The sequence below is a fragment of the Pleurodeles waltl genome, chromosome 3_1 (assembly GCF_031143425.1).
Source record: "Pleurodeles waltl isolate 20211129_DDA chromosome 3_1, aPleWal1.hap1.20221129, whole genome shotgun sequence".
Lineage (NCBI taxonomy): Eukaryota > Metazoa > Chordata > Amphibia > Caudata > Salamandridae > Pleurodeles > Pleurodeles waltl.
The window spans coordinates 229,670,144-229,742,232 of NC_090440.1; the positions used below are offsets into that span (position 1 = coordinate 229,670,144).

At 43.5% G+C, this 72,089-nt stretch overlaps 1 long non-coding RNA gene across 1 annotated transcript; it reads left to right on the forward strand.

The window, feature by feature from the left end:
• Positions 1–8,441: 8,441 nt before the first annotated feature.
• On the forward strand, positions 8,442–46,588 carry LOC138283183 (uncharacterized). The gene is made up of 3 exons (XR_011201113.1): positions 8,442–8,495; positions 8,671–8,723; positions 46,457–46,588. It is a non-coding gene; the product is annotated as an uncharacterized lncRNA (long non-coding RNA).
• Positions 46,589–72,089: the final 25,501 nt, after the last annotated feature.

Consider the following 72,089-nt stretch of genomic DNA (forward strand, 5'->3'; position numbering starts at 1 on the left):
GCCTGGGAGCCATTTGAAAATCTTCCTCAGCATCTTCAAAGTTTAGAAGCAGAATGTGGTGACAGCATTGACTTGTGTAGTTTTGCCCAGTTTGATGTTGATGATTACTCCGAGGTTCCTTACATAGATTTTGAGTGTGGGTCCTAATTCATCCGGCCACCAGTTAGAGTCTCATGGTGAACGATTCTAGCTGAAGATGACTACTTCTATCTTTTCCGTGTTGAGCTTGAGAAAGTTGGCTTTCATCCAGTTCAGTCATGCAGGCTGTGAACTTGTTTCTTTTGTTGGGGACGTGCCAGAGAGGGAGAGTATGAATTGTGTATTGTGTGCATGGAGAGGATGTTAATGTTGTGTGCATGGATGAATTTAGCCAGAGGGATCATGTATGCTTTGAAGAGGGTGCAACTGAGCGATAAACCTTGAGGCACTCTGTAGATGAGTTTAAGGGTTTCCAAGGAGTAAGGTGCCAGGCTAACAGCTTGCGTTCCTTCCATTAAGAAGGAGCAGATCGAGTGGAGAGTGGGTCCTTAGATGACAATCTCATGCAGTCGCCTGATGACGATGAGGCGTGAGACCGGTCCTGGAGAATGGGGACTGCCTTGTCTCCTCTGCCAAGGATCATGCAGATGTCGTCAGTGTCAGGATGAGTGTTATTTCTGTACTGTGGTTTGCCTGAATCTGGACTGCATGGCATTGAGGAGCTAGTGATTGCTGAGGTGGTCAGCGAGGTGTCAGCTGATTAGTTTCTCTGAGACATTTGCCAGGTAAGGTAGGAGAGAGATGGGTCTGTAGTTGGAAAGTGTGGGTGGGTCAGAGGATTGTTACAGGAGCAGGGGCAAGATGGTGGCATGTTTCCAGGTGCCCGGAATGTGGCTGAGTCGATAGAGGCATTGAGAATTGGTGTTAATGCTTGGTAAGTGGGAGGAGTCCTTTGGTGAAGGCATGGTAGGTGCAAGGGTCAGATGGATGGTCTTCATGGTAGTAGCAATTTCAACGGTGGTGATGGCAGACCATGTTCATCAGCTATGATAGGAAGTTGTATCACAATGGTGATGGGTTCTGGATGAGTGTCAACGTTGCTGTATATGGAGGTGATTTTATTACAGAAGAATTCTGAGAGCTTGTTGCAAAGGTCTTGCGAGGGGGTAATGTTGCTGGAGGCAGCAGGAGGCACGGTGAAATCTTTGATGATGACGAAAATGTCCTTGCTGCTGTAGGTGCTGGCATTGATGTTATGTGCAATAGCTGTGTGCTTGGTGTTGCGCATCTGCTGGTGGTAGCGTCTATGGGCTGATATGAAGATGCCTGTATCTGTGGTATCTAAACTTGTTCTCCATTTGCTGCTTTGAAATAGGTGTGAAATGCTTCTCAGGAGCAAAGAATAGGCTGACCTCAATGGACATGAGAAGAATCCTCTGAAGTCCAAAGGATATTCACAGTGGAAGCTATGGACACCATGTGACACCACACTGTCAAAATCTACTTGACAGGTTTGTTGAGCCACATGTAACACTTGAGAACACTTGAACTGAGAGTATAGGATTCTAAGGCAATTCTTGTGAATCCCCTGTCTGTTAGCTGAAGGACCCTGCATTAGTCCTATCAGACTTCGTCTCTGGGTTTGTTGTGGTTACAGTACTTGCTTCAAATTGGATTTTAGTGTTGCATGTGGGAGGATACCAGGATTACCATGGTACACTCCCCTCACACACCCCTAGCCCTCAGAGCCCATATTTAGTGAGTCCAACTATGTTCTGCATCTAGAAAACGCCCTGACATATGGCATTTTGGGCCTGTGTGCAGTAAGGCAAACAGGAACTACTGATAAAGTAGGTAACGTTGGCCCCTGTAAATTTTACCCCATTAGTTAGGGCATTTGCAAGATTCACCCCACCTACTACCTGGTGACAGGCATATATGAGGCACCTCCATGTACCTGTTTCAGTAAACTTTCTGGACTTGCAGAAGATCAGATGAGGACTGGAATTGCTGTGTGTGACGTGAGAGGAGCCCTGAAGGACTGGACCTGCTCCCTCTTGTGCTCAGGACAATGAAGTGGACTCAAGGGCCAGTTGGTTGACCTCCTTTGTGACTACAGGAAGACAACAAGCTGAAAGAGGACTTTTCCTGGAAGTACTCAGCTGACCAGTGAACACTGGACCTGGACTGGACCCTGCTGTTGGCCTCTTCCTGACACTTTGTGAGTCTCTACATGTGTCCCCCCTGAGGTCCTGGGAGGCTTTGGAAGTGTACTCCTGTGGTTGATATGTACTTAAAAGACAAAGTCAGAAGGTAAAATCTTTGACCGTAGCAAACCTGGTTGGTATATCTGACCCACTCTCCATTGCAGTCAGCCTGAAATTGCACCTAGGTCCCGGTCTATTTTTATTGACATTTAGGGGCTGATTATGACTTTGGCGAAGGGGATTACCCCGTCGCAAATGTGGCAGATATCCCGCCCTCCGAATTACGAGTCCATTATATCCTGTGGAACTTGTAATACGGCAGGCGGCATATCCGTCACATTTGGGACGGAGTAATCCCCTCCGCCAAAGTCGTAATCATGCCCTTAATCTTTTGGGCACTTTTTCTACTTAAAGCTTTAAAATGTTATATTGCCGGTTCTCCTAATTGTTTTTTTGACATTTTGGCATCATTTTGTTTATTACATTTTACTCTATTTTTCTAATTCATTTAAAATGTTTATTGTTTAGCATTTTGATTTTATTACTGTTTCGGTACTGTATAAATACTTTAGACATTGTCATAAGTTAAGCCTGTCTGCTCTGTGCTGTAGCACCCAGATGATTGAGCTCATGTTAATTTAGTGACTTGGAGGGTTCGTCCTGACAAGGGTTGTGATTATTCCTTGCAGTTGGCCATCACAAATAATAATCCAGTTTCTTACAGTTGCACCTACCAATAACGACATAGGCATTATCGTGAAACAGAAGCACCATGTAGCTTAATTTGGCCCTTATAGAACTTCTCATATGACATTCATGAAACTGATTTCAGACCAGTACCTCTGTGTTGGAGGAGCATCAATGGACTGCCATTGCAGCTATTGGAATATATGCCAAGTTGCCTTCAGCAGAAATCTTGAGCATATCATGACTTGACTCGATGTTCAGAACATTCCATACTCTTCTTGACACATCATGTATAACCACGGGCCTCAAATGCCTCCTTCTCAGTGCTTAATTTGAGCTAATGGTTGCTGGTGATGCCTACCTGCACTCAGTTGTGGAGACTGCCCGTTATTTTTCCTCATCAGATATTGACCGTGAGCAAGAGAAGTAAAAACACATAAACGGGAGAGAAAGAGAAAGATTGAAAAAAGCAAAGGGAGAAAACCTAGACCAGAAGGAGTGAGTAAAGGGGAAGCAGTGTCTGATAGTGGATTAAAGAGGCCTCAGGAGAATTTAACACTACACAGCCTTGTTATTTGGCGCACCAATTTTTAATAGCAGAGCAGAACTTTGGGCACCGGCACTCATTCTTTTACAAATGAAACACTGGAGCTTCTACAATAGTGTATGATACCAGTGACAATAGATAGCGCCTAGAGCAGCCTGTAGCCTTTTAGATTACAGAAGACATAAAGGAAAGACTCAACTCCATACAGCGTGCATTCAACCGCCAGTGTGCATTCAACCGCTGAGGACAAGGATCTGCTGTACAGGAATCTGCATAACTGGAGTTATGGGCCAAACATAACCCAAGGTCAGCCAGTCATCTGGTAACTTTACATATCCCAGATATTGATAGCTCCCCACAGAGTTTCTTCGGTGTGCCAGCTTTCATTAGATCTCATGTGTGTTGAATTTGAGAATCCCTGTTAACAGCCGGGGCTATGTATCTATGCAACTATGTCAGTGGGCCTAGCTTAGTGCAGTCCTTCCTGGGGCCGTATCATGACGAGCTTTTCTGGCACAGCGCAGAGGCCAGTGCCTGTTTTATGCACCTGCAGTAGGTAAAGTGCGTTAACTTCTTCTGAGTTTGTGCCTTATTTTAAGACACCACAACTCAGAAACTTAAAGACACCAATCTTACTGTTGTGTTTGCACATAAAATACCGACACAACTTGAAATGAAGAGAAGGTTTATTCCAGGAAAAACAACTCCACGTTGCTTAAACCAGCCAATCGTAGCAACTGACACAATGACAGAATTCCACATAGCCCTGCACACTAAGTTCTAATCATCACATTCCAATGGACATTCCTTAAAGGTACGATACAACACATCTTCCCCTTTAAACCAAAAACAAAACAAATAACAATAACACAATAAAATACTGGCCTACAAAGAGAAGAAAATCATGAACAAATATCAATTATATACAGTGCACATCCAATTAACTCACAATGTCTCTCAAAATACTGCAGAGTCTAGCAATTTCTTTGACTTTGGTTTCTCCACCACTCTATTATGTTACAAAATCTTTCAAATACACCAGAGTCTTGTGACTTCTTTGAGTTCTCGTCAGTTCTCCTAATTCACCTCTTTGATTCACATTCACATTAACACTCACATTAGGATGTTCACTACCAACATTCTTTTGAACCAATGACTCATTGTCCATCAGCATATAACTGCTGCAGCCATTCTCTTCTCTAACATCTACTGCATTGGCACCACCATACCATGCCACCTTCCCCAAGTTCCACCTCTCACCATTTTCCAATATGACAAAAAAACGATGCACCTCCTTTACTCTAAATGATCCTCAGAATTTTTTCCATTTCCCTGACTTAACCCTCATTTTGACCCAGTCACCTTTCTGAATCTTGCTAGCTCTTCTCACAGTAGTCATACAATTGTTAATTCTTCAATTTTTCTCACGATGATTCTACCATTATTACCAACCACACCCAAATTCAGACCATTATCTAACAAAGTCCTCATCCACGCCGGAAAATGTTCCGTCCCTGCTTTTCTTCCCCTCATCAGTTCAAAATGAACCTTTCCCGTAACACCATTTTTGGTTGTATGATATGCCCAAACCATATCTGACACCATAGATTCAATTCCATTACCATTTGTCAAAGCCACCTGAATTGCCCTCTTTACCAACCTATTGGCCATCTCAACTATGCCATTTGCCTGTGGATTATATAAACTTGTGCAAGAGTGCTTGATGCCCGTTTTTTCCAGAAAATTTCTCATCTCTGCTGAGACGAACTGTGTTCCATTATCTGTGCTAATCCTACAAGGATAACCTTCTTCTTTAAATATTGTTTCCAAAACCTTTATTGCAGATCTTGTGGTAACCTCTCTCATAAATCTCACTACTAGCCATTTGGAATGAACATCCACCATAACAATAGTGAACTTCAAGGGAGCACTGAAATGCACTAGTGGTCCAATATAATCCACACACACGCTATGCCAAATTTTACCTGGATCTTCAATGACACTACCATAGGTTTGATTCCCAACCCTTAACCTTTTCTCACTATTCTTACACATCCTACACTTTTCAACCCACTCTTCTACATCACCATCCATGCCTGGCCACCAAAAATGTTCTCTCAACCTCCTTTTTGTTAATGTTTGTCCCAAGTGTCCTTCGTGTGTCAACTTAAACAAATTTGGGCGCAAACACCAAGGGGGAATGGGCTTATCCCCTCTCATCAACACTTCATTCTCAACTATAGACAATCATCCAACACCTTTAAATACGGACGTGTAGATGGACTCACACAACTCTCCCTTTTTGCACTGCACCTCACCAAATCCATAACTTCCACTAAAGTAGCATCCTCCTTCATTCTTGAATGCCACACTTTTTTTTAAATTGCAACTCGCATACAATGATAAACATCTTCTATGCTTGCTACTACATCTTCTCTTCCCCTCCTCTCCAGATTTGCCTCATCCACTTCTTGCAATTTAACTGGCATATGAGACAAGCAATCCACTTGGACATTATGCCAGCCTGCAATATGTTCTAAGACATACGTATACTCTTGTAAGCGTGAGGCAACTCTAGCTAACCTCGCAGACCCCTTTCCTGAACCACCTGGTGCTAATACCTTGACTAAAGGTTTGTGGTCTGTGCATAACACAATTGTCATACCCCAAATATATGTGCGGAAATACTCTAACGCCCAAGCAGCTGCCAAAGCCTCTCTCTCAATGACAGTATTTCCGTTCGCTAGGAGTGAGGGACCTTGACGCAAACGCATTTGTCCTCTTTCCTCCAGTATGATATTGTGATAGTACCGCTCCTAACCCTACAGCACTCGCATCCACTATAATAACAGTCTTAGGTTTTACATCAAACGGTACCAGAACACTGGCAATTCTTTCTTGATAGTATTAAAACACAACTCCTGTTCTTCACCCAGTGCAAAACTATTTTTTTTACAATTTTCTCAAACTATCAGTCTTATCGGCAAAGTTCTGAATACAGTTTGAATAATATTCTCTAAGACCCATATATGACCTCAATTGACCCTTGTTATTTGGTGGAGGGGCATCTTTGATGGCTTTTAACAAGTCACTCTTCGGTCTTACCCTTTCCTTAGAAAGTGTATGCCCCATATATTCAATCTCTTCCACCAAAAACCTAAATTTTTCTTTCCTGAGAGTCAACCCTGCCGCCATAAGTTTGTCAAATACTTGTTTCAACGTAACGTAATGACTCCCATATGTTTCTCCAAATACAAGAATATCATCTTAGAAAAACATAACATTGTTCACACCTTTGAAAACATTAGACATCATCCTTTGAAACACGCTCGCAGCTGACGATAACCCGAATGGCATTCTATTAAATTGAAAACACCTCCTGAAGTTATGAAAGCTGTGAGTTATTTTGATTCATGGTGTAACTTAATTTGATGGTATGCACTTTTCAGATTGAGTTTACTGAAAAAAACATCCTCCCTTCAGTAGTAATATAATTTCATTGATATTTGGTAGTGGAAAGGTGTCAGTTATTATATTGTGATTCACACTGCACAAATCCACACAAAATCTTAGATTTCCATCCGATTTCTTTGTAATAACAACTGGCGAAATCCATTCAGAGCTTTCCAGTGGCTCAATAATACCCTTGGAATTCATATCATCAATTAGTTTCTTTACTTCTCCTCTTATTGCTATAGGAATCTTTCTCAAAGTATGTTGCACAGGCACAGCATTTTTTTTTAAATACTATCTTGTGCACATAACCTTTCACTTCGCTAATGTTTTCCGAAAAGAACACCCTTTGCACCTTCAATGATATCCTCGATGGACATCTCCTCCACTACCATGACCTGAGTAGGAGTTCTCGGGTTGATAACAATACAAAGATCATATTGGTGCTGCCACCCTAAAATGGGAGGTCCAGACTCCGCCACATACACTTTGCCTTCCACGGACCTATCTTGAAATGTTATATTCACTACCATGTATCCAATGATGTCAATCTGTTCCCCTTGGTAACCGCCTGGAATTATATTCTTGGGGTATAAGCCGATATCAGGCCATTCACGTTTCACCATACTCAGGTAGAATAGTATAAAAGGATCCTGAGTCCACCATCGGTTGTACAATTCTTTCATTGATTACAAAATTCGCTTTGGGTCTGGTAAGTCTCCCCGTATCAGTGTGTGGGTCTCTTACACACAAAATTCTGTCTTCTTCATACTCCTCAGGGATTTCCACATTTGATTGATCCTGTATTATTGCTACTCCTGATTGTGTTGAAGTTCTACATACTTTCGCGAAATGTCCTTTGCGTCCACATTTCCTACATTTTTTTCCCCATGCATTGCAACCTTTGAAATCCGCATTGTGTGAACTACTGCCACACCTGAAACATGCTTTTACATTGGACTTGAAGTTGCGCATTAATTTATTACAAGTATTAGAGGATCCACCTTCAGAGGACTTTATTTTGTTTTACAAATGTGACATCAGTGTTGCATACATCTTTTTTCCCATCTCTTTCATGTAAAATTCTGATTGCTCCACTACTTTAGCAATTTCAATGGTATCTTTAAGTGTTGGATTCTTTGTTGCCCATAACCGTTGCTGTATTTTCTTGCTCTTGCATTGAACAATAAGTTGATTCCTTATCATTTCATCAGTCATACTTCAAAACTGACACTTAGTAGATCATTGTCTCAATCTTGAAACAAAATCATCAATAGACTCTTCCACCTTTTGAGGTTTTGTATAAAACATATACCTACACATTACCACACTGGTTTCTTTTGAAAATCTTTTTTTTAGTCCTAATTTTGCCTCCACATACACATCCTCAATTTGTGTGCAATCCTCGTTATTGATCACTGGTAAGTATTTAAACACAAGTTGACCTTCTTTGCCCAGTACACTCATTAAAATGGCCATTTTCCTCGTAGGTCTGAAATTTTGACCATCCAGTGCTTCCAGATAGTTTTCAAAAATGTCAATCCACTCTTCCCACTCAATGCCTGGTGAACCAACATCTTGAAAAAAACACTGGTGGTGCAATAATAGCTGAATTGTTCATGGTGAGTAAATCTTATTTATTTGTTATACTTTATTTAATCCTGTATATTATTTGTTTAATTAGAATTCAATGTGAACTTTCTTTTTTGTAATCAGTAGTCCTCTTTCTATTTTTAATACTGTAGATAGTGCAAATGTGAGGAACCATAATCATTTGTCACTTTCTATCCTCCACAGTTTCAGTCTGTGACACAGAGTGGACGAGGAAGATGCTGATCCTCAAGCTTGAGGTAAGCCTGACCTGAAAATCGACTCAAAATCCTAGCGCATGTAGTGAAGCGCTGCTGTTGAAAGCGTAGCGCGTGTTGGTAGCGCTCTCACACTGTTTTTTTAAAGGAAAACTGTAGCATGTGTCAATGAAACGCATGCGGTATACGAAAATTCCTTGTGCGCGTGGTCAAAATACTCATGCTAATGTACGCTGCTGTTGAAAGTGCAGCGCGCGTTGGTAGCGCTCTCACACTGGTTTTTTTAAAGGAAAACTGTAGCACGTCTCAATGAAACATACGAAAATTCCTTGTGCCGTGGTCTAAATACTCATGCTAATGTACACATTGATACAATTACGTGTTTTAACCATAACGCTTGTCAAGCACATAATCCTCCTCAAATTTAGCGTACCATTAAAACACTTGAATACGATAATGAAAAGTCTCACTTGTACCGCTGTAACGAATGCTTCAGATTTTGAAGGTGAAAACAGCACGCTGTGGTCTTATCGCGCTAGCCGTCTCTCCAGCTGGTGAGTCGTCGCCAAATGTATGTTGTGTTTGCACATAAAATACCGACACGACTTGAAATGAAGATAAGGTTTATTCCAGGAGAAACTGCTCCACACAGTACTCCCTCACCAGCCAGGCGTAGCAACTGACACAGTGACAGAATTCCACATAGCCCCACAGACTAAATTCTAATCATCACATTTCATTAGACATTCCTTAAAGGTACGATACAACACTTACTTACTGTTTTTGACCTGTATTGGCTGAAAACAAAGCACCAACTCAGAGAACTCTCAGGTTTATTGATTTGACTGTACACAATGCATGCGCATAAAACAGGAGCTCGGCAGTGCGGAACGAACCATACGGCCCCTGTTGTGTCACTGTGGCCACTCCAAAGCCCCACCGCGGCCCTCAGACTGAGCACGACCCATAAACATTGTACCTCTTAACAAATTGTCTTTGTAGATTTCCCCAGAGCCCCGCGCTCTTTTTGATCTGGAAGAGAGCTGCGTGTTTTTTTCACAAGTCACAGATTCAATTACGCCGATATAATCCCACTCAAGGCACTGATTGCAATGCCACGGATTGGGTGTTATTGTAGGTCTCTGGACCAAGAAAACGAAACCCTCTTAAAGTCAGCAAATTGCCGCGACAGGGCTTTGCAGAACCTAGTGTGAGTACCACTTTCATATGGAGAGGAATGCTATGTAAAAAGGAAAAGGAAAAATCTATTGGTAATAATAGCTGAGTCATCCTGAACAGACCAACGAGTTTCAAAGGCTGGTAAAACTGGGCAGCGCGAGCGGCATATCAGGCGTGCCTGACGTGACTGATAGTTGTCCATCCCTACTGGCTTAAAATCAGACATGCCAACATTTTAGAAGAGAAAAGCTGAAGATTTCTAGTAAAAAAATCAGGAAAATGCATTTCCCTCATTGACTTCTATTGGGGCCTGAATCAGGCTACTGTTTTGTATGGGATTTGCCAATCTGCTGGTACAGGATCGGATATTAAATACGCAAATATACACATTTTTTCCTTACCTGTCAGGTGCACGGAGAAAGCACTGTGGCAGGCAGACAGAGCACGATTCAAGTGCTGTGCACTGGCCTGCAGAAGAAGGTTACTGGCAGTTCACACTCCGAATTACACAAGACCAGGCCCTGCCAGCTGAAGCCCGCAGAGGATTCAGGTTTTTACATGGGGGAGACGGGATACAAGCCTTGAAATCGGTAGTCTCCCATCTGAATCGGGAGGGTTGGCATGTATGTAAAATGTATCTTACTATCTCTTTTGCAGTCCAACTGTAGAAGTACCGGCCTGACATAACTGACTGACTCCTTTCCAGTCCTTCTACATTTCAGAGGTTCGTCACTGTCAAGTGACATGCTCTTTTCTAGCCTATAATTAGACGCATGTCCATTTAATGGTATCTCTGCTTCCCTATAGAATTTGCTTATTTGATTCTGACAGGGTGACTAGTGGACTGATTTTAGATCACCAGGAAGACCAAAAGCATCCTATGTTAAAGGCAATAGAATGTGAGATTGGGCAGCAACCAGGATTTTCTTAATCTCCACTTGACTTTAAATCTTATAATGCTTACATGGTCAATATCCCTCCAGTGGGGCTGGATTTCCCTTCAGTGCTCCGCGTGACCTAGATAAGGACTGGTGCATGTAACCTCTGGTGGTGAAGACTGCAAGTGTCCTTCAGCCATCTCAGTCTCAACATCAAAGCAGCCTCTCCCTAGAACGCATGCAAAAAGTTGAGAGGTCTCCTTCTAGGAGCAATTGAGGAAGTCCTGTGCCCAGAAAAGAGGAAGACATACCACTGCCACTATTTATTAATGATGAAACACAAGGAGGGCTCCTTTGTATCCTAGATCTCCACAATCTGAATTAGTAGCTCCCCCTGCAGAAGTTCATGATGCGGAGTTCGGCTAAGGTGTTGGCAGCAGGTCAAGGTGATTGGCTGTGAATGGTAATGCTATAGGGTGGATCCATTATCGGTACAGAACACTCATTCAATTTCAGTTCAGCCTCTTGAGTCTTCACTAGGGTCCTGTCCCCAGTGGCAGCCTTGATGCAATAACGGTGGTCCAATGTTATCCATACCTGAATGACTGTTTGATCAGTACAGCATTAAAGAATGATCTAGGATTGACACTCAGCATTTTATTCAAGTATGGGTTCACACTGGCCAATCCTAAATCTTCATTAACTTCCTCTGAAATGATTCAGTTCATAGAGGCAATTCTGAACTCCTGCCTGGCAAAGATACTCCCTCCTCCAGAGATGGAAATGGCAGTTATGCAGACAGAGAAGCAGTTTATCACAAGAATAAGAAAGCCTATTCTTTAGGTGAGTGGCACCCAACTCCATGTTTGATGTGGATTCCCTATAACTCTATTTGACGGAACATTGGGACCTGCTATGGGACAATTAGTTAAAGATCAAACTAGTCCATTCATTTCTAGCTTCCAGTATCATGGTTACACGCCTTTGCCCCTGCTCCATTCATAGCTCATGCTCACCACTGACAAATTAGAGTTTGGGTGGTGGTCTCATAATGAGGAACTCTCCAGCTGTGGCCATGTGGCCTTGTGGTCAGAGACAGTTGGTGTGCTTGATATTGCAATTGTCGTAATACTGAATACCTTCCTGCCATTGCTGAGATCCGCAATGCTAATGATGTTACACAGAGAAAAAGCCACAACCCTCTTTTAGATAAGGAAGAAAAGGGACACTCAGTAAGCATTATGCACCATACTCTGCTACACTTTGCATTAAACCTAAACTCCAACTTTTGCCAGGTCTCATTCCTTTAGGGCTAAGATGGCCTCAGTGGTATTTTCCAAAAATGCATCTTCCAGACACAGATGTTGAGCATTGCAATGGAAAGGTCCCCTGGATGGTTTAGATAGTCCACCGTAGGAAGATTTGGATGGATTTTAGATTTTTAGGCTTCAGCGCACTTGAAATTCACGCATGTATGCTGAGGGTTTGTTGTGGCATGGAGTGAGACCCGCATCTGGCCTCTCTGCGCCAAAGTGGCTCATCATATGCACCATCCTTTACTGGCATGACTACCATTAGCTCCCTGGGCTGAAGAGGACTGACAGTGGTGGTAGCATATTTATGTTAGTAGCTGGCCAGGTCTTTTTACCTCTCACCTACACTGCATGAGTGGCCAACGAGCCTCTCCTCTTTAAATTGCTTTCTCAGCCTCTGTAATGGGCTCCTTCTCTTCATTCTTACGGGATATGAATGTTGTATGGTTGTTATAGTGTCCTCCCCAGCCTGGGTACTCATAAATGAGCATGCCGGACATAGAGCTTGTCTTACACGTCTTTATTCTTCTGCGTGCAAGCACAAACTCAGCATTTTAAACAGCAGGGAGACCAAAAGCATCTCATGTTAAAGGCCATGACTGATGCTGATGATATAGGGACGGATGCAGTCAGAGGGGATTCTGCAGTCTCAAATGAACCAGTGTCATCTCTAACATTAGGAGCTTGCGAATGATGAGGCATATATTTGAAGTGTGAGGAGTCTTGCATAATGGACTTTCCAGGACAGTGTCCTTTGCTAGTCACAACTTCAAAGGGTTCAGCATGAAAGGGAGCATCAGATTTACATTTTCTCTGTTGTTGCACCAATACTCAAACTCCTTCATTGAAAGTAATGTTCTTGGCACATCAACGTTTGTCAGCATGTACCTTCATCCATTGTTTATGACTGTTGGACTTTTGGCCATACGCATGGTCATCCCTAGTCTTTTTGCCTCCTTCCTCCTGGTTTTTCTGACCTTTCGCTGTTGGCTCTAGGACTCTGAGCACTTTATCACTGCTGACCAGTGCTAAAGTGCAGGTGCTCTCCCATCTAAAGTTGGTATGATTGGCTTATACCTAATTGGCATATTTAATTTACCTATAAGTCCCTTGTACAGTGGTATCTCTATACCCTGGGCCTGTAAATTAAGTACTACTAGTGGGCCTGCAGCGCTGCTTGCGCCACCCACTGAAGTAGACTTTCAAACCTGTCTCAGGCCTGCTAGCGCAGGGCCTGTGTGCACAGTTTTCTGCCACAGGGACCTGGCATCTAAATTTACTTGCCAGGCCCAGAACTCCCCTTTTACTACATGTAAGTCACCCCTAAAGTACGCCCTAGTTAGCCCTATGGGCAGGGTGCCATGTATGTAGAAAGGCAGTACATGTGCCATATTGCATGGCCTGTCCTGGTAGTGACAAACAGCCTAACTTGGTGTCTCACTGCTGTGAGTGCTGCCTTCTCATAGGATTGCATTAGAAATGCCCTGCCTTAGGTGTAAGGGGTATTGTCTGATTTATGAGGGGTAGCGTAGGCGTGTTTGGTATGGTTGTGATGGTGATGATAAATACTGCTTACTGGTGTGGGTGTATTTTTTATTACTATCACAGAAATGCCACTTCTAGACAGTGCGCATTTATCTGTGCTTATGACTCTGGTGTTTTGCAGCTTGACTCCAATCCACGTCTGGGCAGAGTGACAGTTGGGGCTTTGTGCATACTTTTCAGACAGCCTGTACACAGGGAGGGTGGAGGTGTCACAGAGGTGCATCTACATACTGAATAGTCTTCCTGGGCTGAGAGAAGGGAGAGGCGGGGCACACCTACATTTGTAAAGGCTGTGCCCTGGCCTCACACAATAGGGTCGTTAACCCCCCACTGATGTTTGGAGCCTGTGCTGAAAGGAGAGAGGGGGCACTCCCAGAACCAGTTGTAACTGGCTGGAACCTCCTCTCCCTATCATTGTAAAACACTGTAAAAATGGACTATAAGTACAGGGGAATTTCCCCCACAATTTGAACATTCTTGGAACTTGAAACTGGACACAGAACGCTGATGAATGGACTCACCAGGAAACCGCCATGGACTGCTGCTGCTGTGCTGACCTGTGACCTGCCTGGTCACAAGGAGGAACTGCCACCATCTGCACCCCTTGTGCTGGCCTGTAGCTGGGCCCACCAGCCCTGTGCTCCTTCTTGTTTAGTTGTTCCCAGGGGCAGGGTGCTGTGGCCCCTGACCCCTGCAACGATCTTTTACATCTTTGCCAGGAGGGAGCGCGAGGCACCCCCCTCCCCCTTTAAAGGATTTCCCTGACTTGGGCCCCCCCTTGGAGAGGGCCGGTGGAGGCCCGGGGGGCCCCCCAGTGATCACGGGTCCCAGAAGGGGCCTGTCAAAAAATTCAGAGAGGGTGCGTGCCGCCCCTCTCGGTCTGCCATGTTGAGGGAGGCCCCCGTTTTTGCGCAGAGGAGCGCCGGGGGCCCCATTAGTTGTTTTAGGCACTGGAAGTGCCTCCCCATCAAGACAGGTACTTTTAAATGGACCAATATGTTCCTAATCTAAAGTTCTTTCTACAGACTTTGCTATTATGATATATTGCCTACCTGTTCTATGATGCTTTTACATATGTGTGCACATGTTCCTTTTATGGGCGTGACTTGCTAATATGTTTCCCTAACTTGCCATAGGTTTTCTAATGTTCCTACTATGGGCGTTTTATGATATTCTTATGACAAGTGTTCTAATGTGATTACGTGTTTCCTGACTACTGCTTATGTTGCAGAATACTGAGTAACCTGTGTGTTATGTGTGACTACTGCTAGTTTGCAGAGTAACTAATGTGTAACGTTCTGAGAACTGCTAAGGTAGCAGGATAGTACTATTATGTGATGTTGGTCTGATAATTACGTTGTGTACAATACAGTATATTTTCATATAATCTGGTGTTGTGTTTCCTTTGTGGTGGGGATATTGCGTCACAGGTGTGTGTGTGTTGTGCAAACGCTTTACACATTGCCTCCGGGTTAAGCCTGACTGCTCGTGCCAAGCTACCAAGGGGGCGAGCAGGGGTTATCTTGGACGTGTAACTCCCTTGCCCTGACTAGAGTGGGTAAGTTCTGCCTGGCTGAGGTGCATACCCTAGCCAACCAGAAACCCCATTTCTAACAATGACTCAAGTCTTTTTGATGAAGTTCACCATCTGTTGTAGATCTCCTATTGGTCTATTGTGGTAACTTGGCCACCATGGCTTAAAGTGGCAGGACTTCCATCTGTTGTTGAATGGGGAGCCAACTGATAAGCTCAAAGAGTAGCATGGAGAGCTGACTCCAGATTAAGTTTCCCCAAGTTAGCATACTGAACAGTCTTTTTAAGTGTGCTCATAAGGCATTGAACATCATTTGCTTGTGGCTAAAGAGGTGTGGTTTTCTAATGGTTCAAATTGAGATGAGCAAGAAAGTCTCTGAATTCTCGACTGTTGAAAGGCGGACCATTGGCAGACTTTAGAACTGAAGGAACACCCCATATTGCAAAAATGCCATTTAATCTCCCTATTACCTTTTCTTGCGTAATAAACGAGAGGTCTTCTACTAGTGGAAAATGTGAATATTCATTCATAATCACAATTAGGTGATGTCCATTGTCAAGAGGACCACAGAAATCAAACAGCAATTCTCTCCCATATTTGTTTTGGTAAATCTGACATGTTCAAGGTATGTTGAGTGATTTTGGGAGATAAGCAATTGCACAGATGACAGGCCTTCAATTCCTTTTCAACTCTCTCATCAAGATGGGGAAACCAAACTTGATCTCAACGAGCTTGTTTAGTGGCACAAATCCACAATGTTCTTAATGGGCTACTTCAATTACTTGTTATCGCAGACTCTCTGGTATGACAATTCTTGAACCTCATAAGACAATACTTTCTTGAGTAATGGACAGCTCATCTTTTGAATTCTTGAACTTCAGCTATTCACTGTTACATGTGAGGGGTCGAGTGTGTTGTCTCCAGGACTGGTGTGCAATAATGACGTTCAGTTCTGGGAGGCATCTTGGCTTTTGGATTGCCAAAGATGGTGAGCAGTACTTGATGATCAATTAAAAGAGTGGAAGGATTTTCAAATAAGAATATGTGGAAATGGTCACAAGCCCACACAACTCCTAAACTTTCTTTTTCAGGTTGTGAATAGGCATGTTCAGTTTGTGACAAACTTCTGATTGCATACGCCACAAAATGCATTCGAACATTTGGGAGTCCATTGTGTTGGGCGAAGATTGTGCCCAACCCGACCAGGCTTGCGTCAATAACAACCTCTGTATGTAGCTTCACATCAAAGTAGGTCATTTCTGTGGCATTCTCATTTGCATGTTTGATTGTCTTAAAGCTTTGTTCACATTCATGTGACCAGTAAAATGGAACATTTATTTTTGTTACGTCTTTTAAGGGAGCACTTAGTGTGGCAAAGTCACTTATGTATATAGAACAGTACCTGGCCATGCCAAGGAATGAACATAACATGATAACATCTTGAGGGGGGTTGGTGGCTGACAAGGCCTGTACTGTAGCTGGATATAGCATCATACCCCCATCAGATAAGATATGATCAAAGAATGTGAGTTTTGTTTTGTGAAACTCACAGGTCTCTGCATTCCAGGTCAGACCTGCATCAGCAAGTAATCAAAAAATGTGTGTAAGGGCTTCATCATGTTCTTTTCGTGTGGCCTGAAGACTAATATGTCATCCCTGTAGTTGACATCATTCGTGTCAGGCTGCACAGTACGTTGAATGATATCTTGAAAAAGTTCTGCAGCTGATGACGCACCAAAACGTAATTGTTTTTTATCAGAATAAACCATTGTGAGTAGAAAAGGTAGTTATGTACCTGCAATTTTCTTCAAGTTCCAATTGATGATGCCCTTTGTTTAGATCAAGGTGAGATAAGACTTTGGCACCATTTAACTGTGTGATCATGTCAGCAATGTACGGACAAGGATGTTGCTTTCTTTCAATTGCCTTGTCAGCTTGACAAATATGAACACAGAAGCATATGGCTCCTTCAATGTCCTTTATAGGTACTAACACTATGGGCGAAAACCACGGAGTTGAATTAGTAGATCACTCAATATCTATCATGCTTTAGTAATGTTTCAAGCTCCTCCTCAGCAGCTTCTTGTAAATGAAATGCAATTCATCTATGTCTTTGAGCAACAGGGCGTATGTCCTCATTGATATGCAGTTTTACTTTCCTGGGCCTACGGGTTTCCTAAGCCATGAAACAATGATGAAATTGACTTACTATTTCGTGATGAGCATTCACGTTGTAGTTCACAGATATCAGTCTCATTTCAGCAGCAGTATTCAAACTGAGTAAACTGGCACTTTACACACTGCCTTGAAGTACAAGAATGGATGCATTAACTTTTTTCTTTTTTTGCTTCATGCTGGCTACGAATGAACCTTGTTGATGCAGCCCTTGTATACACTTTGATCTTTGACGATGTGAGACAGGGCAAGGGAGATAGCTCTTTGTATTTCTTCTCAGGCAAAATGTTTATCGATGCACTACTGTCAATAATAAAAGCTATGGACCAGCCATTTATCTTACTGTAATTTAATTTTCGGACATTGTTTGAATTACACTTGTGACTTTTCTCCTCAACATTTCTTCAACTCTTGTTTTTCTTCGCTTTTCCAGTCCAACATGTGCATGTTTTTCTGAAGTAAACATCAACATTGCACATCATCCTCACTGTCACTTGATACTGAACCTAAAGAACTCTGGACCAAAGATTTAGATGATGATTGACTTAATTTAGTGTCAATCTGCCTCAACTGATTTTGCTGCTTGGCCTTGTAGGCATGCATAAAACATTGCTTCTGGAACGTTTGGGCATCCATTTTGCTTTCTTGGCATGACTCCTAGTTTTTCCTTCGTCTTGTACACCATTACAAAATGGTTTACTTTCCTGCAGCCCTGCACATTGGTCCAATTGGGGGGCATTTACCTTTATGTGGAAGCAAAAATCCCCACTTGAAGCACAGTTTCTTTTTCTTTGGAGACATCACCTTCTGTCCATTTGTCCTTGTGTTTTTGCTTACTTTTCATGTTCATGACTGACTCGGTGGGCACTTTTGGCCTCCATGTCAGCAGCGTGTCGATCTGCATGTTCCTCAGCTCTGGCAGCCATGAGTACTCATTTTTCTCAGCACTCATTGTCTGAATGAATCTGACAAACATCCATCTATAACTGTGAGATTTATTACTTCATCATTGAATTCATTTTACTTACAATGTTTGATGAGCGTATGAAGTCTCTCAACGAACTTGTCGACTGTTTCACCAGCTCTCCCTCTTTCGTGACTGAAAATATATCTTTTGTAATCAACATTCAGCATTGGATTTTACTTGAGATTTAGGGCCTCTTTGATTTGACAGTATGATACTTAATCAGCTTGTGGCATTTTCTTGATTACTTCTTTTACTCCTTTACCAGAAAGATTCTTGAGGTATTTGACAATCATTTTATTATTTGTTTCTTCCAGTGCATCAATGAAATCATCAAAAGTTTCTATCCTGGCCGTTCAGCTGTCACCAATATTTTGCTTTTTTTTGGCAGTATTGAAATGGAATTAGTGGTTTTAAAAAGGAGGCAGCATTATAACCATTTGGTGAATTTAATGATGTTATTTCGTGCATGGGTTCTTCATCCTTCTCGTCTCTTTGCATTGTGTGTAATGTACTTGGTTTTCACTGCCTTCAGCATTTATTTGTATCAAGCCATCACTACTTTTAGCGCTTCCTTGCACCCAGCTGTCGATGCCTCTAGCACTTCTCTGAATCTGGTGACCGCTGCCTTTAGCATTATCGTTCTGTATATATATCTCAGAGCTTTGTGTTGCGTTGTGGCATGGTACCTCTGTCACAGCCTCACTAGCAGGTTCCTGGCCAATGATACACAAATGTCTCTGTGGGGGCTTTGTCTCGTTCGAAAGCTTGTCTTTGGGTGGTGTGGCACTTTGACTCCACATACGCCGAAAGTCGAACTTCACTTTGACTGACGCTCAGCGAAAATCAGAATTTGGAGAAGCTGACGGTCTTTGTCACTCTGGACCTGTTAGAGCACAAATAGCCACCTTGTATTCAAACACAGGGCAGGGGGTTTTCACATTCATCCATCAAGCTGGATTTCAAGCACAACAAACTCTTAATTTATATGGCTAGATTTGAAACTGCTCTCTCACGAGCAGGTCCTGCATTCCGCACCTTGTCTTTGCAAAAACTGTCAACTCTGTCACTCTCACTATTGCCCACCATGAAGAGCTCTCGATATTCTAATTAGAATTGCATTTGTTAGTACATTATACCTCTTGCAAGGCGCTGACACATATCGTTGGACCGGTAGCATGTTACAATGTGAGGGAGTGCTTGGTTGGATGCTACATATGTAGGAAGCATTTTGGAGTCATGCATGAGTAAACACAGTGATACTCTTGTCATGTCTTGGGTGGCAGCGCAAAATTAATTGATGCTGCGAAATGAGTGGGATAGAGTGTGCACAGCTTATCTTATTTGGCTATGAATTAATCTGCTGGTATGCCATATGACTTGTTTTCTTTGACGGCTGAACCATCACCCCTTAAACATAGCCACTCTGAATAACATTGGCACTGGCTAGAGAAAAGAGGAGAGAGATGCTTTGATGGTCTACAGTGAAGAATATCTGTGCATCTAGGTAGCAGTTTTACAGCATTTAATCTTGAAGTTGCTGAGGGGCCTGATTGGGACCTGCAGCATGGACTATATTAAAGTCATCCAAAATGACAGCCAGTTGCATTATAGTCATTCAGTTTATAAGATAGACAGCAGATATCTTTGTGCATGACCTCTCTTTATTTGTAAGTGGTTCCTTTTTGTGGAGCTAAGATGATAGGTTGGCTCTGTATAGTGATATTAGGAAGAGGCAGTCCTTTATTTCTGAGCTTCAGATGGTTTTACATACTATGGGTCATATTTATGGCCAAATGACGCAGCGCAGCAAGTCACCTTGCCATACAGTGGCACAGAGAAAGGGCAGGAATGCACTGTATTTATCCCAATATCGCACCACTTTGTAAATACAGCGCAGGAGAAAGGCCTCCTTTACGCTGCCTTAGTGTAAAAAAAAATGACGATAGTGTGGCGCAAGATGACGCTAGGGGCTTGTAAATATGCCCCTATGTAACTTAACTGTGAAAAATTCTAGAGCTGTGCTACCTGTACTGAAAATGCTGCTCATCCAATGTTGTTTCATAGGAGGAAATGCTTAGATGAGGAACTAATCTTAGTCTGAGTGTTCCATTTGTATTGTAGAATTTAGTATGCAGGTACCATGGACATTCCCGTGGATGGCTTTGTGGGGTGCACAGTGTTTTAAAGGTAGAGCGTCAGGCCATTGTTATCCAGTGCAATGAATGAATCACCCCAGTAATGGGTTCTCTTGGATGGATATATAGTAACAGTCCTGCTGCATTGTTTTGTATTCTTTGCAATTTACATAATATAGAGCTGGGAGCTTCTAGGGACAGGTTACTTGTGTAGTCTACCTATAACATCAGAAAAGTGAGAATGGACTGTGGTTTCTGTGGGCATCCCAGGTGAGGGAAGATGCTTTACAGTGTCCCCATAGTTTAGAACATGGGTAAGGTGACTTCATTCACATCTGAGATCATTGATAGGTTGGAGTCCATGGTGACTCCAATGTCCCTGGTGGAGCCTCTTCTCCCTTGGCCAGATTGTTGTAGGTTGGCAATGGTGTCATTGTCCCCAAAATATGATTTCCATTTTGGAGGAACTGAGTTTCAAGTAGATGATCATCATCTATTTATCCATGGGCTGGAGACACTGGATGTGTCTAAGTCAATAGAATTTTCTAGTTTTTAGATAACCTGTGTGTTATCTGGAAGTGCTGGGGGAAGATGTCAAAGCTGCTGATCAAAGGAAGGAATACCGTTGGTCCTTTGTTGTCCACTATTTATTTCAAGACATTTCAAAAAGATATCAAGGCACATTCTGGACTTCTTCCTGGGCAGATTGTTGATCTGACAGTAGGTTGTTCTCATCCACAAAGTTGGAAATCTGAAAAAAGAGAGCCCGTTCAATCACTTTTCAAAGATATGTGCCATTGGAAGTTGCTGTGTAGTTGGCTGGGTTTGAGAGGTTAAGGTTCTTTTTTTTGGTTGAGTTGTCTGATGAGGGAGATTTGAGTTTTAAAGGGAATAATCCTGTATTTTGGGAGTTGTTAGGCAGGTAGACCCAACAGACGTGTGTAGGAGGATGCTTTTGAAGATTATTTCTGGGGTATGATTTAATGGAGATGCAGAAGGCCTCCTTGACTTCATCAGTTCACTGAATTCAGTGTCGGATATATGATTGAAGGATGTTATGACAGCTGATGGTTTGCATCTTTTTTCTGTTTTTCAAGCTGTTTGTCTCCTGAGCATTGGTTGTTTTGTTCCTGAGCTATTCTTTTAATTGTTTATTTTGTTCACTAGATTATTGCCAGTTACATCACAGCTGGCTTGTGAGTGTGGTGTATCAGCAGTGGTGCATTCTTAGTTGTGCAATTTTGAGAGAATCCTATGCAGGTCTCTTGAAAGGCATTCCACGTAAGTGACCCATATGAAATAGAGTAATCACTGTGCAAATGTAATTGTTGATTTGTATGCAGTATTTGTGTCCTAGTAAGCAAATTGTGTCAGACTAACTATAAGCACAGAATACAGGGAGAGCATGGATTAAACCTACATGACATTGAACTGCTTTGTGAGCTGTCTAAGAACTGAAGTTGTTTGTGGTAAGACGCCCGGATTCTGCATGCATTTGGTTTGCTTGAAAATGCAATAAATATTCCCATTATTTTCCCAAATAACCTACACTTGCCTAGAAAACTCGTTTTACACTAACTGGTTGGTGAACTGGAGGATGGCCTGCTATTCTTGGGCCTCGGTTTAAATTGTGAATATTTTAAGAAATGGTTACGTAGAAGCCTCCATTAGCTGGGTAATTGTGATAAAGGTTTTGTGTGCCGAGTAAAAAACAAGAATTAGAAAAGCCAGTAGGTCTCACCTATGCGAGAACTATTTGCTTTGCAAATGTCTTTTAGCCAGGTATCAGTGGCTGATGTGCAGCATGGTTAAATGCTATAAAAAAGTGTTATGATGAGGCCAGCAGTGATGCGCCATAGCACTTTTTTTCTAGTGCCGTGTAGACAATAGGACATCGCGAGTGAGGTGTTAGGGAATGGTCAACCTGGATGTGAGGGAGGGTGGGAAGAATGGGAAGCAAAAAGAAAAAAGTGCTATGATGAAGCCAGCGCGGGCCACGTCCGTGATTTCTTTTCTTATGTTGGTGGCGGGTGAAAACACAGACAACAGAATGGTGAGAGTGGCAAGACAACACAGGCAATGGGAGGGTTGGGGTGGGAGTGAAGAAGCAACACAGACAGTGGGAAGGCAGGGTGGGAGGAAAGAAGCAAAATGGACAACAGGGGGTGGGAGTGAAGAAGCAACACTGACAAGGGAGCGTGGGATGGGGAAGATGAGGCAACAAGGATGATAGGAAGAAATTAAAATAATACCTCAATCACAGCACAAGCAGTGGAAAGACCCTAATCAAGATGAAGCAATCAGTACCTGGTCGATGCTCCAGATGAAAAAAGAGGAAATAACGCCATCATGCACTGCCCAATTACGAGGCAGCAAATAAGAGTGACAATGAAGCCAATAAATAGTAAACAATGGGTGGGCTCTAATCCCCTTCTAGTAAACGGTTTCTCTTGCAGGCAAGAGTGCATGCTCTAGCGCATGTATTGTCACAGGCGAGACCTAAATAGGCAACTTGGATTTGCAATCAATGACTCTAAAAATAAAGCCTACAATGTCCTGATCAAGAGATCTGTATTGTAAAAGATGTTTTTGTCTTTTTATTTATGATTGTGGGAGAGGAAACTACTGCGAAGTGTGCAGCAGGGGGTGACTTCAGAATGTGCCACAGTATGAGTTTTGCAGATGTCCTGCATATAGGGGCATGTACGAAACAAGGCCACAGGCAAGCAAGTGATATGTGATGTGAAAGGATCATATATAGAAGTTTAGAAATGTTCCCCACTGGCAATCTCAATATGTAACTTGAATGGAATAACCTGTCCTTTCCGATTTCATCTTCATTTACACTGAGAATGTCCTCTTTCTCCTCTGAGGAATAGCAGACATGGTCAATCTTGAGGAATAGTCGAGTGCTATATGAGCTTCCTTCCCAGGCATGTGGGATTAGAGGAACCTCAGTTGAGTCAGCTGACATGATTTAAAGTTCCTAAAAGATTGGTTTTGCTACCTGAATCTTGAAGCACAGTCATTCACTATGTGTATTCCCAACGTGCACTATATCTGCAGCCTGTTGCTTTACTTCGCTACAAAAGCACAGGGACAGGATTCCCTCCAGACCCACCCAAAAATGGCATTGTGGATGTCAAGCCAAGGTTTTTGGAGGGGTGTGGCCTTCTTCAGAAAACGGTATTGTGAGGGAGTAGGTCTTGAACCAGAATGAGGTGTGGCTAAGCGGCACTTTTGAGTTTGATGAGAGGTCTTGGGTCTTCCTACCAATGCTGAGGAAGAGGTTAGATGAGTGCTGGCCAGCGGGGAGAAGGAATTGTGAGGAAAGACATTGGGGGAGGAAAATATAGGATAAGTGCTGTACAGGAGTTACAAAGAATCATAAGTGATCGCCCTGAGAGAGGAAATTTATAGTCCATCATCAGTGAGGACCCTAGGAGAGGACGGCTAATGGTTAGTTATGGCAAAATGGGAAAATAATCACTAGCAATGAAACTGAGAAAGGAATAGGGACAGGGCTGTTGATGATGATACAAGAATCATCAGTGATTACCTTGGGATAGTAGGAGGTAGCATGAGTGCTAGCCTGGAAGGAGGAAAAATCATCCTCAGTGATGCAAATGAGAAAGATGATGAGGGAGGATGAGTGCATGTCAAGAGGGAGGAAACATTTTCATTGGTGAATTTAAAAGCGATTGAGATAAGGACAGTGATGGTCTTGAGAAAATAAAATGAAAGGTCAGTGATGAGCCTGAGTCAGGGGGTGGGAAGTAAATACTGGCTCTGTGTGACCAAAATCCAATTATCTGGATCTTTGTTTTAGAAGCTCAGGATTTGCTCTCAGAAACAATCATCTCCAGTGACTGTAAAGGGACAGATTGAAGCAGTGATAGGGGAAGAGGACATATCCCCAAGGAGACGAGAAAGAGCAGCTCTTTGGAGGGATCAATGGCTGGGCTCATGTGATTCGAAGGGGAGATGCAGCTATTTCTAGAGAGCTGGGTTTTAGTAATTAAATTCCTAATTATCTGTTTGCTTGTTAATTAGGATTGTCAGGATAACTGCGAATGAGGCGATGCTAAAGAGCCAATTACTGACGAACAAGCACTGCTATGCAAAGCTGAGATGGCTGCTTACTCAATAAACTCTGACTAATGAAACAACTTCACAAACTCCTCCGCAACTCACTCGCCACCCCTCCTTTCCCCACCTCCTCACACCATCTCACCTCCTATTTCACATTGCATCTACCTTCATAATAGTCTCACTCACTCCGCTTCTCTTGTGAATTTACGCCTTCTCTCATTTGCTCTTTACTTTCACCCAATCAGTCTGTTTCACATATTTGTGCTCACCTCTTGCACACACTCTTGTGCACCACTTTGCTTCCCTTACTTCTGTCCCTGCTACCACATTTGCTGTCTCATTTGCAAGTGTTCTCTCCCCCGTTTCACTTCCACCGCTTCTAATTCTCTTTTGTTCAGTCTCTTTCACAGATTGTCTTCCCTTTGTATTTGACAAACCCCATCACATTTGCCCTCCTCGCCTAACACAAACATTCTATCTTCCTCATCCTTTCCCTCATTTTCCCTCCCTTCTTCACATAATCCCTTCTCTTTTCTCTTTGGGCCTTCCTTGGTTTCCCTCCATTTTCTTGATCTTTGTAGGTTTCTGGGTGCTCAGGGCAAGGCGGAGTCTCTGCTGTGTTGTCTTGCTGGGCATAGCTTGGGATCAGAGAGCTGTGTGTGTCCCGAGTTATAGGACAGGAATGTCAGAAAAAGTTGTGGAGTGTTTCCCGGCAGAACACAGAGAGTCAGACTCCCACCCTACCTGTTTGAATCTACAGGGATCAGCTGTGGAGTGCCCCAGGGCTCCTCCCTCAGCCCCACACTCTTCAACATCTACATAGCCCCGTTCGCGTCCATTGTCAGAAGCCACAGACTGAACATCGTCTCCTATGCCAAGGACACCTACCTGATCATCTTACTGACCAAAAACCCTACAACTGCTAAGAAGAATTTCCACAACGGGATGGATGCCGTAGCTGCCTGGATGAAGGAGAGGTGCTTCAAGCTCAACTCAGACAAGAACAAAGATCCTCATCCTGGGACCCTTTGCATCCGCCTGGGATGACTCCTGATGGCTGGCAACACTTGATAACCACCCCCCACTCCAACGAACCACGCACACAACCTCGGCTTCATCCTGGATTCATCTCTCAGTATGACCCACCAAATCAACTCTGTTGCATCCTCCTGCTTCCACACATTCAGACTGCTCTGGAAAATATGTACATGGATCCCAAACAATTGCCGCAAGACCGTAACCCATGCCCTCATCACCAGCAGGCTCGACTATGGCAGCGCCCTCTACGCCAGCACCACCCAGAAGAATATGAAGAAGCTACAGCACATCCAGAATGACTCTGCCAGACTCATCCTGAGCATCCTTCGTCGCAAACACATCACTAAACACCTAGAAGACCTTCACTGGCTCCTTGTCGAGAAAAGGATCAACTTCAAACTCCTCGTCCATGCATACAAGGCTCACCACAACTTAGGACCTACCTCCCTAAAACACTGCACCACCTTCTACTCCCCTGCCAGACCTCTCCACTCCTCTCATCAGGCACTGGCACCTGTACCCCGCATATGGAAGACCTCGGCTGGAGGAAGATCCTTTGCCTATCGTACAGCAAAGAGCTGGAACACCTTGCCTCTTTACCTCAGGCAGTCACCATTGTTACCTCAATTCAGGAAGGAGCTCAAGGCCTGGCTCTTCGGTTGAATCATAAAGGACAAAACCCCCACAGCGTCGAGACCCTGACGGGTGAGTAGTTGCGCTTTATAAAAGGGAATTGAATGAAGATACCATCCATACCCAGAGCTGGACAAAGCACTGGAACCCAGCATTGTATGCAAAGCAAATGGAGAACACGTCTATAGAACAACCACACAGAGTTGATTGCCTGTACCTTATAGAAGGAAAATGTTGGTGCAAAAGTGCAGTAAATGAACTACAAATTTCACAGGCCTCATGTACCTTGGTTCTCTCCAAAGGACTGCACTTCCTCTCACAATTTTTATGAAGTATCGTGACCACAGTTAGGGCTGTAGAACACACAGTGACCCTGAGAAGCGGAATAAATTTGAGGTAGCCATCAGTAGTGCCTGAGCTTGTGGAAGGCGGCGAGCGTGAAAACTGACATCCTGGTGTGCAGCTCAGAAGTGTTGAGTAACTTTACCTCGAGTCATTTCTCTTTGTTAGTCTTTCACTCTTTACTTCATTCAGACATTTACTTGCACCTCTTTCCTTTTTATTAGGCTATGTCCCTCATTATTTGACTCAGTTTACCTTGCATTTTTGATACACAGGGGCATGGCTTGGTCAATGAGACTGGGGTGAGGGGTAAACTTCAGATTTTCCACAAATAACAATGGCATACAATGTTAAAATACATTATACAACAAACAGGGTGCTTGAGGGGGGCAGTGAAAAGGGAGAGGAATGCGAATTGGGAGAGGTACTAAGTGAGGAAACACACAATATTTTGTATACTAACTTCATTTTTGAAGACTTTCAAAGCAGAGAGAGGGAGAGTGTGTGTGTTTTTGTCTATGTGAATGTAAATGTTTCTGGTAAAATCCGACAGACACCTCACCGGTGCTTAATTTGTGCTTGTTGTTTCGGTGCAGGGCACCAGCACTTATTTTTGTGCCTCAAGCATTTACTGCGAGCAAAGAACACTTATGGGATAGACGGAGGAAGAGAAAAAAACAAAAAAGTGTCACAATGGGAGAATGGAAAAAACTGCAAGAGTGAGCTGAAGGGGCAGGGAGTGGCTGTAAATAGATTGAAGAAACCCGAGATGGCTTCAGGATTACGCTGTCTCAGTATTTTGTGTTCGCACATTTAATTGCAGCAGCTGCGTGTTTTTAGAGGAGGGCTTTAGGCACTAGCACGTTTTTATTTACAAATTAAGCACTGCACCTCACCATACTCAAAAGCACCTGTACCCAACTATTTACCAGAAAATACATTTATTGGGGGGTGTAACACCCCTTCTGAAACTACGCCCTGATAATACCCTGTTATAATTTAGCGTGTTCTGATCTAACCACAGTCTTTTCCAATCTCTGTTGTTCACTACATTTCACTCCCTCTTTATTCCTTCCTTATCTCTTTCACATTGTATTTCTTAAAAATATCCTGGCGTCACTGAACAAGTGTGACAGTAAATATGCATAAACTTGTATTTGGGGAGTGCCCACGGACTTCCATTCACCAAAATGCCAGGTTAGCTGAACCCTCATCACACACCCTATTATCTTAATGACATCGGCCGAAGTGAACATCATATGACCTATAACCCCAATCTTCCCAGGAAGTGATGTCACATGACCATAATCCATAATCATAATTGACATTGATGAAGTACCATAATAACTACAGACAAATACCCACTTTAGGTACCACCTACATTAGGGTGCTGACATGATCTTTGAAAGTGGTGGGGCATAATACTTGCCCTAAACCTTAGAGAATAAGTGAAGAGAGTGAGCCAGACCTCTTATAGTGTGTTTGAGATAGGGCTTTTCCATTAGAACGTTTAGAAAAAATGGGGTCACAGTGCATTTAAAAAGCACAATTTTCACATTAATGTGCTACAAACTATAGACTTTGAAAAGGCACTCATGTAATTTTCAAGTCCTTTCACAGCGTGCCAACCACAGCATGAAACCTGACATTCCCCAGGAGTTGACCCCATTTTTCAAACTGTGCTATGAGTATCCTCATATTCAAAAATTGCCTCCTTTGCGCCAATCCCAACATTCTGGCATTAATGTTGTCCATGTACCATGGCTGACCCTTATGGAAAAAAATTATCGCCAATATATGAGGGCCAGCATTTTGTCATGATTGCACCTCCCCCCACCCATATGCCACGCTTATCCTCCTTTATGACAAGAATGACCTCTAATGTGGTACAAAATCTTTTGCTGTGGGTGCCCCCTATGCCAAGAGTTTCCTCAAGTATACCAGAACCAGCACTTTTGCCTCCAGAAGCCAAGAATTCCTTTCATTATGCCAGAGCCAATGACAGACTCACAAGCATAGCATCACTTTCTTACTCACTTTTATGTATATGCATTCACTCTCACTCATTCTTACATACTCTCACTCCTTCATTTGCAGTTACCCTCATTCAGTTTCACTCACTCACTCTGTTGCGATTATTCTTAATCATTCTCACTCATTCACACTTACTCTCACTCATTTTTACTCTGACTCCCATATATTCTCACTCACTTGCACTCACACTTACTTTCACTCCTCCATTCTCACTCACTCTCACTTCTTACTGACTCGCTCATTTCTCACTCACAATCCATCTTTCAGACTTACGCTTATTTTCTCACACACTCACTCATTCTCGTTCACTTTGAGTCCTCACTTATTGTCACTCACAGTTACATTCACTTATTGTCACTCTCACTCATTCTCATCATGTAGACTAATGACAGGCAAATGTGCAGTAGTTTGTTAAAAGTTGTTCTCTGGTTCCTCCTTAATTTCCATTGACCTTTCATTGCATTTGAGCAAACCGCAAATACTGTGTGAAAAGAAAATTGGAAGGTTTCATTGTTTTCCATTATCTTTCTTATCTGCCTCCAGGTGTGGGGGTGCTGAAGCACCTCCTTCAACCCCTAGTTCCAGCATCTCTGCAGATTGGATTGTACGGAACAATTCCACATATCCCAAAGAGATGTTCCAAACTAACACAAGCTTACACTGTGTAATCCCTGGAGAAAGGCATAATAAAAGGGACAGAGAGCTTAGTCTGACCAAATTAGTTTTATCGCAGGCTTCCCCAAGCAAGAAGATCACTAAGGGGGTCACTACGACCACGGTGGTCGGCGATAATGTGGCGGTAAGTACCGCCAAGAGGCTGACGGTACTTACCGCCACATTATGACATTGGTGGGTTGGCTAAAACCAGTCCGCCAATGTACCACTCCGACCGCCATGGCACTAACGGCCGCCATTGTTCTGCCTGCGGGATTATGACCCCGCATACCACCATGTGGTAGGCCATATCAGTGACAGGGAATTCCTTCTCTGTCACTGATAGGGGTCTCCACCCCCCACCTCTCCAGTTACCCCCCACATCCACGCCCCTCCTTCACACACACACACACACACGCACTCATTCACACATGCATACACGCATGCATACATCCAATCACACGCATCCGCACACACTTCCAAACATACACGCAGACACTCATCCACATTTCACAACATACACTCACTCACACGTCCTTACATGCACACAGGCATTCAACACTCAACACACACCCGCATTCACGCACACACATACATTCACACCACCCCACACACACAATACCCCCCACCCGACTCCCCTGTCGGAGACCCGACTTACCTGGATCCAGGGGGTCCTCCGGCAGGAGACGGGACGGGTGCTGCTACTGCCAGCAGCGCCTGCCAGCAGAACACCGCCAGGCCGTATTATGTGTCATAATACGGCTGGCGGCGGTCTACTGGCGTGGCGCTGCTGTGGGTAGCAGTGCCACCTTACCGCCATCCGCTGGTATGGCCACAGCCGGATTCCGCCATTCTTGTGGCGGAAATCCAGCTGTGGTCATATCATGGTGGAAGGCTGGTAGCCGCGGCGACGGTCTTTTGCTAGCTGTCGCCGTGGCGGTAGGCGGTTTTTACAGCCAATGTTATAATGAGGGCCTAAGTGATATGTATCCTTATACTGGCTGTCAGTCAGAGGTAAATACAGTATAAAATGGGTGAAAGAAATGCATTATTAACTATTAGAGGAGAAATGGAATGCGATATGGCATAGGTCCGACAATAATCTCCATATGTACCCAATACAGTGAGAGTGCTTTCAAAATTGTCACATGTTGGTATATGACCTCAGTTTGATGTAAAGCCATGCTCAGGAGTTCAGACCTATGCTGGAGGCAGCACTGATTGTGAAGTACCATTCTACTTTCACTCCACCATATTTTATTGCTACTATTTTATAACTTTATGGTCCCTTTTTTAATATGATTCACTTACAGAGCACCATTACCACTTGGATGAAATCATGCAATAAATTTGTCCTTGATACTTGAAAATCTCAAGAAACCCATTATCTCCTTTGACTTTAATTGAATTTCCATTTTCCATAAAGATTGTTACAGGCAAACCCTCTGTTAAAAAACACCTCATCAGAAAAACATCAATTACACATTTGGGGCCAGATGTATCATCACGGCCCTTTGCGATTCGGAAATAGCGATTTTTAAGAAATCGCTATTTCCGACTCGCAAAGTGCCATGTATCAATATTTTTTGACCTTGATACATATTTCACTACATACAAGAAATCTTGAAGATGCATTGATAATCTTGCAGTCCTCACAGATGCTCTAAGCAGACCGTCCGTAGTTAATAATTTTGTTAGTGTCATATGGTCACATATATTCAAGTGCTCAGGTACACGCTAATGTTTCTTGTTCAATTACTGAATACTGTTCCTCTGTCAGATCTAATGAATAGGAACCATAAGCAATTACTACCTCTTTTTCTACACAATCCCTTTGCGTTAGCATTGACCCCAATGCATTACAATATGCATTGGGTGTAATAGAGGTATGAGCCTCTGGATTGAACTCAATAAACGTGCTACAGTATGTTTCAGTTTTAATCTCTTCAGAAGACGTCTGCCATTCATTAGACCACTCTCTTTGTATTTTAACAAGAGTCTCATGGTATGTTTTTCTGAAAATGTTTAAACAAACAACTTCTAATAGAATTCTGCCATGCTGAAGAATGATCTAAGATCATCTTTAGATTGAGAAGCGGGAACTTTTAAAATTCTGGTAACTTCTCTTTAGGTCTGATTGATTTTTGACTAATCTTGGGACCAAAATAGGTAAAACGCTCTTCTGCAAACTGACGTTTCAGCTGTCAAGTCAGACTTTTCAAAAAATTCAATTCACTTATATCTTTGTTCTAAAACTTCATCTCACATTTCTCAGTCACACATCATGTTCTTTGCTTTCATGACTGTTAGAAATGGGGTCTCTAGATGGCAGTTGGTTTGCACCCTGTCCAAGTAGGGACCCTCACTCTAGTCAGGATAAGGGAGATACCCGCTCAGATAACCCCTGCTCACCCCCTTGGTAGCTTGGCACGAGCAGTCAGGCTTATCTCAGAAGCAATGTGTAAAGCATTTGCACATAACACACAGTAATAAGTGAAAACACTACAAAAGGACACCACACCAGTTTTAGAAAAATAGGCCAATATTTATCTACATAAAACAAGACCAAATACGATAAGAATCCAACATAAAGTAAGAAAAATATGAATTATGCAAGATTTACTCAAAACTACAGTTCCTTGAAGTCGATAGCTCCACCTGGGGCTATCGCGGCGTCGTGATCAACAAAACCAACAGTTCAGGCCGGCCGCGGCGTTGCGGGCCAGCTACGGTGTCGGGAAGACCCGCAAATAGTACCTTGGATTTGCAGGGCGTCGTGATCCTCGCGGTGAGCTCCGGAAGGCGGCGTCACTGACGTCGCAGCGTCGGGTCCGGAGTCAGTGCAGGAGTCGTTGGGCCCTTGAGGTCACACGCGTTGCAGATCGAAACTCCAGGCTGATGAAGTCAGGTGCGCCGGTGTGGATGGTGTCGGGGCTGCGGTGCGAAGTGGGACGATGCGACGTGCGGTGCCCACAGGTCACGGTGCAGGCAGCGGCTCGGTGACGCCGTCCAGGGGCGTCGGTGAGGCCAGGGCTGCGGTGTGAAGCGGGGCGGTGTGACATGCGGTGTCCACAGGTCACGGTGCAGGCAGCGGCGGTGTCGTTGCTGAAGCGCTGTCGTCGGTAGGCCCAAGCCAGCGGTGTGGGACAGTGCTTCGTGACCCTCAGGAGCGGTGTCCACAGGCCACGGTGCAGGCAGGATGCCTGGGGACGACACAGGAGTCGATGGTGCTGGCGTCGGTGGACCGGGGCTGCGGTGCGGGATGGGACGGTGCTTTGTGTACCTCACGAGCGGTGTCCACAGGCCACGGTGCAGGCAGCGGCACCGGTGTCAGCAGGAGCGTCGTCGTCGGGGATGCCCAGGCTGCGGTGTGAGCAGGCGATGCCGGACTGCGGGGCCCCTAGGTCGCGGTGCGAGCAGCGACTCGGTGAAGCCGTCCGATGACAGCATCGGTGAGACCAGGGTCGCAGTGCGAAGCAGGGCAATGCGACTCCGTGCGGCGTCGACAGGTCACGTGCAGGCCAGCGGCGTCATTGACGCCGTCGGGTGGTTTCTCCTCTTGGACAGCACAAAACACACAGTTCCCAGTGCTGCAGGTCGAGGAAACTGAAGTCTTTGGTGTCCCTGAGACTTCCAACAGGAGGCAAGCTCTACTCAAAGCCCTTGGAGAATTTTCTCAAGCAGGACACACATCAAAGTTCACCCTTTGCACTCTTTTCAGGCAGAAGCAGCAACTGCAGGCAAGTCCAGCAAAGCAACACAGCAAAGGGACAGTACTCCTCCTTCAGCTCTTCTCCTGGGCAGAGGTTCCTCTTGATTCCCGAAAGATTCTAAAAGTCTGGGGTTTTGGGTCTGCTTCTTATACCCAGTACTGCCTTTGAAGTTTGCAAACTTCAAAGCAAAGTCTCAAGTGTTTGCAAGATCCTTCCTTGTCCAGGCCAGGCCCCAGACACTCACCAGGGGGTCGGAGACTGCATTGTGTGAGGGCAGGCACAGTCCTTTCAGGTGTGAGTGACCACTCCTCCCCTCCAGCACAGATGGCTAATAAAGATATGCAGGCTAAACCCCAGCCCTCCATGTGTCACTGTCTAGAGGAGAGGTGTGAACAGCCCAACTGTCAAACAGACCCAGACAGGGAATCCACAAACAGGCAGAGTCACAGAGTGGATTAAGCAAGAAAATGCCTACTTTCTAAAAGTGGCATTTTCAAACGCACAATCTTAAAATCAACTTTACTAAAAGATGTATTTTTAAATTGTGAGCTCAGAAAAGGGAAGGTTTAGACCTGGCAAGTGGGTACACTTGCCAAGTCGAAGTTACAGTCAAAACTGCACACACAGACACTACAGTGGCAGGTCTGAGACATGATTACAGAGCTACTTATGTGGAAGGCACAAGCAGTGCTGCAGGCCCACTAGTAGCATTTGATTTACAGACCCTGGGAACCTCTAGTGCACTTTACTAGGGACTTACCAGTAAATCAGATATGCCAATCATGAATAAATCAATCAACGGTACAATTTCTATAGGGAGCAGTTGCACTTTAGCACTGATTAGCAGTGGTAAAGTGCGCAGAGACAATAAACCAGCAAAAACAGACCTGAAAAAACAGGAGGAAGAAGGCAAATAGTTTGGGGATAACCCTGCAAAAAGGGCCATTTCCAACAATGACCAATGACCAGGATACCATAGAAACCACCATGCCTGGCAAATCACCAAATAATGCCACCGCAAGTCTCGGTATCACAGGGGTGACTGATGCCAATTGTAAGTAGTATAGGATGGGCCTGAAAAGACCAAAAGGGACTAACAAAGCTATTTACGTGCTCACTTTCAAGGGGAAAAGCTATTTGGTGATATACCAAATCTAGGCCCTCATTATGAACTGGGCGGGTTTTCCCGCCAAGTTTCAGCGCTGGCGGTCTAAAAAAGACCGCCAGCGCATTGAGGACCCCGCCGGCCAAATCAAGAACATTCTGCTGGGCCGGCGGGTGGAAACAGTGTTTCTGCCAGCCATCCCAGTGGAATGCAGGGCCTGTACATTGCTGACGGCTCCACATGGAGCGTCGGCAAAGTAGCAGTGCGGTGGATGCAGCAGCACCTGTCGCGCATATCACTGCCCGTAAATCGGGCACCCATTCAGCCAGCCTTTCCCTGGCGGCCTGAACCGCCAGGGAAAGGCTGGAGGAACACAGATTCATTATCTGGCAGGCAGCGCTGCTTGCAGCGACTGGAAAGGTTGGCACTATCCAAAAGGTAGCTCAAAAGCACTTTGTGCACTTCTCTAATGCTCTAGGTGATACAACTGAGCAGGATCCTAAGGCATAAGTATAAAGTTGTGCTTAGGAATATTGGCATTTCCTATAATTTAATATGAGCATTCTAAACCACAAAAGTAATCCACAAGTATTCCAAATAAAGTGATTTATTTATTCATTTATTTTATTAGTTTATTTATGCAATGTCAGAAACATAACAACACAGCATATATTTCCAGTAATATCCATGTCAATACCACAGCCGATTGTTAACAATGGGTCACATTTAAAGAAGTAAAGCATGCAGTACACACTCACCTGTTTTTACCAGTAATAGCGGATATAGTGCCAGATTACGACATTGGCAGTCTGAGGACCACCAATGCTGTGGTGACTGTTGGACTGCCGTAGTTGCAGACAGTGTGCATTTTGAGGATGCCTGTGCCCCCTGCGTGCGGCAGCATTGCCACAAGCTTTATTACGAGCCAACGACAATGGTGCCACCACTTTCCCACTGGGCTGACCGACCGGCGAAACTCAGTCAGCCCAGTGGGAATGTCCTAATGGGGCTGACGGGGAGGTCACCAGAATAGTGGCGACCACCCCGTCTGGAGTTTGGCAGACGGATGTTCTCGTCCGCCAAGCTCATAATCAGGTCCTTAGTCTTTTTAGGATTAATCTGGTAGAGTAAGCAAATAGGTTGTGAATGGGCTCCAAATGTCCTTTGGTCAGGACACTTGGGGGAGTTCTTCTGCATAACATTCAAGTTGATCCCAGCAGTATCATGTAACCAGTGTTTATGCGTGGGGGATGTTTTACTACCCCAATGTATTGAGGCTCTCCTTTTTACCAGGAGCAGCGCAGTTGCTGCCAGTCGACGATTAGCCGGCTGCAAAGGCTGAACTAGCCCTAACAGACACATCTGATCAGTTTCCTCTACTCTTTCCAATATCATGGCCATAAGCGCTTGTGTCATTTGCCCCCAATATTGACATATTGCAGGAGAGCTTCATGCTTAATGTAGGAAGGCAGCTGAAAGTGCCCCACATCTAACACAGTTTGCTCTTTCACAGAGGCCAAACTTATACAGCTGAATCGGAGTGCACCATATTTGATATAAGTATTAAAAATGTATAATTATAAGATTACAATTAGATGTGAGTTTGCTTGTTAATCTGCAGCAAAAGCTCCAGTCTTCCAAACTGAGTGGTGTCTCAAGTACGTTGTTCCACTTGTCAAGTGACCCTCCAGGACTGGGTGTCTAACGCTTTGCGATGTGTTGTATAATTTGGTGAATAGGTGCTTGTGTATATCACTTGTGAGTAATGTTTGTAATGCTCCTAGAGTCTGTGGTGTTGCAGGTAACTGTGGATACAGCTGTTGGAGAGCTGACTGCAGCCTATTGTATATAGAGGGCAGCAATGGGGATGCACAGCCAGTCTGTGAAGGTCTGTTAAGGATATAAAGTTCACTTCGGGATACATATCTTCCAGTGTTTTCAGGCCATCTTCCCCCAGTACAACTAACACCCCGTGTTCCTGTGTCACTGAGATGACAGGGTTGAATAAGAAAGCCAATGTTGGCGCATAAAGTTGCTCTGCCACTGCCTGCCTGCTAAGTAGTTTCCATGCCTGGGTAGTGCAGTGTATTGTATTTATTTCATTTTTCGAGATATCTGTGCACGTGTGGGGAGTCATGGCTTTCAGAGGGATTGGAAAGGCATCATCACTTTCTATTGCCACATGCGGGGTATACTTCCGTGGAAAGTGCCAGTAGTAAGCAAAGTGGGCTTGCACGCAGAGATGATACAGTTGCAGATCAGGGGCACCAAACCCTCCCTGGTGGTAGGGCAGTCAAGCATATCCCAACTGATTCTAGGTTGTTTACCTGCCCAGGAGAGACTAATCAGAAGTGAGCGTAGCTGGTGGAAAAAAGCCTGGGTTAGGGGTGTAGGGATATTCAGAAACAGGTATAGTAGCTTCAGCAATATTATCATTTTCCACTCCATCTACTAGAGACAGAGGGAGCCTGGACCAATGATTCAACTAGTCTTCAAGCTTGAAACGACTTTGCCACAATTAGAACATGCATCTAATTCTGAATCTCTCTACACCCATACACCCAAGTATTTAGTACGTTCATCACACCACTAAAGAGGATATTCAAGCTGAGTGGTTTGTGTTAGGGGAAAAACTCTTGACTTCAACCAGTTAATATCTAACCCTGATTGCCATTCGTTCCTTATATACTCACATATACGAGGCTCTAGGTTAGTGGAAGGGTCCCTGACAAACAAAACCATGTTGTCTGCTTATAATGAAATGACCAAGGACTGCTGTTGGAAACGCAGTGCTGCGCCTGCATGTCACTATCATATTATACATGCCAGGGGTTCAAATGCCACCGCAAATAGGAGCAGTGATAGAGGACATCCCTGGCTTGCACCCCTATGAAGGAGAAAGGCCCCAGATGTGTGCCCATTTACTCTTACTCTAGATGCAAGGGGCAGTGTAAAATAATTGTATCCATCGTACAAATGGCCTGTGAAACACCCATGTGAGTATCACAAACATGTACTTCCATTGTATGAAATCAAATGCATTAGTGGCATCTAGAAGTACTGCTGCAGCTGGGAGTGTGGGCTCTAGCTGATATAGTACCACTAACAGCGGTGTAAGTTTTGAGATGTGGACCGTGCCAGCATGAAGCCGGACTGGTCCAGCAACACCATATTGGGGAGCAGAGACCTCAACTGGGCAGCCAGTATTATAGCTAGTATTTTGACGTCGGTATTAATGAGGAACAGTGGCCAATAAGTTTCACATTTCTCTGGGGATTTGTCAGGTTTCAACAGTGTGATCATAAGGGCTTCTCTTAAGGTAAGAGGAAGAGTTTGCTTTTGATAAGCATTTTGATACACTGCATGTATGTGCGGTGCTAATGAACTTGCATATTCATTATAAAATTTGCTCTGTAATCCATCACTGCTGGAGGCCTTTCCATTAGGTAAGGAATGGATAGCCTCTTTAATTTCCTCAACTGTGATGGGCTGAACCAGGAATTAGCTGTGTCCATTAGATAGCCGTGCCAATGCTATATCGTCTAAGTAGTTTGCAGTTGCATCCTCCTCTGCAGATGTGTGAGCCGTATTTAATCTTTCATAAAAATGTGTAAAGGAAGTAAGTATGCCCGGTGTATCATGACACATCGTACCATCTTCAGCCATGATCTCCACCACATGCAAATGTGCCCAAGATTCTTTCCTTTCCTAGCCAGGTGTCGACCAGGCCCCCCCACTTCCTCTCTCCATATGCCTTAGCCTACCAGCTTCTGGACATGAGGATTCTCTGAGATTGAGTTGAGCGCATAGGGATTTCAAGACCCCTTCCAATAGACCTATACATTCACCTCTGATGGTCACTTTAAACGCTTCCCATAGAATGTCAGCACCCTCGACTGAGCCCACATTTTTTTCAAAGCACTCAAGTATCACCGTCCTGACCCCTTCCTTGCAGACTTGATCTATTAAGTATGTGGCCTGCAACTTCCATTGAAATTACGGTGGGGTGTATGTCAGCACAGTGACATCCAAAAGGAACGGTGCATGGTCGGATAGCATTTTGGGGATGTGCTTTCTAGTATTCGGCCATGCATTCTCCTCTCTCGTCACCAGCCAATAGTCTTATCTAGACCGCAAGCTATGAATGGTTGAGTGAATGGTGCCCTCTTTACCCTCTGGATTTCTTAACCACCATAGGTCTATAAAGCCATGTTCCTGCATTCCTACGCGTATCACCTTTGCAGCCTGCTTTCCATTCCACATCGAGGTGGCCGACCCGTCTCTATGGGGGTCCAGGTATGTGTTTAAATCACCACCCCAGCCAACAGCAGTAGCTCGTGCTGACGATGCCATATTCATATATAAAACTGAGGGTCATCAGTATTGGGACCATATGCATTTACAATGGTTATTAATGTGCCACAGAGATGCCCCTGCAGGATTATACTTCTACCCTGGTCGTCAGTCTCTGAGTGTGTCAGGTTGAAGGGTATGCCCTTTTTTATCAGAACCATTACCACCTGCGAGTATGATGAGTACAATGAAGCCACTTTGATTCCAGCGCATCTAGAGCCAAGTCCTGTTCTGTGTGTCAAATGAGATGTGTTTCCTGTATTCGCGTGATTTGGATGTGATGTCTATCGAGGTACGTCAAAACATGCCACATTTTTGGGGGGTTGAGCCATCTGAGGTTCCAGGTAAGGAAGGTGATGTGACCTGCGGCTGTATCTATTGTGAAGGGACCCATTCGGTTAGCCATTAGTAATTTGCAGAGCATGAATTATTGTTGCTCTGGCAGTGTAACCTACTTGGTGAAATATCAGCATAATGTCAAAACAGTTAAGTGACACAAACTCCCGCCCCACCCACTTCAGCATCCCAAATATGCTAAAGCCATCCACATTCACAAGCAACAACCAACAAATTCAAACCCAACAAGACAGTTCATGATTATTAAATCGATTAAACCGTAAGGCATAAACATTCCTTCCTCTGAGGGCCACTAAAGACTGATTCCCCTCCCCATATGTGGAGGTGGCCATGGTAGTATTTGTCGGGTCTGGTGAGAACCACATGTCAAACCAAAACATTAGAACATTGTCTAGTGCCCTCATTTGACACTTAGCAATTTGAATCATGTCACTTAAATGACAACAACATATAACACAGTAGCTCAGGTCTACTGAAAATCAGCTAGTATTCAAGGTGTGGAGGACAGTCACAGGCCTCGGATCCCACATCACAGTTCCTGGGCCTTCCTTTGCCGAAGGTCTCCCACTTCTTAGTTAAATGCACGGCTGTCCACCATCTTACGTAAGTCTCTATGGGCCAGATGTAGGAAGGCTTTTGCGCCTCGCAAACGGCAAAAAACGCTGTTTGCGAGGCGCAAAAGCCCTTACGCGATGCAGAATCACATTTTGCGAGTCGGTGTCGACTCGCAAAATGGGATTCCGACTCGCAAATAGGAACGGGTGTTCCCTTCCTATTTGCGACCTCATCGCGATGTAGAGTTGCTTTGCGACCACAAAAGCGGTCGCAAACCAACTCGCAGTTACCATCCACTTGAAGTGGATGGTAACTCATTCGCAAAAGGGAAGGGGTCCCCATGGGACCCCTTCCCCTTTGTGAATGCAAAAAAATATATTTTTCAGAGCAGGCAGTGGTCCTATGGACCACTGCCTACTCTGAAAAAACCGAAACTAAATGGTTTCGGTATTTTTTCTTTTTGCAGCTCGTTTTCCTTTAAGGAAAACGGGCTGCAAAAAGAAAAGAAAAAAACTGCTTTATTTAAAAGCAGTCACAGACATGGTGGTCTGCTGTCTCCAGCAGGCCTCCATCCCTGTGAGTGCCTAGACTCGCTATGGGGTCGCAAAATGCGACCCACCTTATGAATATTGATGAGGTGGGTCTTTGCGACCCCATAGCGAGTCGCAGAAGGTGTCTGAGACACCTTTCTGCATAACATTTTGCGAGGTGCAAATTGCGAGTCGCTAGTACTCGCAATTTGCACCTCGCAAAATGTTTTCTTCCTACATCTGGCCCTATAACATCCACTTCCGACTCACAGTGATTCTTATCAGGACGGGTCAACATTTTTATGAAGTTCATGGCTTCCTTTGGTGCTGTAAACACTTTTGGCTTGCCTTTGTGCTGGATCCGCAAGAGGGTCAGTTACAGCACTGAGTACTGCACATTTAAGGCCTGCAGCTTCTTTTTAACCAAGAGGAACTCACTCCTTGCTGCCTGGACTGCAGATGTAAAATCTGTATAAAATGCCACCTCATTTCCTTGATATGTTGTATGTTGCAGTTCACTTGTGAAACAAAGTGCTATGTCGCGATCACAGTAATTTAGTAATTTTGAAATTATGGGGAGCAGAAGTGCACCCGGGATCGGTTTCACTGTAAGTGATCTACGTTCTCTTTCTACAATTAAAGAAGTGTTCCACGCCAAATATTTCCTTCAGCATATTTTCCACATAATGTTCCAACCTGCAGGTGTTTGCGTATTCTGGCACTCCTGTGATCCGCAAGTTGTTCCTGCGCGATCTGGCTTCTAAATCCTCATTTTTGGCTTGAATAACTGCCTGCACCTGAAAACATATTTATGCCCTTGGCGCTAATATAGCTGAGCCCATCCTCTGCCGTGTAAATGTGATGTTCTGCTTCAGTAATGCAGGTGCCCTGTCTGTACAATTTAGTTGCCATATGGTCTATGTGCAGATTCAATGCATCAATTTTTCCATTAATCAAGTGCAGGATTTGCTGCATGGCCAGCAAAGTGTCCTTTGATGGCAAGTCTTGTTCTGAATCTGACAGTGCAGCTTGTTGGCTTTTCGTGGGGCACCGAGATTCAAATGTGAGCTGCAATTGCTGTTTACCAGTTTTATCCCATCTCAAGGTTGTGCACCACGAACTACCAGACCTTAGATCACCAGTGTTGGATTAGTGCACACTGAGCAAATGTCCTCCTGCGTCAGCCACCCATGGGCAGCCAGGCCACCTCAGTCCCTTATAGATGTTAGAGTTGACAGCAGCTTACCCTTGAGTTTTGCGCCACAGCAGGAGTCACCACATTCATTTAGCAGGAAGCAGGATGTTAGGAAGTGGAACACTCTCAGTCAAGCTGCAAGGCATCCCTGGTATGATCCGACACAGTCCAGAGGTGGAAGTGGCCTATCTGGGCTCTTTGCGCGTAAACCACAACCTGGCATTATGCAGCCCACTTTCCTACGTGCAGTCCTTAACAGTAGCCTCTCCAACACAAATATACGTTCTGGGATCCAGTTACAGTTCGAGGCCTCTATGCACTGTCTCCTCATGGCCTCTCCACTTCATCAGGACTGTTGACCATACACTTGGGGCACAGCTCCCCCCTCTCCCCCAGACCAAAGTACGTTATTGCAATATTGTAATATGCAGTGGTGTTCTCAGGTGATATGTCTAGTTATTGGCCACTCGTCTCTGAAGTCTACAGTGGCAGGTCTTTATGGTACAAACCAGTCCTATTTCAGTGCCTTGGTTGGGACATATTCATGGCAGGAGCCCAAACGAAATATACTACTCACTGTGCAGTGATGTAACTGGCCGTAGACTCCAGCTGTACCTCTGCAGTAATGTTCATTCATCCACAGAAATGTTAGGGACCTCTGCCAGCAGGCATGGGGGAGCACACTTCAGTCTCTCATTCTGTGCTCCTATGTTGCAGTGCAGCTTCCCAATCTCAATCTCCCCGTAAGTGTGAGTCCACACCGAGACCTCCATTGGCTGCTGGTGTTGCACCCCAGTTACTGCAGCCACAATTCACTTCTCGCAGAGCCCACTGTCAAATTTGGCTGCTGTTTGCTGGGCATGCGCTGAGTCGCATCCGGACCTCCTACGTCTCCTCATGGCTCCCGCAGGCAGGTTCCTGGGCCTTTTCTTGGCTGTGTACATCTACAGACAACAGAAAGGCAGCACACCCAGAGCCATCACCGCATCACAGGGGCACCACTCTGCCCTCCTCCCCAACAGCGCCGGGTCGCAGGCATGCTCGGTAGTCTCCTCTTTCAGCCTTGGGAAGAGCCACACCCACAGGTTATTTCACTGCTGTGAGTTGTCTGCTACCATTTTCTACCACATTAGATGGCAATGGGGTCTTCACTGCATTGTTGTTTTCTGCTGAAATCTGGTGTTTTCAAGACAGGTTCACATTCATAGTGTTCACAGAGCGTTAGGGAGTAATATATCAACCTTTGCAGCAGCCAGTGCTTGTCCGGTGATAGGATTATTGGTGGATTATTAGCCCTGTCAGGCAGAGCAGCACTAGAATGCAGCCATCTTCCTGTGGGTTCTCTAGTGCCCCTGTGTTTTATTTATAGGTGAACCCTAGCAGCACGCAAGCACTGCTTTTCCGATGTGACGGCATGTATCTGGGCTTTTAACAATGCCCACCTCATGCCCATCACTACCACTCGTTCGTGGGCTTGCCCTTCAAAACTCCTTTGATGACATTGGTAAATGGTTTATGTTTGTCCCTCCTGTGTTTGTTCCACATTGCAGGAGGAAGCTGTTGTAGTAGTTGAACATGCTCAAGAGTTATCATAGATGAGGGATATGAAAGAGTGAATGGAGCAGTGTAACCAATTCTTTTCAATCTACAGTATTTGGAATCTAGCAGGAGTCAACGTCTTAAAGGATGCTCACCAGTAATCAAAGCAGGACAGACAGAACTACAGGTCTGAATGTGCAGAGAAGTAGGTTATTCCTAGACAAGTAAGAAAGGAGGAGCTGATCACAATCAAATGTCTATGAGACAGACACTGACATGGGGAGCTTCTGTGCGTCACAGTAACATAGCATTTTAATGGAATTGTGTGTTCGTGAGTTAGAGAATGGTAAAGAGCGAGAGAGAGGAAGAGCTAAGAAAGGAAGACATCATAAGAAAGGGAAAGAATAAGAATGAATCATAGAGGATTGGAGCTTGTGTGCCTCTCTACAGGAAGATAGCAGAGTATCACACTGTGTATGATTGATGTCAACTGGTTCTGGGCCATGAATGATAAGGTCCAATCTATCCAAATGAGGATGACTAACGATTATTATGATTAAAATCTATACCCTATACATTATCATTTGTGTGCAGAGCCTTTAATATAGACCACTAGGGCCAGACTGGCCATCTTACCATTCCAAACTGTAGTGTCTGCTTACAGTGTTCATGTGAGTATTAGGATTCAGTGGTATTTTATTAAGGAGTTCTTTAGATGTGGGGTTCTGAGAGGATCAGACAAAGTGAAGCTAGCTAGTGCAGCTACTTGCTGGAGTTGCCAAATAAAGTTGCACTCATCAGGCACAGGTAACACTTACACCTTCTCTATGTCTTATGGAGTGTCCAAAAATTCCTGGGAGGCATTGGCTATTGAATTGTTTGAACCAGTACTGGATCTCAGTGATCTTTGCAAATATATGATTATGTTACAAATGCCAAGAGACTAACATTGTTGAAAGAGCTAACTCTTCTGGTGTTGTGGGATTGTAGGATGCAGTATTCATGAAGATATTCCCAAGTCCATTTTAAGCAAAAACAGAATACAGTTTGTTTCTGAAGCTGTTAAAGACTTCATGACTAGGAACTGAATCAAGTTTAAGCACACCCTGATATCACCCAGTTAGAAACAACACTGCCAAACACTTGAACAGAGTTATTATGGGGGTGTACAGATGGCTATTAATGAAGGGAAGCACTGGGACAATGAAGTAAAAACAAGGTAATGGGTGCATAGTGTCATGCCTTCCTTACTTAACACGCTTCAGTCCTTTTCAAAAAGCTCAAGAATAGAGAACTTTGCACAAAGTATAATTTTGGATGGATTCCAGCTGGGTGTCAAGGTGGCTATTCCCCATTAGTTCTAGCACCAGAGTAGTCCCTGTTTCAGCCTTGGGAAGAGCCACACCCCACAGGTTATTTCACTGCTGTGAGGATCCCTGTTTTTGAAGTAGATGATCCTGTAGAAGTTGCAGCACTGTGTGGACTACACTCATTCATCTCTCCGTGAGTGTGGTTCATCTGTAGTATTGAAGTTTGAAATCACACCACAAGCCCCAGTGTCACAGAACCTGCGTGGCCTCCAGGCAAGGGCAAGCACGTATTAACATAAGGCATTCACTACGTGTTGTACTCCACATCAAGCAAGTTTTGACACGTGTGTTGGGCCTCCAGGCAAGGGCAGATGCAGTGACGAGGAAGAGTCACTAAGTTTTGTTTGCTTCATCAGGTTAGTGTGCCGCATGCGTGCCACTATATCGGTGCACTCAGGCCAGCACATCTCACTGTCTGCAGGAGCCCTATGTCATTGTGCGATTCATGCACGGCCGACCCTCAACGGGAAGTTCATCGGCTTAAGGAAACCCATGGAAATGGGAATGAACATATGGTCTTCCATTTAGCTGTTCGAGTTAGTGTAAGTGTTCACTGCACAACGCATTGATGTTATATTATGCTGATGCAATCAAGGGATATATGTCCTCCACACAAATCTATTGACGTGTTGGCTACCTACCTTGGCTAGTGTCTCTTGAAAATATTTACATCCTGATGATGACCCTTGTTTAAGTTATTCTATATTGTGGGTCGAAACGTCAACAATTTCTACAGTGGACTGGTTTTTAAACAAATTGACTAAGGTTTCCAAGACTCATAGTTTTGAGTACTGTTTGCCATATCTGGATGTCTTTACTAGTCACATGTATATATTTGCCTCGTGAATAGCACCTGCACACTTACACTTTTAGGAGCACCTGCTTTATGTATGTGATATTGAACCAAATTGAGTTTCTAAATTGAATATGATGGTTTCTATTATAAATACATTTATTGTAAAAGTAAACTATCAAATGAAGGCTCTTTTATAACTATTGTCATGGGTGTCTAGGATTATACTTCCCCCTTAAGGAACATTTGAGCCTTTCCTTAACAACAATGAAATGTGTACATTAGAAGGTGCTGAAGTGGATCACCAGAAGGAGTTGCATGAGGAATCTAAGCACCTCACGTCCTTTGTAACTCTGGAAGGGGCATGTTGCTATTCTGGTGAATTGGAAGATAAGATTGAGGTTGTTTTCATGATCGGTGGGGGGTGTTAAATGGTGGATGTCAGAGGATGAATAGAGGCAGAGTCTCTATGTGAACAAGATGTTGGAGGAGGTGATAGAGCACATGATTAAGGGAAGGCTGAACATTAAAGAGTTTGTATCGGAACCTGCACTATTGAACCATTTGTTTTCATTAATAGAGAGACATGTGATCATCGACTTAATAGGAGGGATGGTTTGCAAGTGATTCCTGAGAGAATACATAGAAATTTTTTATCTTTGGCACATCTGGAGATTAGAGCAGTGAAAAGCGGAGCCAGGATGGATTTATGGTGGCCTGGTGTGGATAAAGCGAATGAGAGATTTGTGTGTGAATGTGGTCCATGCATTGTGAGTGACAAGATCGAAGTTATTGTGCCTTCTCCATTTGAAAAGGTTGACACTCCTTGGAGCAAAGTAGCCATGGACATATCTGATCAATTTGAGATTCCTAGTGAAGTTCCCAAATATTTATTGGTCAGGATTAATGATATGACCAGGTGGTCTGAAATCAAGGTTGTGAAAAGTGTGTGTAGTAGCATGGATTATTGATTGTATGCATGAAGGGTATGGAGGGAGGCAGATATTGTTGTAACCAACTATGGAACACAATTGACATCTGCTGAGATTAAAAATGTCTTGAGGTCCATTGGCCTATAGCATGTTAGAATGTTACTTTATCACTTCAGAAGTAATGGATTGGTAGAGAGAGTGAATCGAGTTTTTAAAGATCAATTGCAGTTAGCTTTAGCCAGCAAGCTTTACTGGAAAACCACTGTGGGAAATATGTCGTGTTATATGAGGACTACACTTCACATCAGTACAGGGATGTCTTCTTTTAATGGGGGTGAATGGAGATGAAGTAAAAAGTTGCGCACAAAATGGTGTTCAACTGGAAAGTAGGTCAAAAACAGTGCCAATCTAGCAGAAGAAATATTCATTTCTTATGTGCTTATTAAAGTATTTATTGATTTATTTGTCCTTATTGAAGATGACATTTTGATTAATGTATTAATTTCTCTATTTATTGTATTTAATTCTTTATTGCATGTTCCATTTCCTCTTTACTATTTAATTCTTGTTATCAACTTGTTGTCTGTATTGTTAAGAGAAGGATATGTGTGGAGCCCGTTTTTGCTTGGACATGTTTGGAACAAGAATGCATTCTGACTTCCATTAATTTATAAAGATCTTAAAAATTCCATATGATTCAGTTGCTGCTGTGTTACTGAGATGGTCAGTGTCTGAATTGCACTTACCCAATAAAACTCCCTTGGAGATCCATATCTCATCTTTTCATCCACTTTTCCAATTTCTTCTGCCTCAGTGAATCAATGATGAAATGTGAAGAGTGGAAAGAGTACTTCTTAAACTACCTGTCAACGATTGAGGAGCAGAACTTCACGCCTGAGGAACCGAAAGTGATACATTTGCATTCTCTTGGACTGGGAGATTCAAAGCAGGAAATTAAGATGTGCTGATGAAACTGAATCATCAAAGAATGCTCTTGATAATGTTGAGAATTAATATTCACCCCTAGAATGCACTGCTGTTGACAGATATACGTTCTTCAAAAGGAAGCACAAAGTAAATCATTGAGTTGCACTGTTAGTTTGGTAACCTACATAATGAATTCATTAAAAATATGTTTTTTATTGAGTCAAATACAAGAACATCATTTTAACATTGCCAGAACAGAGATATGCACTTGTGAATATACATGAATAAAGAATATTGTACTTATAAATGCATATTAAACATGCAAATGAATTAGGTATATACAGCAATATAGTATCAAAGACTCCAAGTTTGAATAAAGAAAGAAGAAAGAGAAAGGGAAAGGGAGAAGAGCTATAGGGATAGAAAAGGGAATCAAGTGATAGTCATGTGGAGAGAGAGGTAAAAGACAGTAGTTACAGCAAATTTAAGATGAAATAAGTATATATAAGAAGAAAAACAGGAAATTATATTTTATTTTTTAAAAAGGAGGAGAAAAATCAATTTCCTTCCCAGTGCGTGATAGATAGTTACTTAATGACAACCATAGCTGATGACGTGTGAAGAAAGTTCCTGTTGAATCAAGCCTGTAGCTGTCAATTCTATGATGATAACATACAGAATTCCACCACCTTATGAGAGTAATGATCTCTGAAGATTTCCAGTTAGAAGTAATAATAGAGATTGCCATAATAAGCAAGAGGTCCACCAATTTTTCAAGAGGCTTGAATGAACTCCAGATTTTGTGTATGCCACCCAAAAATAGTAATTCATATGACATTGGTAAGGAGATCTGAGCTATTGCTGAAATGCGAGACCATATTGAGGACCAAAAAGTAGATAGGGATGGACAAGAAAAAAACATGTGAACGTCAGTACCCTGCTGAGTGTGGCAGAGCCAACAATTATCATTTTGTGTAAGTTTGAGTTTGTAAAGGCGTACAGGAGTGTAGAAAAGTCTATTATTAAAAAAATATAGGGTCTGCATGAGGCTTGCAGTGCGTGCAGTGGAATGTATCTTATACCATATTCTATCCCATGAAAAAGTTGGCCAAACACCAAGATGTGATTCCCACACTGTCTCAATAGGTGATTTGCGTCTAGGTGGAACAGACATTCTTAAAAGTTTATAAATTCCATCTGCCTTAGGATAATTAAAAGTTATGATCAGGTGTGGAGATGATGCAAGAGAAGAATGATTGTGATGTATAAGTTTATTGAGAGCCTCTTGGACCAGAGTAGAAAGAATGATATATTGGGATTTCATGCGAATAGGGAGATTATAAGTTGCTGACAGAGCAGTAAAAGGGATGAGAGAGTCTTTCTGATATATATGGGAAATGAGAAGAATACCTTTAGTCATCCAAGCCTTCCAACACAAGGTTTTACCTTGTTTCCTAAGAGAACTATTGTGCCAAATAGGACTGTTAAATTGATTAATGGGGGTAAGATGCGAAATAAAAAAAAGTTTCACTAAGTTGACTGAATGGGAGATAGTCCTGGGCAACCAGAATTTTGGGAGGTTAGACATAAATATAATGTGTTTATGGGAAAAGAGAGTAATAAATGTTTCTTCCAAAGAGAACAATAGCTTTTGATGTGCATCATTGAGTGTATATAAATAGGGTTGTATTTGCTTAATGCCAAAAAGTCAGGAAAGTTAACTCCACCTTGTACTTTAGGAAGTTTTAATTACGAGAGAGAGATTCGGGGTTGTTTACCACAGGAACTTGGATAGAATTTTATCAATTGAACTAAAAAAAAGTTTAGGTATCTTAATAGGCAGCATCATAAGGAAGAAGTAAATGATAGGGAGAAGCATCATCATAATGGTGTCCAAGCGGCCCAAACACGTGAGATATAATGGAGACCATTTCTGTGTGAGATCTACAAGCTTTGCAGATAAGATTTCTGAACTAGTCTTTAGTGTATCCTGTAGTGCAGTACCATACCCCCAGGCATTTAATCTTAGAAGAATTCCAAGATAATCGTGCATCAAGGAATACAGAGCCAGTGTAATGAGCATTAAGTGGTAAGACCACTGTTTTGTATATATTAATTTTATATCCAGATACATCAGAATATAAGATGAGTTCATGCAGGAAGAGAAATGTCAGGGTGAGACATGAACAAAAAAATATCATCAGCGTATGCCATAAATGTAATATGTTTATTATTAATTTGAAACCCCGTGAATTGTTCAGAAGTTTTTAATTGGTATAGAAAGGGTTCGAGAGCCAAAATAAATAGTAAAGGAGATAATGGGCATCACTGATGAGTGCCCCTTTTAAGAGGGAAAAAAGGAGATCGGATACCATTTGTTATAACCGAGGAACATGGTGAGGAATAAAGAATAAATATCAAAGGTCGGAATTTAGTACATAGTTCATGCCATAGTACATAGTCCATGCCATTCCAATGCCTTCGGCAAGAAACCCCAATAGACCTTATAGAAGGCCTTTTCCGCATCCAATGATAAAGCTGCCAGAGGAATCTTAAGTTTAGAATGCTTGTTAATAATATTTAAAAACGTACAAGAATTTTATGCTACATTTCTATTCGGAATAAAACCAGATTGATGAGAATCAATAAGTTCAGGTATATAGTTTCATTACAACAACTGAAGTTAGTTTAGCACCCCCTTTTTAACTTTGCGTCTGCGTGGCCTATGTGCTCTTGCTTATGTGATACTATTGTTTACAAAAACTGTCTTGGAGCACATCTATTGCTTACCATTTGTTTTCTTCAGTGTCGCTCCTCCTTGCAGCCTGCTTCTCCGTCCTTGTTGTTGCAAGTTTCTTATTATTTCTCCCGTTGCTTGAACCCACCCATCTCCTGTCCTTGTTGTCTGACCTCATATCACTCGATCTTAGAGTTCCTTCAGTGGATACTCTTACTGATCGAGAGAACTTTCTCCCTCACCTTTTTGCTTGACTCCCCACTCCCTGAAAAGCATTGATGCACGGCCCACGTCATAGCGTGCTTTTTGTTTTTAGGGTCGACCCTGTGAGTGCATGCGCTAGCGCGTGTGTCTCACTTGCAAGACTTGTGTAGAGCAAAGAGCTTGTAGCCTGCCTGTCACTCACCATTTGTTAGCTGGCCTGGCACTCTTCCTCACAGCCTCGTAATTCGTTCACTTCAGGCCTGCCATTATTTTCGTTCCCCCTGTGTGGCACAGGGACTATGCGCTGATTGATTCAACTTAATTCGTTTTTTGTCCACTTCTCCCCACGTGAACGAAATACTATTTTATTCTTTTTATTTCTTGTGCGCTGCTAACAGGAAGGCGTGTGACAGGCAAAAACATGCCAAGAAGGACAAACAAAATGGCAATTTGTTTTCTTTTTTATAACTAACTTTCTTTTAATTTACCAAGTCGTCTGAAGGATGCCATACAGGAGTTGGTGGTACTCGGGTCGAACCAATGACATTAGGGCCTTTAAAAAAAGAAACACAAATTAAAGTGGTCTCATGCAGTATAAGTGGTACTTATGTAAAGGGCTTCAATATCTTCTAGTCAAGCTCGTGCTATGTAAAACTGCATAAAAAAGACAGCTCTTTGATGGCTTCTTAAGGTCTGAGCATATGCCCAAGTGAAAGCTTCGGAGAGGCCATGCCTTGGGAGAGATCGTGCTAAGATACAATCTCTACCATCCAGACGGAAGGAATATCACACCTATAGTGACAACTCTTTGCTTGCTTCGTATTGAAGCTAGGACCATATACAGGACTGCTTGTATCACCCATAAAGCCATTCACATTTTCACACCCTCGCTACCTAGCCAACAAACTCAAGATATCAAGTGACTCTAGACCTTCATAAAATGCTGCCACACCTATAAAAAGAATCATCAACAACTCTTTAACTACATCAACATTTCCTGTAGACCTGAAAAAGGTATACATACGACTGTTATTAAAGAAAACAAACCTAGACCTCCAAGACCCCAACAATTACAGACCAATCACAAATGGACCTTTCCTGGACAAACTGATAGAAAGAGCAGCATTCACCCAGATGTCACAATTCATTGAAGACAATTCTATACTTTAAGACTTCCAAACTGGATTCCGCCCAGGAAGAGGCACTGAATCAGCACTCATAGCAATCTGGGATGATCTTAAAACCACAGTCGACCGCAGTGGAGTTGCTGCACTACTTCTCTTGGACCTCTCGGCTGCCTTTGATACGGTTGACCATGACACCCTAATTCAAAGACTCCACGAAGCCGGCATAGAAGGGACTGCTCTCTACTGGATTACATCCTACCTTCAAAAAATAACTAATATCATCTATTTCCCCCCCCTTCTCGTCCAAACCCTACCTCACAAAAGCCGGGGTCCCCCAAGGATCAATCATCTCACCTTTGCTTTTCAACATCCACATGATATCATTACCATAACTGATCAATGCTACATGCTACAACTATGCAGATGACACACAAATACTACTTAAATTAGAATGCCCCAGAAACATTGAAAACTCACTAATCTTCAGTTGCCTCAGAGCCGTTGATCAGTGGATGACTTGGAGCCATCTCAAGCTAAATGCTTCCAAAACAGAAATACTCATATGTGGTGACTGGAAAAATTATGACCCACTGTGCGCCTGGCCTGATGACCTCGGACCACCTCCTCAATTATCCAAGGAAGTTAAAAACCTTGGAATCACCATGTACTCCAAGTTAACAATGAATGCCCAAGTGGACAAATTAGCATGAACAAGCTTCATCACCATGAAGACACTACAATGCATCTTTCCCCACCTCGGATTTCCACACAAGGTGCAAGCTACTATCTTGCTTGTACTATCCAAACTGGATTATGCCAATGGCCTCTACCATGGATCATCTCCATCTATTATGAAAAAACTACAACGTATTCAGAACTCCGCAGCCAGGCTACTATTACATGTAAAGCCACAAGCCCACATCTTCCCTGCCTTGAGAGCACTACATGGGTTACCCATTGCCAGAAGATGCACCTTAAAGCTGCTTTGTATCACCCACAAAGCTATGCATGGAACAGGACTGCTTTTTATCAGAAACAAAATAACCAAATACATTCAACAAAGAAACCTCCGCTCAAGATTGGCACCCCGCCTTAGAACACCACCATACAAGAAAAAGACTATAGGTGGTACATCCTTCTCCGTTCAAACGGCCAAACTATGGAATTCATTACCCCAAACTATAAGAGCCACAGATAACTATCTTGTCTTCAGAAAACTACTCAAGAGTTGGCTCTTTCTTTCATAACCACCATATTCAAACAGCTATGGACTGCATATGCCTATGTTGATAAATATTTTTTATCTGATTATGTGTATATTCTAGTTATATATAGTTAGCCAGGGCTGAAATGACGGAAGCACCGCCAACAGGCTGGCGGTGCTTCCAGGGTCATTACGACCGCGGCGGAAGCGCCGCGGCCGCACCGCCGGGGCCGGCGGTTTCCTGCCACAATGGCCTAATGACAAATGGTAGTAATCCGCCAGGGCAGCGCTGCTAGCAGCGCTGCCCAGGGGATTACGAGTCCCCCTACCGCCAGCCTTTTCCTGGCGGTTTGAACCGCCAGGGAAAGGCTGGCGGTACGGGGAGTCGCGGGGCCCCCTGAGGCTTTTCACTGTCTGCTCTGCAGACAGTGAAAAGCGCGACGGGTGCAACTGCACCCGTCGAATGGCCGCAACACCGCCGGCTCCATTTGGAGCCGGCTCCCATGTTGCGGCCCACATCCCCGAAACTCTGTTTCCGCCCGCCGGCCCAGCGGGGATGTCAAAATGGGCACCGCGGCGGTTACAACCGCCGCCCGCCAATGTTGTAATGAGGCCCATACTCTTTAAACCTGTTTAACTCATGTATATTTACTCATGGTTTAAGTATGTATATGTATGTACATATGTGTGTGTATTCATGTGTGTATTCATGTATGTATGTATATATATATATATATATATATATATATATATACATATATGTTATTCTATGCTTAACATGTTCATAGGTCATTGCATAGCTCCTAGATAAGTTGTTATATTAGATACTAATGAATCCCTGCTCTCATTTTATATCACACTTTGTCTACCCATCACCATAAACTCTTCCCTCCACTTCCACATCTAACTCACCTAAACCTCCCTTTACTACCATGATCTCCCAAACAACCCTACTAAATTCTCCCTCATTTATCTCACTGTTAACTCATCCAAAACCCGTCCTGCTACTATGATTTCCCTAACCCTTTCCACAGACTCTTCCATCTTTCATCCCCCCTTTACTCATCCTAAGCCTAAATCCTATTACCATAAACTCCCAATTAACACTTCTGAATTCTTTCCTCCTCCACCCCTCCATTACTCCAGTCAATCCAACTAACAAACTCACATATCCGCGGCTCAAATTAACTTATAATAATACTAAAACTGTACTCATACTTTCCTATACTAATCCACCACTAATTCCTTTTGGGTTCAGGAGTAGCGTGCTACTCGCCGAAAAGCGATTTGACGCCTCGGCAGGGGTAGTAAGCACTATATAAATACTATTACAATACAATACAATACAATATGGGAGTAAACGGAGAGCTAAAACTTTGGCATTGAGTTTACAATCGGTATTAATTAAAGATATGGGTCTATAATTTTTACATTCAGTTGCATCCCAATCTTTTTTGGGAATAAGACAAATCATGGCCTCCGTAAATGAGCCAGATGCAGAACCTGACTTTATAAAGTGATTAAGTATTTGAAAGAGCTTGGGGTAGAGAGACTTAGCAAACTGAATAAAGAATTCTACTGTGAAGCCATCTGGGCCTGGAGCCTTACCCTTGGGGAGAGATTGTAAAGCTGTGTATAGTTTGGTAAGCTGTAGGGATTGGTCTAAAGATGAGAGGTCAATCTGCAATGGGTCTCTTGGTTTGAGATTAGACAAATATTGGTTGATACCAACTGATGGTGTGTGTTCTGGAGTATATAGGTCATTATAGTAAGAAGCGAAACACGATGCTATATCTTTATCTTTCTCTCTAAAGTGTTCAACACTATTGTTATCTGTGGTAGATTTAACAGTTGTTTTTTCTTTTCTATGTTTCAAATCTCGAGCTAGAAGAGAACCAGCTTTATTGTTACCACCGTAATATCTGGCATTTATTATCACGAGGGTGCTGCATGCGTGTTCAATGGTATATTGGTTTTAACTGAGACTAGTGCTTCAAGATGTTATTTACTAGTTTTGTGAGTATAGTTTTCAATTTTCAAGGGACTTTATATTTTTAAGGATGGAAGTCGGTTTTTGTTGAGCAGAATGTTTTTTTAGTGAGCGTAACTTATGATGAAACCCCTCGAGGCTGCTTTGAATGCATGCCACACAAAATGAAATGATAGTTGATCACTATCGTTGATGTGGAAGTATTCTTCTATAAACTTACTGTAGGAAGCAATAAAAGTAGCATCTGAAAGTAGAGAGTTATTAAACTTCCAAGAAGATGTTTTAGAACAATTAGGAAAAAGATCAAGGTCAGTAATCACAGATGCATGATCTGAGATCAAAATAGCACCGATTTCAGAGTTAACCATATGTTGCAATAAACCTTTACTCAGAAAGATATAATCAAGCCTAGAATGGGAATGGTGAGTAGGAGAATAAAAAGAGTATTCCAAGAGGTCGGGATTGTATATTCTCCAGGAATCAGAGAGAGAATGCTGTAAAAGAAAGTTCTTAAAAGCTTTCTGGGAGGCATGTGGAATGAAACGTGACATGGAACGTCTGTCCAAAAATGGATCGAGAATTTGGGTGCAGTCCCCACCTATTAGTAAATTGTTTGACGAAAGTCTAGAGGCAATATGTGAAAGATTCTTCCAAAAATATGGATCTGGATGTGTGGGGGCGTACATATTTAGGATAGAAAGAGAAATATTGTCAATTGTAAATGTAACAAGTAGCCAGCGGCCTTCTGTATCTTGATGTTGTGAAATTATGGTAGGTTTTAGAGATTTATGACAGAGTATAATTACCCTATTTTTGCTTGTGGTGGAAGGGAAGTAGAAAATGTCCCCCACCCATTGCTTTTTAAGCTTAATTGCCTCAGAGTCGTTGAGGTGAGTCTCTTGCAACAAAGCAATGTGGCATTTCAAACGAGCTAGGTGAGATAAGACATGCTGACGTTTAATGGGGTGTTTAAGCCCCTTAACATTCCAAGTAACAGTTCTAAGTTGCATAACAAGAAGTATTAATAAACAACTGCTGTAACAAGGAAAACACTAGTCATATCAATTTTGCAAAAGCAAAGAAATGGGATAGAGACAAGATAGTAAAGAAAAAGAGAAGGAGGAAGATGACCTCCAGAAGGTGTATATACATGGATGTGGCAATACAGGGACCAAAGTCCACGAAAGCTAAAGAAGACAAGATAGAAAGTGAATACCCCGAAAGGTAGAGGGACAGCGGAGAACCTGAAAAGACAGGCAAGAGTGGCTTCAGCACAAGAAAAGTGATATTAGATATTAAAACATATGAAGGCGAGTTTCACAGAAGAAAAAATATTATACAAACGAAAAATGTACCATTTCGGAGACCAAATAACGTAATAACTACAGTAAAGGAGTGTGACATGAAGAACAATAAAAATCAAACCTTACCAGTGGAACGTGTAAGAGAACAATTTGGATGGTGAGAAAGGGATACGGTTGGGAAAGGAACATAAGGATTGCACAAAAAACACTATCTAAAAAAATGAATAAATAAGAAGACGCAGATAAGGAAAACCATGGATATAAATACTAAACATAATCATTACTATTAGACTGTCCAGAAATAAAAGAAAGGGCATTAAAGACAAATTCAATTATATCTTCAAGTAATTGCAGATTCTTCTAGTTCCATTGCTTCTGTTTTGTGTTGATTAATAAAGGTTTGTAGTACTTAAGGTTCCTCAAACGAGTAAGATTTGTCCTTCAATGTAATTTTGAAAAGGAATGGATGAAGAAGACCATATCCAATATTCAAGGATTTGAGTTGTGGACGTAAGTCCAAAAACTGTTTGCGACGTGCAGCTGTAGCAGGAGAGAAGTCTTGTGTGAAAAACACTTTATGACCTGACTATTGCAAAGAGCCCATCTTTTTGGCTTCTGAGAGTATTTGCATCAAGTCAGTAAATTGGAGAAAGAGAATAATAATGTCTCTAGGATGTGCACGAGGGCCAGTTGAAGTGTGTGGACCTAAACGATGTGCCCGTTGGATAGAGCAGGAAGAGGTAGAAGGCAAGCGAAGAATTGAAGGTATTGCTGTCTGAAAGAATGTAATCATGTTAAAGCCTTCCGAACCTTCTGGAATCCCAAAGAGGCAAAGATTATTTCTCCTATTTCTATTTTCTAAGTTTTCTGTAAGCCTTTTAAGTTGAGCTATGTCCTTGGAGATCTGAGGCTTGACAGTGCTACAATCTTCAAGGTTACTGGCTCTCTGTTCCAGTGTACAAATTTGTTGTTCGTGTTGGGACCATTTCTCCTCAATACGTTGCTAAGAGGCATTAGTGTCCATCATAAAGGGCTTGCTTTAATGCACGCAATTCCTCCATGACATCATCTAGAGTAAGATGTGTAAGTGATTTTGAGGGAGAATCAAGGTCTTTTTTTTGGCGCTTGATGGAGAAGGTATTAGATTTTTTTTTGCAATTGCGCTATCAGCATGAGATGAAGAGGTGCTATCCTTTAAAAAGTCTATAGCACTATCCATTGTTAAAGCTGGTGGTAGAGAAGATTTAATTATTTGTGTGCGCACCACTCGAGGATTATTGGACTTGGAGGAAGAGGATGACTGGCTGCTCTGAGAATTGTGTGGTCTCCCCATAAAAGCCAGCAGCAATTTGGTAATAGGAAGCCAGCAATGTGAGGTGATGATGAAATTATATTACAATGAGAAGCTGCTGCGAGAAGTTTCCAACCACAGACCAAAATATAATAAAATATAAATAAATAGAAAATCCTAAATTATTCCCTCAGAACAGGCATGGCAGAATACCACAAGAGCAAAGCACTTTACTGCACACAGTCAAACAATTGGTGACTAGTTGTAAGGGAACCTTCTGAAAAGAAAAAAATCACCCCATCAAAGGAAAGCATTTACCATGTTATGAAGAGCAATTTGAAAGAGCTCCTTGATAACAAGAGCTGCCAGTGAATACTGAAAGCTGAAAACCTCAGCTAAATGTGTTTGAAGAGAGAGGTCAAATGTTCAGCTGACTGTCCGAAGGTAATAAATATTCCATTACAGAGGAAATTAGATTTGTAGAATGACATCCAGGCAAGCAGTTAAAAGTCAAATAGATCATCTCTGTGAAAGTTTAGGTTTGTGTAGAGCCTTATGAAGTGGAACATGACACAGATAAATAATCACCTCAGGCCCTCACCTGAAGTCTCTGAAATGACTTCAAAACCCCATGTCTCTGTAAGATACAGTCATATTTATGCAGCGGCAGAGCTCTGGTGCTCAAAAATGCTGGAGAAATTAATAATTCTGATGTGAAAACATCTCTTTCCTTCCAGGAAGTGCTGAAGCCTCACGGAGCTCTAAAGAGCAGCGGCCATCTTGTTTGACCTCCAGCCACGCCCCCCTAAATAATGAATTCATGAGGGACCAAATCATGGTGCACATTGATTATCCATCTGTAGGCAAATGGAGATGTAGCTAAAGGGTGTTGTTGTGGTTGTACGTAAATTTGAACTTTCCAAATTTGCAAGAACGGAAAAGACTATTTGCAATTGATCTGTTAACAAATCACAGAACAAAAAGTATAGAGGGTGGCAACAGCATAAAGAGTTAAGAGGAGATCTAGATTATAAGGAAAAGAAGGATGATTTTGATGCCAAGTGCCATAGATGAAGCAGCAGAGACCACGCTAATAAGAAGAGTTAAAAATATGCTAACTGTGATACTGAGGGGCACTTTCTTTGCATCTGTAAGAAAAATGGTGCCAATATTAAAGTTAAAAGTGTCAATGACAGTGATATAGATACCTCGTTCAGGAGTGGTGAATCGCGTAGAACAAATTGTGCTTTAAGAGATGGGGAAGGTGGCAGTGTACTAAATGTGAGGAGTTCTGAAAGTAAACTAGAATTTGATGTGAAAATTGGGGAGTGAAATTAGATTTTGTGGTAGACTGTTCACCTTTTACAATAATTGACAATAATAAAGGATACATTTGTTAACATGCTCGGGGATTTGTTCCAATCCCTGGATGTTAGACTGCATAGTTATACTGGAGAAGCCCTACCATTGCTAAGGATTTAGGACAGTTACATTAGGGTTTAAAGGTAGAACAGAAAAATTATAGCCAAGTTGCATGGTGCTGAGTAAGGACTTTTGTGGTGTCTCTCAACATTATTTTAGATTCAAACAGCACAAAACAAGTGTTGATTGTGGTTGGGAGTGTGGAGAGTGCAACAATAATGCTTGAGAACTTTCCTTCTGTTTCGTCAGGTACTGGTGGATGGTTGGAAGAGAGTCCACACCATCTTGTAGTATTTTATTTGTTCTGTTATTAGAGAGGGGGATTGTGTAGTGTATGCTTCAAGTGTTGATGTAGTGGGATTCCAATATGGTTGTTTGGGGTTATAGGATTCCAGAAGGATCAGTTGTGAAACTGAAGCTTGTGAGTGTGGCTGCGGGCTATAATTGCTTTTGAAAGAAGCTGAATTTTGCAGCTTCTGCTCATGTTTACATGAGTCGAGCCCCTAGGGAATCATTCTTGTCATACTCTCCTTCAGGGTGTGATGTTTGAACATTTTTGCCAGGGCTGATTTTAGATTCCTTCTGGTCCTGTAGACCATAAAAGATGCATGTTACCCAGGACCCTGGAACAGCGGGTGGTACACAGATCTTAATACACAAGTGTATGTGTGTGGACCTTGAGCATGCAACTGCATTTTGTGCCAGGAAATACAGCACCTAGAAAGCTTAACTGCACTTTCCTGAAGATGAGCTGGTATGCAGTGTAGCTGTTTTCTGTGTGCACGTACTGACAGGCATCAGAGGTAGTGTATAATTTTATACAGGAGCACAGTGAAGCTTCGTGAAGTGTAATTGACGCGTGTCACATTTTGAATCAGCTCTGACAGAACCCTTTGTTGTGCTATTGAAGAAACAGACAGGTTCACAGAATTAAAATTACAAAGAGGTTTGTGCGCCGACCAGCAAATATGGAAGCCAGGAACCTAGAATCAGCATCAGAAATAGGTTTCTATTAGCATTCGGCCTATAGACAATGTTTGTACAAAGAGCAGTGTTATATCCTGAAGTTATCAGCAATTCCTTGTAGGATTGGAATGTGAAATGCATGTGTGATGACGGATGATGGAATGTGTGACGCAAGGGTGGAACTTGGAACGCCAAGGAAGGACGGTTAGACAGACATGGTGGGGATCTGGTGGAAGCTGTACTCGCTGTACCTGTTTGCTCCTGATTGTAAATAAATCAAAGTAAACTTGGAACCCTGTGGTGCAACTTTGTCATAACAAGCAGGTTTAGAGATTAGATAACTGACAACACATTAATAGGGAATAAACACAGACATCTCCTTTTTGAGGGTTCAAAGTGTGTAACTGCAGGATCCACTTACACTCTATTTCTTTGGCATTCACCATCTTTTACGGCATTTTGCAAATACTGATGGCCAACTCCAGATGTTCTAGCAGATAATTGACGCCTTGTACATCTTTCTACTGCTGATGAGGAATACTGTATATTTGGCTGTAGTATGGAAGCCACTGTCGTATCTCAGTCCAAATTTAAATGACATCCTCAAGGCAGCTTTATAAGATGGGCAAATGTATCCTTATTGCAGGTTCCTTCCTCGCGTAATGACAGTTTTAGAAACAGGGCCTTTTCTGTTGCTACAGCTAGGTTGTGGAATATACCATTCACTTCCATTCTCAACCATCTCTGATCCTAACTAAGAAACAATTAAATGCATGGCTTTTTTACTCTATAGATATTACAATCTCTTAGTAGTGTGTTGTTGTTTTACAAATCCACGAAACTTCGACATCCATGTGTTTTACACATGATCTATAATGTAAAATAACATATCAGTTTAAGGGACGAACTCCTCTAGAGCATATGTGACAGCCCTAATCCTACTCACAAGATAGGGCTTGCCACTTAGAGACAAGTGAAACTTTCTTTATAATAGGGGACAGCTTGAGCACAAAGCACTCTGACATCTAAAAGGCGGTGTTGTCATCTCAGAGTGAAGGTCAAAAAAGCTGCAGGTCCACGGGAAATCTCTTTTTATGAGACTGTGAGAGTTTACAACTGTTTATTCAAAATATAAAAGAACAAAGCACCTGAAATCAAAAAACTGTGATTTACTTATCACTCATAGAAGTACAGTTTGGCACTTGGCATGGGCAGTGCAGGGGCCCCCATGCACAGCCCCGTCTTGCATTCCACTGCCCAAATTATGGGCAGTGGAATGCGTGACGGATGCTGCTGCACCTGCTGCACCGCCACATTGCAGATGGCTCGATTACAAGCCGGCTTCAATGTTACGGCCCTATTACCGCTGGGCTGGCGAGCGGAAACACTTTTTCCACCTGCCGGCCCAGCAGGAAACTTAAAATAGGACAAGCAGTGTTTAGACCACAATGTCGGTCTAGTGGTGGCATGAGTTTGGCAGGCGGCCTCTGCCGCCTGCCAAACTCATAATGAGGCCCTTTGTGTATTCTAATGTTTGGCCGACAGTTACAAAATACTCCCACCAGATGGGAGCAAACACGTTTCTCTTACCATGCTGGTGCCGGCAGAGAAATGATTGTGTCCCGTTGGTGGGCTCCCGGGACACAGAAAGTCAGCAAGTGACGCAGCAATTAAGGCTCAAGGAGGGGGGCCGTGTGGTCACTTCCCCTTTTAACAAAGCCACGGTCCTGGGAGATGTGGTCCTCCAGGCCTTTTAAAGGGTTGGGGAAGTGGGGCCATGCAACCCCTCCCCAGGATATTTGGATTGGGACCTGGGGATTGAGTCCACAGGGCTGAAAATAGCTCAGGGAGAGATGTTGTGCGCCCCTTTCCCTTTTAAACAAAGTCAGAGCCCTAGTGGATGGGGTCCCCAGGGCCTTTTAAAGGCTCGGAGGTGCCGCACACCCTCCCTCCTCTTATAAATACATTGGGCCCCAGGGAATGGGGACCCTGGAGATGACTATGACTCGGGTGAGGGCCATACCCCCCTTCCTTAAATAAGTGAATTTAGCCCCAAGGAATGGGGTCCCTTAGGCAGAAAACAGCTCAGAGAGGGGGGACTCAGGCCCCTCTCCCCTTAATTAAAGAATGCAATCCTGGGCCGCCAGTTTGCTTTTTTCCTGGTCCTGCAAGAGTCCCAAGGTATTGCAGCAAAAAATTTTTTTTTCCATTTTGGCCCTGGGGGTGGTCCCCTCTGGATCCCCCCATGCATCCTGGGGGGGGGGGGGGGGGGGGGGAGTTTTTTTGCACAAGTTCAGCACAGGAGACTATGGGTCTGATTTAGAGTTTGGAGGACTGGTTACTTCATCCAAAAGTGATAGATCTCCCGTCCGCTGTATTGCGATTTGCATAGCATATAATGGTATCATAATACGGCGGATGGATATCCGTCACATTTGTGATGGAGTAGCTTCATCCACCAAAGTCTAAATCAGGCCCTAAGTTCCTGCGTCCTGTAACGGCTGCCAGGAGCATTTTTTTCATGTTGCTGGCAGCCAATCAGTGCGCTAATCCTGTGTGAGTCTGACTCCCACAGTAGCAAAATGGCCCAAAAAAAAAAAAGCTCCCTGGGCCAATCAGAATGCTCTATTTTTCAAATGACATTCCCACCGAGACTCCTATGAGACTCTCACAGACCCAACCGTCCAGATACACAAATATTTTTGATACTTTAATTTTTCAAAAACTACTGAACCGATTTACACCAAATAACAAAAAGTACAATATGTGGCTCAAGATCTAGCTTTCTGATGAATCTGGTGTAATTCCGTTTAGCAGGTCTTGCTGTAGCTCTGCCTTAAGAAATCTATGGAAAATGCAGGGGATTTTTTTTTTTCTTGGTCGCTTGACGAATCACTCCAGAACTTTCTATGCACCAACTAGGCAATAAAAAACACTTTTTTGGTACGTTCTGTGACTATGGGCCTGATTACAACTTTGGAGGACGGTGTTAAACCGTCCCAAAAGTGGCGGATATACCACCTACCGTATTACGAGTCCATTATATCCTATGGAACTCGTAATACGGTAGGTGGTATATCCGTCACTTTTGGGACGGTTTAACACCGTCCTCCAAAGTTGGAATCAGGCCCTATTTGTTAAACGGTGCCAAAGTTATTAGCAACTCAAAAAACACATTTCTTATGGAAACACCGGCCTAAATATAAGTACCCAGTGGCGACCGAGAGTACATATGGCACCACACTTGCTCAAATTACATCAGATTATAGATGTACATCTTGTTATTTGGACATATACCACAAATCAATATGTTAGGTGGCAGTACTGATCTTGTGATCTGCGACAAATCTCTGCATTGGATCTGACCCATGATCATCTTCGTCACGGTCTATCTGCCAAGTGATCACCTCAATAACACTGCACAGTCATTTATATGTTAGCTCAAGTTGTCTATCTCAACCCATTTCTCCTAACTCTTTTTTGGGAGATATTTGTACGGGCACCCTTTTTTCTTGTAACTTACGCATTCTACAGCCCAGCACCAATCCAGTCATTGTATTTCGGCACCTCATTCCCACCCCATAGGCGTGCTATATTTCACTTGTTACAGTCAGTCCCATGTTACACAATATTCTGTAATACTTGGGCAGTTACTTATCTCCCCAAGTGCTTAGGAGCATGGTTTTAGTATTCCACTTCATAGCGATTTCAACAATCTCCTTTGCGACCCTGCCTAATCTCCCCCCAATATTTATCAACCTCAAGGCATGCCTAGAGTGTATGGGTAAGGTTTCCCACCAAGCCACAGCCAGTAAACAGATGGGCAGATGCTTCGGCGTTTAGTCCTAGATATGTACACATGGCACGGGATTTTAAACAGCACCCTTGCCCTAAATGTCACTCTATCTTGATGTAATACTAGCCGTAAGGTTATGGTGGTTCTACGGTGGCAATGCCTAGCTCAGTAGGCAATCAACCACAAACGTGCCAGTTGTGTACAGTCTGAAACTTTTTGCAGGTACCTTCCTATCATGTATGGGAAATTCATTTTTAGGAATGGTGGGAGTATGTGTGTATCCAGGGTGGAACTAGAGTGAGGACACAACAAGAACTGGTAGAGTGTAGTTAATCCACAAGGAAAACATTTAATTTGAGTTAATTTGTAAGATGTATTTATTTTTGTGTGGATGTATGCGTGTTAGCCTTACCTTGTGTGACTATCTACAAAAGTGAGTACACTTGGAAAGCTTGTCGAGGATTCCCAAAAGTACTTCAGGAATAGTTTTTGAATACCAAAAAAATAGAAACTTATTCCAAACGTAGGAGTAAACCACCAGGAGTACATTTCAGGTTCTTCCGATAATCAGACCCTTTATATCTTCAGAGCCATTGAAACAGGCCACGAGTCCGAATGTTCAAAGTCCATTGGAAACTTCTCTACTTAGTGCAGGAGGGTGGAAGTCTGTCTCACACCAAACAGCACATTTGTAATCCAGATGCGTTACAAACCATGGAGCCCCGTCCACGAGCTCAGAAACAAGGGGGCTGGCCCAGTGCAGGACGTCTTCGAGGCCGGCAGAGGTCCTAAGGATGGGTTTGGAGCGCTTCTTCCTGCGCCTCTACCTGAGCTGATGATGTGGCCGGCCCCTGGGCATGCCAACGTAGGCCCCCGCACCCCCTTTCCTTCTCCCCCACCCGTCTTACTTCATTTGTTTCATCATTACGTATTTCATTCGGTCCTTCCCCTCCTTTCACTCATTTTCCCGTTCCTTTTCTCTGTTCTGTCCTTCGCCCTCTCCCTTCCTCATAGCGTTCTTCCACCTTTCCTCGCGTAAGTTTTTCCCACTTCTCTTCCTCTTGTTTCTTCCGCCACTTCCTTCTTTCCTCTGTGTCGCCTCTCTTTCCTCCTTCATGTTTCCCTCCCGTCCCTCATTCCGTCATCCCTCCCTCCTGCTTTCTTCCTCTGTTCCCTGTACGCAATAATCCCTCTCGGATTCTGCTCGAGGCCCGGGCTCCATGGATCCCTCGCCGGCCCCTTCTGCTGCCCCACGCGTGAGCTGAGCCCGAGGCCCTTGTTTCATTGCTGCGCTAATTGCCGGGCTAATAACCGGCTCGTTTATAGGACTTTGAATAAAGGGCAGCGCTCGGCGGGTTCCGCTTTCCCGGGGATTACTGCGCGTCCCAGCGGGGGAAGCCAGCGGCGGAGGCAAGTGACCTTTAAAGGCTGCGGGGAGAGAAAGGGGCGGGCATGGGAGGATGGGAGGCAGAGGAGAGGGGCTGAGAGAAGCAAAGAGAGATGAGGCAAGAGCTGGAGGAATAGGATAGGAGCTTGAGAGAGGCTCTTGGCCAAGCAGGGAAGGGCTGAGAAGAAGTGGCTGGTAAGTGTGCCTCAGGGTAAGATAAGGAGTTTCAGGGCGAGTACTTCAGCGCTGTTAACTTTTAAGTCCCTTACTAATGGCCGGTTACTTACTGGTAATCTTTATTACCACGAGTCAACGAATCAGGTCAAGACTGATTAGCATATGGCTGGGTCTAAACTGAGGTGAGGTGGTGTGAAAAATAACGATGGACTGGGATGCGACCCTGGGTGGTTACCAATGGCTGAGACTAATTCAAGCATTCCATCCATCACTTTTTTTTGTATACTTCAGTGTAACGCCATAGGTGGGAAGGGTATGGCCAGGCATGGGTCCCGTGCACATTGTGCAGCTGTAACCAAGATATACCCAACTGCTGAGCCCTCGTAGAGGCAGAAACTGGTCCTGGTTTGCTTGTGTTCTTGTACGGAGGATCTGGCCTGTCAGTTCAGGCTGGACTGGCCCCATTAGAACAGGGTCAAGACTGACTTGCATATGACTGAGTCCAAACTCAGGTGGCATGATGTGCAAAGCAGCGTTGGACTGAGATGCAGCCCTAGTGATTATTATTGGCTGGGAATAACTCAAGTAGGGTGGGTATGGCTTGATGTAGAATTCGTGCACACTGTGCAACTGGAACCAAGCAATATCACACTAAGGGCAGACCTGGGAATTGGCTTGGCAGGTCAGACACAACTTTTAATTCAAACATTCCATACATTACTTTTTTGTATTATTTAGTTGGCAGATCATTCTTTTCTGTTCCTCAGGCAAGGACCTAGAGGCTGATCTCAGCTTACTTTTGGGTTCACCATAAAAAATTGTTTTTTTGTCAGTGCTTGTCTATTGCCTCTACTACCTCTCAGATACACAGTGGACATGCAAGATTGAGGAGACATTAAGTACATCTATCAAGCATGCTTTGTGTGTTACTGTACACTTCTCTGCTGAACTTTGTCTGTCAGACGGGCAATATGAGTTAAGCAGACTGGCTATCTTTTTGTTTTACCTCTTCCAGGACCAGTGAGGCACCACCAGAAATGTCTCCCTGCAACCAGTGTGGTGGTGCTTTCTTGTAATGTGTCCGACTGTGTCTAAAGAGTGCTTGGCCATCATTTGCAGTTCAGTTAGGGATGTCCAGCTTGGAATGTCATGTTGCATAATAGGAGCCATGTTTAATTTTTTTGACCGATGTTGAACACTTGCTGATTGAAGCATGGTTTTTAAACTTGTAAATTTCTTAAGGGGGGAGGGAGCACACTGCCTCTCATCCCAGCTCAGTTCCCCCCATTGCATTGTGGTAAATGTAGTATGCTTACTTCAAAGTTGATGTCGTTTTTCAAAAAAGTTGGTGCGGGTAGTGCTGTTATCTCTAGACGCGATTCTGGGTTTAGCCCTTCGTCAGTAGAGATCAGAAGTATTAGAGAGAAGAGAAAAGGCATCTGGGATTGCCAAAATGCTGGCCAAGGCTTCACAGGTCACAGTACCACTCCACAGGCACACAGGTGCATCCCAGGTGAGCTCGTCAGCTCAGTGGTTTAAGGGAGTCTTTAAACACAGTGGGGAAGGGGGCACACCACCTCTCATCCCAGCACAGTTCATCCTATTGCATCCTGGTAAATGCAGTGCGCTTACTTCAAAGTTTCTGTTGTTTTTCACTAAAGTTGGTGCAGGTAGTGTTGTTATCTCGATGTGTTTTTCTGGTTTTAGCCCTTTATCAGTAGAGAGCAGAAGCAGTAGAGAGCAGAGAAAAGTCATCTGGGGTTGCTGAAATGCTGCCCAAGTCTTCACAGGTCAGAGTACCACTCCACAGGCACACAGGTGTAACCCAAATGAGCTTGTCAGCTCAGTGGCCTTAGGAAGCCTTTTAAACACAGGATGAGGGAGCACACTGACTCTCTTCCCAGCACAGTTCACCCCATTGCATCCTGGTAAATGCAGTCAGCTTCCTTCAGAGTTGCTGTATAATATGTTGTTTTAAAACATCCAAAGTAGTAGAGTTAGTGATTTCATGCTTTTGCCAAATATGTGGCTAAAGGGGAACAGGACCTCTGGTATAAAGAGGTGTGAAAATCAGGCATGTTTTGTATTGATGACTTGTATACTTTAAAAGAGACAGTGATCTATTGGTAGAGGGCGGTAAAACTGTTTGCAAGCAGTAAACACAATTTCAGTCAAGGGGAAACACAAGTAAACCCCAAATTAACCTGTGATTAATCCTCTGGTAGCTTGGCATAAAGCAGTCAGGCTAACTTAAAGGAAATGTATAAAGTATTTATGCAGCACTTCAAACAGTAATAAAGGGGAACCACAACACAAGAAGAATACCACACCAATTTAGAAAAATAGAGTAACATTTATTAAATTATTTGACATTGAAACAAAATAAACCTAATCAGTAGAACCGGAGATATGCAATTTCAAAATTTTAGGTAAAAATAGTGGCTAAAAGCACTAAATGGCAATTTTGGTTATCTGGTCACCCCAAACCAAGACAAAGTTACATGTTCAGGCCAACTGCAATGGAGCGCAGGCTAGACCCATTTAGGCCAGCTGAACAAGAGTACTTTAAATCCAGGCTGCGGGGCGGTGTGAGATACAGCATTGAGGAAGCATTGCAAAGCAGATGCGATGCAAGGTCCTAATGTGGAGATGCGTCGCACAGCGTTAGTTCTAGGAAGCTACAAGGCTGCGATGTGAGGTCCTGCTTCATCGTCGAGGATGGGCTTACGATGTGAAGTCCTGTATCTAAGATGCGTTGCACACCGGCTGGTTTCAAGAAGTAACCGGGCTGGCTATGTGTTGTCCTGCATCGTCATCGAAGATGCTGTTGAGGGGCTTGCAAAGTGCAGGCCAGCATCAAACATACGTTGTGCAGCTGCGGTTCTAATGATGCTGTGGGCTGCAATGCGATGTCCTGCGTCAGAGATGCATCTGTCAGCGGTTCTGATGGAGAGTTTTGGGAGGCGATGTGTTGTGCTGTGTTGGTTCAGCTGGGACCACAGCTGTGCTGGCAGAGCACTTTCAAGCCCGTTTCCAAGGGTCCAGGACTGGGGAGGTATCACTTGGAAGGGTTGGACTCACAGCAGACAGAGTCCAGCTGCTGAGTTCAAAGTGGTTGGAGGCTTCTCTCCCTGAGGCTGAGGCTATGGTCAGGAATCTAGCCAAGTAGCCTTTGGCATCACTCTGGTGGTCCTGGTTTCAAGATGCAGGTCCAGTCCTTCCCACTCAGGCAGGAGGGCAGCAGGGCAGCACACCAGGGCAGCAGAGTGGGAGCCTGTCTTGACGCAAAGCAGTACAGCAGTCCTTCTTCTGAGTCTTCCACAGGTTCAGATGGGTACTGAAGCGTTGTGCTACAGGGTCCAATATTTAACCTGGTGTCCTTTTTGAAGTAGGAGAAGGTTCTGGAGGGTTCCACCCCTAGAGGTGCTTGGAATTTCCTGCTCCCCTGCCCTGGCCCCAGATTATCTGGGGTCACAATAGACTAGTTTTTAACCCTTTGGGAGTGTTGAAAGGCAGAATGTGTGTGATGTGTAATTGTGGTAGATGACAGCTCCTTCCCCTTATCAAGTCAGAGATGGCCCATCCTGCCAACACCTATGGCATTGCCCTTTGTTTCACTGTCTGGGAGCAATACACAAAGGTCAACTGCCAGATAAACCTAGTCACGTGACCCAGAAAACAGGCTGCAGGCACCAAATGGTTAGGATGGGAAAATACCAACTTTCTGAAAGTAGCATTTTCAGAATAGTGGCTGAAAATTCAACTTCACTCTTAAAGAAGGCTTTAAATTACAATTCTTTAGACACCAAGACACAAAGACACAATACTTACCTATAGGAGAGGTATGCATCACAGTAGTGACAAATGAATTTAGGAATTTTCACTAACAGGATATGCAAAACCTACATGTCCTAATTTTAAAAGTTACTGCACCCTGCTATCTGGGCTGTTTAAGGCATACTCTAAGGATGACATATGTAATAAAATGGGAGGTTTGGACCTGGCAAGAGGTTAACCTTGCAAGGTCGAGATGGCAGTTTAAACCTGCACACGGGCTGCAATGGTAGGCCTGAGACATGTTTAAAGGGCTACTTAAGTGGGTGGCACAATCAGTGCTTAGATTGGCTTCACATTCAATAAATTGAGAGGTTACAACTCTTGATACAAATTGAGCAGTGTATATTAATTTTGTGAATTAAAAGTGCATCTCCTGTCTTGTATGACTTGCTGCGAAATATGCATCAGTTATTAAGCAGTAAAGTTCATGAATACAGAATATAGTTTGCTTATACAAAGGTAAGGTGTATGTTCTCAAACCAAGGCCTTCTCCAGTTGGGTCTAGAGCAACAGGGACAAACAGCAGATATTCTGTTGCCCAAATGACCATTAAGCATCAGTGAGAAGGGACATGTATCAGCTGTTACAGCAGCCAATTCAGGACTGGTTGAGGATGGCTCCTTTGCCCCTTGGCTGCCCATCAGGTGTAAGTACTATTCTGCAGGTTTGGCAACGTTGGTGTCTCTAATTCCAAATTCACATGTTTGTGGGCTCCAGATGCTAGGAACAAGTCAAAGCTTGTGAAACTACTATCCTCCATTTGACCAAAGCAGTGTCTTTGATGTTAGAGGAGATTATCGAAAAGAGGAAAAAGAGAAAGTAAAGGCATTGTCTATGAGCCCTTCATGGAACAAGTTCCTAAGACTTAGAGATTCATCCCGTTGGTAGAGTTGTTTGGCTCTGACAGTGAGACCCTTAATATGCCTGATAAGGATTATGGTAGCTCAAAGATGGTTTTTGAGAATGTTTACCTCCTTCCTTGCTATAGAACTGATGCTGATGTGTACCTGGACGTACAAAATTAGTTGAATCAATCTCCACCAGTAAAAGTAATTCCTTACCCCTCTAGTCCACCTTTTTCACCACTGTAGTACAAAATGCCTCTGAAGCCTTGATGTTGACCATGCAGTCTCTTAGGTAAAGTCCAACATTTTGATGGAGATCTCAAAACCCTCCTCACTGATGCACTTGATGAAGCTCTTTGGAGCCATATTGTGACTGCATCGAAGAAACCCATTTTGAGCTCAGTGGTCCACAGAGAAATAGCAAGGCCAGAACCAAGTCCTGTGTAAGCCAAATTTCTGTCCTTTCACCCTTCACCACTTCTGTGGTAGTCCAAGCTTTTTACTCAGCAAAATACACCCAAATGCCTTATCCACAGCTCCTCATGTAGGACTGACACTGTGGGCCATAAAATCTTTGCTTATGCCAGTTTCACCCTTTGCACAGTGTTGACGCTCTGTGTGAATTGGAAAAACATACAGTAATCAACCTACTAGACTACATAAAAAAGCATTTTACTGATTTGATCAATGACGGTTTGGAAACTTCCAAACAGATTCTGAAATACAGTCTGTGGTGCTAATTTTAGATTAGTGAATTTAAAGTAAACTTGGAGAGTGGAATATCAATATAAAATACGCTGTATGATCAGTATCATTGCCACTATTTTGCTTGCTCTATAATCATTACTATTCACATTGTTTACAGAAGGGGGGGTTTCAATTTTCAATGAATCTTGAAAATATGTTCCTGGTTTCCTATTGTTCTTGAACGTTCCTTTCCCTGATGATATCTCACAGGATTTATTATAGCCTTAGAACCCGCCGTAGCGGGTTCTACCGGCTATTAAAGGCCCGCTCCCGCGTTAAATGCCCGAGCCGAAGGCGAGGGCATTTAACAAGAGAAAGGGCCTTTAATAGCCGGTAGAGCCCGCTACGGCGGGTTCTATGGCTATTAGAACATTCTGCCATTCAGGGCAGAATGTTCTATTAAAAAAAACAAATTGCTCACGGAGCCCGAGGGGATTCAAATCCCCTCGGGCTCCGTGAGGCTTTGTTCACAGCTGTTGCTGTGAACAAAGCGAACATTGGAATGTTGGCGCTGCGGGCTTTTACTAGCCAGTAAAAGCCCGCAGCACTCCATTGTTTTCAATGGAGCTGCCAATGTTCCAATGTTCTAATGTTACCTAGAGCACATCTCACTCAAATAATTCCCAGTGGGCTGCAGGGTGATTGCAGTCCATCTGGCTTTCTCTCTCAGGTTGGCACACTGACTAAGTCCTTGGTGCCAGAGTGTCTAGAAAGCTTGTTACCGGGTTGTGTTCCTGAAGGAAATCCAGAAAACCTATCACTACCTTTCCTATTCCTACACCTGGATCACCCTCCTTCCACCAGGACATGTCATCGGGACATGTTTCAATTTTGGTGGCAGAAGTACTTGCTCTTCTGAAAAAGGAGCCATAGCAGTGGTTTGTGAGGATGAACTCAATTATGTGCTTATTACGTGGATGTTATAGCGTGGACACTTCTTGCAACAGGACACCACTACTTTTCAAGAGTTGTAAGTAGCCATCTCAATGCAAAAGAAGGCCAATCTGTTATAATAAGAACTTTGCATTGGTCTCCTTTAACAACCGTGAACTGACTCAATTTCTGCCTATGTCAAATACCCTATATTTGCCCACTGACCACTGGGCCAGACAGTTTTTGGGACCTGATCCTGACAGTTGTATGTTACCTTACCACTGAAATAGATCTGTTTACCAACCATCCTTGAGAAATTCCAGCTGCTGACCCACTCTGAACCCAACCTTTCAGCAAGATTTTGTTGCTTCATGTGATTGAATCATAGAGAGTTCTCACAAAAGCAACCCCAACTACACAATTTAAACTGACACAAGCCAAAAGTAATGTGTCAATGAGGGTAAATGCCTCAACATTGTCAGTGGCGACTGAAGCAACAAGTGAAAAACTTTGCTAACCATGGCAGTAGTTTATGGCCCTGTCCAGTCATTGAGCCAGAGTTTGAAATATTCCCACAGATACCGCATGTTCAATGCTATGTTCTGTTATATTAGATTTGTATAGCGATGCATTTCCCAGAACTTGGACTCGCAATACTGTTGGAGTTCATTCGTATATAAACACATTGCTGGTTCCTACTGCTGAAGATGTGGCCCTCATTCCAACAGAATTGAGTGGTATTTATTGCCGGCAAATCTTCGCAGTATTGGCGCGTGTCATCATAGAACCATGCGGTCCTCCTCACTCAACACATTTTTCAAAACAAATGCTCTCAAATGTACCTCAGATACCAAATGTACCATGTTCACTGTTTATTTATTTGAAAGTCTCAGTAGTCACTGCTTTAACTAGTTTTATAAACTTCACCAATTCAGAGTCCACCGTCTTCACATTTGTGCCCGCATTCCTCGAAACATATCACCTGCCACTTGACATTGTACTTCATATGTCACGCTAAAACAGCTGTAGCGTCATTTCAAAATATTCCAATTTGCTACATTTAGAACCTTCCACATCAACAAAGTTTCTACAATTTATTTGGAGCGGGTGCTTGATATAGTAGGATGGCAGCATATGCGGGTAGTTCTGCGGGTATGGGGTTCGGCTCTAACTAATTAAGCGGGTGCAATTATTATACACTGACTCTGTAGCCAGGATGCATACTTGGGGCATTGTATCAGATTCTTGGTTTCTGGCCAGGAGGACCAGATAGGGATGCCCGCTGGTCTGTATGCTGTTTGCGATGGGTGTGGAACCACTGGCATGCTGATTGTTGACGAGGTTGGGGCCCTGAGGTATTGAGCTAAATAACAAGATGCATGAAGTGTGCCTATATGTGGACGATGGCCAAGTTATCTTAAGGATCTGGAGAGATCTGTGCCCCCACTCCAAGAGGAACTAGAAGGGTATGTGATTGTTTAAGGCCTACAACTACTAAGAGACACTTGTTCCCTTTAGGGAGACTAAGCTGACCAGGAACAAATATCCCACGTGGGATAGGACTGCAATGGGAAGAGGAAAAGGTCTTCTGCCTGGGTATATGGGTGATGTGC